General features: G+C 34.5%; 2 protein-coding genes and 1 pseudogene across 2 annotated transcripts; 1 reads left to right on the plus strand and 2 right to left on the minus strand.

Annotated features, from left to right (window-relative positions):
- Positions 1 to 12870: 12870 nt before the first annotated feature.
- Positions 12871 to 13814, minus strand: LOC145034408 (dirigent protein-like). The gene has a single exon (XM_078982811.1). It carries the CDS (start codon positions 13769 to 13771, stop codon positions 13202 to 13204), a length of 570 nt encoding a protein of 189 aa, XP_078838937.1. The 5' UTR covers positions 13772 to 13814; the 3' UTR covers positions 12871 to 13201.
- An 18490-nt stretch (positions 13815 to 32304) lies between these two features.
- LOC145035180 (uncharacterized) lies at positions 32305 to 33012 on the plus strand (annotated as a pseudogene).
- A 5712-nt stretch (positions 33013 to 38724) lies between these two features.
- Positions 38725 to 39510, minus strand: LOC145034409 (dirigent protein-like). Its single transcript, XM_078982812.1, has one exon. The coding sequence runs from the start codon at positions 39431 to 39433 to the stop codon at positions 38876 to 38878; it is 558 nt and encodes a 185-aa protein (XP_078838938.1). The 5' UTR covers positions 39434 to 39510; the 3' UTR covers positions 38725 to 38875.
- Between the last annotated feature and the right edge of the window lie 32579 nt (positions 39511 to 72089).

Consider the following 72089-nt stretch of genomic DNA (forward strand, 5'->3'; position numbering starts at 1 on the left):
CAACCACGTACGCAGAGCATACTTGATCGTTGACCAGAAAACAGGAACTTAACCGCGTACGCGCAATGTACCATCTAATATGCCCAACGTACACAACTGGTTGCTTTCCCACTCATTAAGTGCTTAATACTTAAGCCCTTACGTCCAAATTATAGATCCAAGTCCCAAATGTTGTCCTTGACCATAAAGTTTCCAACTTTATGGTCTTGCACGACCATTAAGCACTTAATTACTAAAACCACAACATCTTAAGCCACTAAGAAAATCATACTCATGCATGGGGAAGAACAAAGAGCCAAGATCATATTTTTATCACTCAAACTACCCCAAAACGTCCAAAAGGACAAACTCATTGGGTTTGGGGTAGCTCATACCTAAAAGAACCAAGAATATGAGGTTAATAGGCATAAACTGCTAACATAAACAAGATCTAGTTATAGGATCATCGAGTTCAGAACTTTATACGCCAACTGAAGCTTGGAGATGAAGTATTCCTAGATCTATAAGGTCTTGATCTTCCAACTTGGTGCTTTTATCTTCACTTTGCTTTAAAGGCACCACAAACACACACTTTTAGGCTCAAAGGAACACACACAAGAGATTAGGATTGAAATAGACGAAATGAGGGTTGGAGGTTGGTGAGGGAGTGAGAATTTGAGAGTTAATGATGTTTATATAGGGTCTAAACCCTAAAAATTAGGGTTTGAAGATCTCACACGTACGGCCGACGTACACTATGTATGCCTAACGTACGTGACCTCGAGCCAGAATTACAAATATGCCAATGTGGGCCATTTTGCAAACTTTATCAAACACAATGGCCAAAATGCAATAACTCTTCATACTTAAAGTTAAAATTAAAAATACTTAATCATCGGAATGTTACGATATATATATATATATATATATATATATATATATATATATATATATATATATATATATATATATATATATATATATATATATATATATATATATATATATATATATGAATAAGACGTTTCAAAATAAAACTGAAAAGTTTGTTGGGGTTAAAATGACATTAATCCAACTATTAATACAATGGTTTCTTTGTTAGTAATTTTTCTTTTGTTTTTATAAACTTTGTCTCACTTGCCTTGCTCTAGCTCCTCGCTAGATCTAGGGTTGTAGTGTATATATATAGGGTTATATTCACGTGATACGGCCTAATTTTGTGAGAGCGTGAGACGCAATCATAACTACTCATTTATTAGATAAAACAAAAACATTTTTAAAATGCAAAATAATTGAAAATTTTCCAAATTTTTTTTCCAATATTATTTTCGGAATATATATTTTCCAAAAAAAAATACCAAAAAAAAAATACAAAAAAATACATTTTATTTACATATTTTAGTAGAATATTCTACATATCTGGCAAATCTAGTAGAATATTCTAAACATTTTAAAAATCATATTAGAATATATACAGTGTAATATTCTATTAGAATATTTCACGTATTTTTTTAAAAAAAATGGTAATTTTTTTTATTTTTTATTTTTTTTAGTTAAATAAAGTTCCGAAAATAACAATTAAAAAATAACTTTTGGATTTTTTCTTTTATTTTGCATTTTAAAATTATTTTTAGATTTGGTCTCACGGTCGCACAAATTTAGCATGGGCTCAAATGAACCTGAACATATATATATATATATATATATATATATATATATATATATATATATATATATATATATATATATATATATATATATTCATCGTTTATAAAATAAATTAATACAAGCGTTTCTATGGGTAAAGAATTAACAAACTGTAGCGTTTTCTCATTACATTTATACAAATTTACCATTTATATTGTGGTTTTTTTATAAGAATTAATTTTGAAATTAATCATTAAACCATTGAATTTGTAGTCATTTTAATTATTTTTCTTTACTATCGTTGAACATTAATTTTTTATTCAAAGTGGTTATTATTACCAATAATTAAGTAAGACCGAAAGTTATACTTGCGGGTTAGATGAATGATGGTTGGAACCGCACCAAGGAACAACATACCCTGGGTGAGGTTTAGCCCTCTGCGATTTCTCCTCATCGTCCTCTCTCCTCTCTTTTATTGGTTGGAGCCATTTAAATGTAATTTTTTTTTTATTAATTTATATGTACTAAAAAGCTATAAAAATACGTTAAAATTTATAGTTTTTAATTCCACACTAAAAGAATATAATATTTGAATAAAATACATTTAAAAAAAATAAATGTAAGATGTCACAATTTTTTGGATTTTAAAAAGTGAAAGGAAAACAAGGAAAAGATGAAAATGAAAGATGTACGATATATATACCTTAGGTCTAATAAAATGTTTAGTGATTATTTTGAAAAAAACAACAAGTTTAATATTTTTTTTGCAATTTAAATAAAGTTTAATTTTTAATCAAAGACAAATTAAATATTATAATGATAATGATTGATATAAGATTCGATCATTTTCTTTTTCAAATATATAACCTTAGAAATCTATTTTAATAAATGAATGTTTTTTTCTTGTCGCATGCAACACTCTTATTCAATTTGTTAAATGCCATATTGTGGTTATTTAGAATTAAATTGTATTCTATATGTCATGTTATGAGTTATTCTATTTTAATATATTCTACATAATACTTTAATTTAATAATTACAATAAATCGAATATCAATTTTATTAATGAATTTACCTTTTTATTTCAAAATTCCCAAATTAAAAACTTATTAGTTTATTTTGTATTTTATTTAAATTTAAATGATAAGGAAAATCAATTTTAATAATTTATTATTTTCCTTATTTTCTTATAAATTTAAAGTTTTTAAATATTTAGACCTTATATATATATATATATATATATATATATATATATATATATATATATATATATATATATATATATATATATATATAAGTATTTAATATAATACATGAATCTTACACCTAATATAGAAATATGATGATATTTATAACTATTTTGCTTATCATTTAAAAATGATTCATAAAAATTAATTCGTTGAATCTTAAAAGTTACATGTGCATCAATACTCATAATTGTCGTACTTTTTGACCACTTAATTTACGTGAATATGTAACTTTTGACAATTCATTTTTCCAAATTGGGTTATTGTCACTCTGGCCCAACTATCTTTCGTATATTGGTTTAAATGGTCCATCGTGAATATTTTTTGCTTTTAAAGGGCTTATACTTGTCATTTTTTGGTTTAAAAGGTCACATTTCTAGATTTGAAGGGTGCAACCGGTCATACCCATCTAACTAGGACGTTTTCTTATTCTACCTCAATGCCAAGTAGATTAAATATGCCAGGTCATTGCCACGTGTTATGTCACTAAATGAAACTTATATCCGTTTAAAACCTCTCAACTGTCCCTTTCATTTATTCTGCTACCATTTGCATTCGTATACTTTTTTCAAACCGTGATTGACACGAATCCATTTCTTAAACTCTTCCTCCCTGAAATCGGCCAACATAATCAATCCTATGGCTGTCTACATGAAGATAGATCTCCATTTTACCGAAATTTTTTCGAGGTACCCCGCTATTTGTTACTCAGATGGTGCATAACAAAGGTTCGATGGTGTTGATTTTGATGGAATGGACAAGAATGAGTTTGTGGGGTTCATTCAAAGATTCACTAATGAGGTATGCATCAATGTTTACTTTTGCATGCCCGATGTGGTGTTCCCTGATGGATTGAGGTTAATAGCTACTGATATAGACTATATGGATTTCATCGAAGTAGGATATGCTTTTGGTAGTGTTATTAATGTATACATGGACCATCTTGGTGTTAATGTACATCAATGGATCCTTGAGGAGCAAGGTGAAATATGCAGTTCATTAAATGAATTGTTTGATATAATTGAAGTTGGTGAAGAAGTGCAAGGTGGTATGGATATGGATGATGGAATTGAAATTGAGGATCTATTGGGTCATAGTTGGCAAGGTGTTACGGAGGATTTGCAAGGCACTAAGGAAGAGTTGCAAGATGGGGAAGGTGATAACATTAACATTAAAGTTGAGAATGATCAAGGTGATATGGAGGATCTGCAAGGTAGTACAGAGGATTGGAAAGGTAAGGAAGATGATGGCATTGACTTGAAAGTTGACAATGAACCTGATGAATGTATTCCTATGAATAGGACAAAAGATGATGAGTTTTTGAGCAAACTGTGCCCAAATGACTAAGTTACCCCTAACAGTCCTCCTCATGAAGAGCTATATGAGCATGTAGTCGATGATGAAGTAATATCTAATGAGCAAGCTATTTATAATGACAATGTTCATAGGAAAAAACAGAAGCCTGTATTAGGTATGAGATTTGTGAATCCTAAACAACTGAAACACATGTTGTGTAACTATGCTGTTGCAAATGGTTATCAGTTATGCTACAAGAAAATGATAGCATAAGACTTTTAGTGAAATGTTGTTCCGGTGCTTGCAAGTTTAGATTGTGGGCATCTTGGATAAGTGAGGAAAAATCTTTCCAAATTAAGAGTCTCATAAATGAGCATAACTGTGCAAGAAACTTCAAATTAGGTTCAATTGTCAACTATTCTTGGATAGGTACCCATTACACCACCCAATTCTTACAGAAACAAAAAGTTAGTGTTAGGCTCCTTAGGGATGAGGTTAAAGAGAAATTTGGGATAGATGTAAGTACGAGACATTGTAGAAGAGCTAAGAAGTATGTAATTGAGTTGATTGAGGGAACATTAGTGGATCACTATGCAAAGCTATGGTCATATGGTGAGGAGATAAGAAGATCAAATCCTGGATCAATAGTCAAAATGGATGTCAATGCTATGCCAGATAGTAAGACTTATTTTAGCAAGTTTTACATTTTTTTTTGATGCCATAAAGCAAGGGTGGAGAGGGAGCTGCATGAGAATTATAAATTTGGATGCGTGTTTCTTAAAGGGTTTATGTTCAGGAGAGCTAATTGTTGCTGTAGGAAGGGATGCTAATAATCACATATTCCCAATTGCATGGGCAGTTGTATGTGTAGAAAACAAAGAAAATTGGAAATGGTTCTTGGAAAATATAAAAGATGACCTTCATCTAGAGGATGGTTTTGGTATATCATTGATGTCAGATCAACACAAGGTATGTCATATACTTACAACTTTTATATATTTCACAATTAAGTTACATGATGTTTAAAATATGCCTATTATTATGTAGGGGTTGTTAGAGGCTGTTAAGGAAGTGCTTCCTATTGCTGAACATAGGCAATGTGCAAGGAATATTGTAGCCAACTTTAGGAAAAGATTCAGTGGTGTACACTATCAGAACATGTTTTGGAAGGTAAGCAAAGCATCCACTGAGCCTTTATTCAATGCTGCCATGAAGGAGATTCAAGTACTTAATCCTACAGCCTATGATTACCTTATGGAAACAAACCCAAAATCTTGGAGTAGAGCATTCTTTCAAGAAGGAAAGATGTGTGATGCAGTGGAAAATGGATTGTCTGAGAGCTTTAACAATGTCATCAGGGATACAAGGAAAAAGCCAATCATCACCAGGTTAGAGGAGATTAGACTATATGTTATGGAGAGGCTGTACAATTTGAAGATGAAAGGTTGTTCATGGCCTGATTACAAACCCTTCCCATCAATAACACTCCTACTAAATAAATTGAAAAGAGCTCAAAGGTACTTTCTAGTATTTACACTTTTAATATAAGTGACATACTAACTAATAAGGTGGGTTTAATAGGTATTGGCAGGTTTTACCAAGTGGTCTTAACCAATTTGAAACCAGAAACCTGACAGCATCATATGCTGTTGACCTTGACAAGAAGACTTGTACTTGTAGAGTATGGAAACTTAATGAGTATGGTTGTGTGCACTCAGCAGCTACTATATCGTATTTGAATAGAGATGTAGCCACTTATGTTGATCCAATGTTTTATGCTGCCTTCTACAAGAACACTTACAAATGCCAAATACATGGGATGAATGGCAGCAACATGTGGCCAATTACTGAGTTCATACCACCCTTACCACCATTGAAAAGAAGAATGCCATGTAGACCAAAGGTAAATAGAAGAATAGATGCATCATAAAAGCTTCCAAGGCACACTGTGTCTAAGGTAGGGAAAATAATCTTGTGTAGTGTGTGTAGACAATCAGGGCATAACAAGGTTACTTGTCCCAAAGTTGAAAGTCCACATGTAGAAAGTTCAAGCGTGCAAAGGAGCATGAATGGAAAACAGTTGACAAGGGTAAAGATGGTGAAGGAAGTAGTAGACCAACTAGAGGTGGTGAAGGAAGGAGTGGACCAACTACAGGTTATGAAGGAAGGAGTGGACCAAAAATTGGTGGTAAAAGGAAAAAATCTGAGAGGATCATAAAAAAGAAACTTGCAAAGAAGGTTAAGACCAAGGATGGGAAAAGTGAAACTAGTGCAAACCCGGTAGACCTTAATGAGTAGGTATAATTTGATGGTTTCCTATGGGTATGTTTGACAATGGTTTTATGTTGTACTTGTTTGTTTGGTTTGACATTTACTTGTTTGTGTGAAGTTAGTATGTTTACATTGACAATGGTTTGTAATATTATCATGCTTTGGTTCTTTAAAACTTTCGGATTCCTATTACTTTTCACCTAGCATGCAGTCAATTCCCATTATTTTCATGTGGTATTTGTGTGCTTAATGGACAAAAATGTGGTCCTTGTAAGTAAGGGTATTGGCACAAGACATTATACGTAATGACATTAAGCAACCCAAGAACATTAACAGTTGCTTTTATTTGACTAGATTAAGGGTAATGACACAACAACACATCAATGAACCATCACATAACTACATAGTGTTCTTAATTCACCAATCCAAGCACATAACTTATAAATGATTAAAGTACATTTGATTACAACTTATAAATGATTAAACCCAAAAAAAACACCCAACTACAAAGTAAAAGCAGCTTCAACATCAACACCTCTACTTGCATGTTTTTTTTTTCGACCTAGAGTACACTTAAAATTATGTCTTCATTGTTGCGTTTTATTTCATCCACCCAAGAAATGAAACCTGATCGTGGTCCCTAAAACAAAAATTAATGTAACATTAAAAAACCGATCATCAAACTAGGGTTCTAAACATACGAATACAATTACCTGGTTTGGACATGCATAAAATGGTATTCCAGGGTTATTGACAGTCTTCGATGTACGAATTATTGTAGAACATGCCTTTATACAATTGTTCGTCACCTGTTTTTAGAATCCTATTGACAAATTTGTATGCATTGTGTTTTCTTCAAATATTCAAAATGGTTATAACGAGTAGTGTTACAATAAAAGAATATGGTTAACCACATACTGCCTTTCCGGGTTAGTGACTATACACCTCCAACTAGGATTGTAAATAAAATGAAGGAACATAAACCGAAAATTGTTCATTTTTTTGAACGTTTTTCTATATCTGTTTATTAATAATCTTTTATATTTGTTATTATATGTTCATTTATATCAATTTATGTTGGTTTATGTTCATTATATTTGTTTAAGTGTGTTTGTTTATGTTCTTGAATTGGTTCTATTGAATCCCATGCATTCTATTTGGATGCCATATATTGTAGCATTCCATATAATGCTCTTATTTATGCATAGTAGTTGGATGGCATATATTGAATCATTCCATATAATGCTTTTATTTATGTGTGGTAAAAAAAATTCATTTATATATTTTTAAAAATATGACCCATTAAACTTTGTAGAATTCAATGAATTTTAGAATTTTATAGAACAATTATATGAGAAATGAGATGTTGATATGTCAATCAGTTAACATTATTTTAAAGTTCAATGCATTGTATGTATCGTAAATTAATGTAAGTATTTTTATATACTGCTACTAATAATAAGGTTATATTAAATAAGTAGATTGAATGAAAAAACCAACACCATAGTTTATCATGTCCAAGTTTGTTTTCTTACGTGTTGAATATGTCTTGAGAATTAACAAAGAAACACACTATACAAGTCTTTGATACTTAAGATCAATATTATAAAAAAAACGATCATATGATCACAGAATTGTATGATCCTACGATGATACCGATAAAAAATGATTTCGATCTTAATATGATTAAGTCAACAGTAAGATCGAAATATTTTAGTTAAATATTTAGATTAATTTTATTTTAAATTAGAAAATTATGTTGATGTACCAGTGTTATGTTGGATTAGATAAATAGACACTTTTAGTTTTAAATTATCGTTCATGTTTTAATATTTCTGATGTATGTTAATGGATTAATATGTATTATAATATCATTTTTAGTATCGTATGTTTAATCCAATGTTTGAAACATCGACTTGTTATCCTCTAAAATTTCTAGTTCAACATCAAATCATTTTGTGAATTTGAATCAAAGTTGTAAATTACAACTAATATGAAAGAAATTATTTATTTTGGTATCATGTGGAATCTATAATTCAAAATATCGGTGTCCGATTTAAATGATGTGATAAAATAAATAAGTCAAAAAAAATTGGTTATATAGTTGGGTTGTCAATAATCCAATTTCAATCAAGTATGATATATTGATATTAACTTTAATATAAAAGATCTAACGTACTTTATAAAATACTAGTACATTTGGTGTGTGGTTAATTCCGTCGCCTCCTTCAATGAATTGGTTCGATTCTTTGCGCATTTCATTTGTCCGAAAAAAAAGGTGGTTGATTTGTTGAAATTTTGGTCATGACTTGGGGGAGTCTGGAGATTTCGGTTGCGTCTATGATATAATTAGTCCTCATAAAGACATAATCTTTGTTGCTATTGTTGTCTATTTCTTTAATTGGGTTGTGTATCAACAACATAAATTTCTTATTGATTATAATTTATGGATGGAAAAATTTATTTTGAATATTTCCTTGTAATTAGTTTTAGGTATTCCCATCAGCTCCTTTCTAATGTGGTAATTTATAATAAAATTTAGCCGTTAAAGAAATACTAGTAATATTTTTTCAATTGTTTACATTGATGTATTAAAATTTTGAAAATAATTAGGGAAGCTTTGTTAATATGTACGATGAGACCGTCATTCATAAATTGAACACTTATCTGATTCGCACAAATCATTCTTTATAGCTTAAGTAGGTGTAAGATCTATTTATTATATGGTTTAATTAAAAAAATAAAATATAAATATCTAAATATTTAAGAACTTTGGGTTTATAAAAAAATAAGAAAAATAATGAATTATTAAAATTGATTTTTTTATCTTTTAAATTTAAATAAATAAACAAAATAAATTAATGAACTTTAATTTGAGAATTTTAAAACAAAAAGGTAAGTTGATTAATGAAATTGATATTCATTTATTACTACATTTATTGTAAGTATTACATTAAAGTATTATGTGATATTCATTAAAATGGAAAAAACCATAAAATGAAATGTGGAAAAAAAATTAATTTAAAATAACCACAAAATGATATTTGACAAATTGAATAAGAGTATTACATATGACAAAAAAAACATTTCATTTATTAAAGTAAATTGTTGAAAAATACAAGTTCCAATCATATTTAACAAACGGAAAATTAAAACTATTTTAAACTAAATATAAATATAAATAATATAATTTAATAATCAAATAAAATAACCTTTTTGAGAAAATATGAAAGAATTTTACTATTTCTAATTTCTAAGCTTCTAAAGTTTTATTTTTAAACGATTAGGTTATTCGGAATTGGGATAGCTTACACGTGAGATGTTATGCGGCAAGCCAACACATACATGAACACCGACTCCGATGGGTTGGTTGTGAAGTGGTGGCTAAGACGGATGAAGACAAGGAAGCTGATTGGCTAATGCTTTTGAACATTTCCTTTTTCTTTTGTTATTGGCTAATGTTTATTTAATCTAATATAAATAAATAAATAAAAAGATAAATAATATTTAGTGGTAACTATTTTTAAAGATTAGTAGTTTGGTAATAAGCTTATAGTATAACTAATGTGACGCTGAGTTAACAATGCTTTTTGAGTGGATAGAACGTGACTACTCCTTACAGCCTTAGGTGTTAAATTACAAAAAATGCACATAGTCTCTTTTTCTTTGGAAGGGATTTTAAGACTGGCTTATTAATATTATTTTTTAAAAAGTTAATAATAAAAAAATGTTAGGTAAACACTACTTTAAAAAAAAGACTAAAAATGATTTTTCAAAAGTCAAGAATTTTTGGTTTTTCTAAAAAAATTAATCAAAAAACACTCTCAAACACAAGTAGACTCAACCTCTAACGAGTAGAATTACGTTTGCTTTACATTTACTTATTTTGACTAAATAATTATCTTATTTTGACTAAATAAGAGGATAGTAAGGAAGAAACAACGAATTCCTCAAAGATAAGGAGGCCTAAAACGTAGAAGAAAATTGATTCCGGTTATAGGCCTTTCATCCTTGTTAGAGGACGGAAGCGAGGAGAGGTAGAAGATGAAGGCGGAGAGAAGTAGAGGACGACAACCGCGGATAGTTTTAGAGAGCGGCGTCTTCTAATTAACCAAGAAACTTGTAAATTATCTTTTTTTTCTTTTTCTTGTTAATGTTTTTCACTTTTTACCTATTAGGTTGTCTTATATTTTAAAACTAGGTGTGAACCCCGTGTATTACACGAGTTTATTAATAAAAGTTGAATATAAAATAATAACGATCAAGTTTTTCAATATATCTACTCTAATAAATGAAAACTATTTTCTTTATTTATAATTGGATTTCATAACATTTTTTGTTTTGAAAAAATTATTATATAAGTGAAAATTATGATGTGTAAACATTTAATTATGGAAGAATTGATTATTACCTAATTTGTAGTTGTACGTTTTTTTGGCATGGTTATTGAAATTTAATTTAATGATTCTACATAATATAAATAAACTCGCATAAAATATGGAATTTACTTTTAAATTTAAGAAAATTGAAAGCACAAGAAAATGCCAAGTGGAAAAAGAAAAAATCAAAAAATCCTACAAAATGACATGTGTCAAACTAAATGAGAACATGACATTTGGCAAAAACATTTTCATTTATTAGTGTAGATACAAAAGGTCAAAAGTAGAAAATAATATAAAAAAAAAAAGTCAAATTTCCTCCTAACATCTAGACATTGCATTTTAATGTATTAAAAGATTCCACGACTATTAATATTTTTTCGATTTGGCATATCTAATAGGTGTCCATTGAAATTTTACAATATATTTTATATAAAAATAATTCAAATTCAGGGGAGTCCATAGACATCGTTGAATGATATACATGTAGGTTGGCCTTTTGGTAGGATATTTCCATTCCAATCCGATCTTAATAAGATCAAAAGCTTGCAACGTAAAAGACGCCATCAAGTCATATTTGGATGACAAAATTGCAAGAATGAAAATTGCCACTTTGGATCAAACAGATTTTGACTAGAATAAATGGTCTAAAAGTTTTCATTTTGTTGCTAGTTTGGTCCATTCTACTTTAATTTTTTATAAAATGATGATTTTACCCTTTTTTCTTTTTTCCTTTTTTGTTACAAAAATAAAAGAAGAAAAGAAAAAATGTCCTCTCTCTCTCTCTCTCTCTCACACACACACACAACTAAAAACACGAGATGATCGTTTCTCTCCCTCTCTTCCTTCGACGAAGAAAAGAGGCTGCCGACCACCACCTTCACAACCCCTCCCCGCCTCCCTCCGGTCATGTAGCACCAATAAACACCCATCCCTTCGCCCACTGCGTCGTAAACCCTCTTGATCGATGGAAACCTCGTCGGAGACTTAACAGCTAAGAAGAAGGCAACTAGAAAAAGATCGGAAAGGCTCCAGGTGTATCCGATTTGCAAGGTGGTGTCAGAAGCTAGAAGGTTTTATGGATCCGGGAATGGTTTTTGAAGACGAAGATCGGAAATGCATCAAAACCCCCAAGGGTTTTCAATGTCAGTTTCACCGAAGCAACCATTGTCTTCGTTGTAACAACAGATGTGGATCAACGGCGACACTGGAAACTCGAGCAATAGATGTCATCGTCGTTCTTGTTTCACCCCTTCACAAACAAAGATCGGAGTTAGACTTTGTATACAGGTAGCGGCAAAACCCTTCTCATCAGTGAAGAACATATGTCATCATTGTTCTCTCTTCACCACAGGCTGGTCTGGACTCCGGTGGTGCTAGAAACACGATGTTGAATAAACTCGAGCTAGAGCCACAGACGGGGGAACGACTCTAGCCAAACCCTTCTCGCCATCGACGAACAGATCTGGGGATTCGACGGTGAAATGGGTAGCATAAGAGAAGTCGGCATCGGAAAATGTTAGGGTTCCAATAAGAGGTTGTGATCCAACTGGTGGTGGTGGTTTGGCTACTGTGGTGTGGTGGTCTGGTTTTTGTGGTGGTATTGCAGTAATGAAGAGAGAGAGAGAGAGAGAGAGAGAGAGAGAGAGAGAGAGAGAGAGAGAGAGAGAGAGAGAGAGAGAGAGGGCATTTTTTTTCTTTTCTTTTTTTCTTTTTGATTTATGTAATAAAAAAATTGAAAAAAGAAAATACAAAGGACAAAATCGTCATTTGATAAAAAATTAAAGCAGAATGGACCAAACTAGCAACAAAATGAAAACTTTTGGACTATTTATGCTAGTCCAAACGTGTTTGACCCAAAGTGTCAATTTTCGATATACCACAGGGACCATTCTTGCAACTTTGTCTATTTGGATATTGACAACCGTGCCTAAGATAGTTGTACATAGAAAAACTTGTAAAATGTAAAATAAATAATACAAAAATCCTAATAAGATTTTCTAGAGTCCCAAAGAAATGATTGCTTTAAAAACGGTTAAACAGGTGACAGGTCCATAAAGTAATCCTTGGTGATTAGCATCCTTTTAATAGGTTGGAGACAAAACAAATTAAGTTTATTACTTGTAAAGTAATAAATTATGGTTTCAGAACTCGACTAAATATAGATAAATGACAAACCTTTTGTTATCCATATTACCATAAAATTGACAAAACCCAAAAACAATACGACTTAAATTTAATAACATTTGATGACTTGAATAGTTGGCATCTTCTTATGCTTTTAAAGAAAAGATAGATGGATTTTCATCCTTTTAAAACAAACAACATAAACATAAAAAACTAACGTCAACAAAATCTTGGAAGAAAGCTTTCAGTTCTTGGTTACCAGCATTCATAGAACTTAATGTCAACACGAAGTCTAAAGTAAACCTCCCCCTCAAACGCATCTGTCATGAGAGTAGCCACACCTCTAGTCATGAAGAAATCACCCGTTCCACCAATTACCGAAATGTCTCTTGTCTTGTTCATTAAAGGATCAGCACCTGCAAAGTTAATGCTACCCTTATGGGAAGTCGAGTTAAACACAAAAGAGAATGCAAGCCATGATGTAAAGATTTCTTTTTTGTCATAGATATAAAGGCCTTGTGCTCTCCCAACAGGGGGTGAGTGCAAGTTGTTATCCAATGTTATCGGATCATCGAATACAACCACATTCCCAAAATGGTTATTATTTGCTAGAATGGTGTGATTTCCCCAAGCTGGAGCACCTACAATGGCTGAAGTTGCATTCTTGAAGTTCTTGCCATTGTAAATAATGTCGTGGAAATAGAACACCATTTCTTTACAAGGACGACGGGATCGGATATTCTTTCTAGGTGAAGCAAAACATCCTAAAATGAGCAAGAAGAAGGCTATAAGGAAAAGAGTGGAAATTTGATGCTTAGATCTCATTTTCCAAAAGAGAAAACTAGAATGGTTTCAAGAAATTTGTGAAGATAAGTGTTGTTTAGTTGTCCTTATATAAGGTTTTTGGATATGTTTTTTTAATGATGGAAGCTAAAGACTTCTATAACTTCAAGTCCAAGATTACTCATCATGATTGGTTACACTAAACAACGGGGACCATTCCTAATATATATATTTTCACTCTTTTATACATCAAGAATTAGGTGTACGTTCTCTCTTAGTAAGATATAGTATTTTCTCTATTTTATGATTTGTGTTCTAATTTTCAACTTAAAATGCAACGGATTTAGATCTTATACTATCTTAATATAACAATGATTAGTATCAAGGATTTAATTATATTCTTGTTCAGTTAATTCCATTCCCATCTGTAAAATATTTATGATAATGAAATTGAGTAATTGACATCCCATCGAACAGGTACTAAAATTATGTGACCCTTTAAAGTTTAATCTGTCATGAAATACATTTAAACATTACTATGAAAAGTAAATGTTTTTTTTCCTTCTATATGAAATACAAAATATAATTAATTTACATTCCAAGTACTACTGTTTGGCTAAGATTAACAGCTCATGTCTCTTGTGCATTAGGTTAACCCACTTCTTGTGTTTGGTATGATTACTTCCTAGTTGTGTCGAGAGAAACTAAATATTGTCCTAGATTTTGTTCTTATTTTTATTTATCTATTTAAGATGATAACATGTTGATCCGATTTTAAATGCGGTCCTTTTCTTGCTATGCATACATTTTCACAAAGAAACTGCCCAAGACTAACGATTGGAGATGTCTCTTCACAATAATTGTAAAAAAGAAAATACCAATTCAAATGAAATTGATTCAAAATGATGTTACTGTATCAATAGGGATTATTAATTTGACCATTTTCATCTAGTAAATAATATTTAAGTATTTGAAAAATCTGTTTGAAATTGTCAAGTTGCAAATAGTTAGTTACCAAGATCTGATTATGGGTTATTAAATGGGAAAAGATATCAAAATTATAAATCGGAAAACCTGTTCCTAACGGGCCCAACGAATTCCTAATTGACAAATATATAAATTTAATATTTCAATCAAATTTAAATTAAATAAATGATATTTGTCACCATCTAAAATAGATAAGAAGACAATAGATATAAAAAGTATTAGGATATATATTAAGCTGTTACAGTACAATAAGTGGTTGCACCTTGCAAATGTCAAGTACCATATTGAAATACTTTATTTTTATAAAAATACTATAATTTTTTTTATCAAAACCGATCAATTGTATCCATGTTAATTAGACAAAAATTGGAGTAAGTATCCATCTACAAAAGGTTTACCATTAACAAAAATTGGAGTAAGTATCCATCTACAAAAGGTTTACCCGGTCGACATGATTTGTAGGATATTTGCATTGTTGTTAAAAAGACAGTTTATTTTTGGAATTTGGTTGAAACTTGAAACACAAACACACTTACATTTTTAATCACACTGTCGACGATTTATTTACACGCTAGTTTCGGTTATACTATTTTTTGATACATTTATAATTTTGCCATATAACTTAATTATTAGAAATATATATAAAAAATGATTTTTTTAACAAATTAAATTTTCAAATGTAATATCGTCTACACCTACAAAATAATATGTTAAATGTTACTAGTATTGATTTTACTTTAACTTAATTATACAGTTAATTTATACAGAAAAAAAAAACGTAATTGACTATACACAAATTTTTATCCATGCAAACAGGAGTATTAAAAAATTTATTACATCATTTTTAGTTATACAACTCATTTTACATAAATAGTATCCTGAATATATATATATATATATATATATATATATATATATATATATATATATATATATATATATATATATATATATATATATATATATATATATATATATATATATATATATATATATATATATATAGAAAGAATTAATATTACAATAAAAACTAAATATAATGTATTCATTTTATTTTTAAATTTTACATATTTTTATTATTAAAATGAAATAACATTAGAACATGGAAAAGAAAAGAATTCCTATCACATTGTGTGCTCTTTAGCTTGTGTGCGTTTGAAGGAACATCTTAAAACAACCAGGCACGCATTTCAAATGTGTTGGTTCAGCAACTTTTGGATCATTTTCTTATTCAACGTTTCTAACTTGTTGATATTTTTATATAGAGATAACCAATAATTCATAATTTGTTATTCAGTTTATTGTCTCCGATAAACAAATTAATTTTTTATTTTGGTTTTAAAATATGAGTAATTATGATTTTTATCAATTAAAATAACAATAAAAGTTATTATTGCCCTTGTCATGTTTAACTTATAGCCTATTATAACTACAACTTCAACCACGTAGATTTGTACCGATAAAAATGATATGCTCACAAAACACTATGACATTGCTAATGGTTATCGATTGTGGTTTGAAAAAAATGATTATGAGAAACTTTTAGTTAGATTTGGCAAAAACAATGATGGTTTTCGTTGTTATTTTAATCGATAAAAATCGTAATTATTGGTATTTTAAAATCAAAGAAACAATTGGTTTCCTTATTAGATACAATTAAACGTTTAATGACCTAAATAACAAATTTTGGACTATTGGTTGCCGTTTTAAGTCATTTTTCCTTATATATATATATATATATATATATATATATATATATATATATATATATATATATATATATATATATATATATATTCAAACGATGAACACAATTATTTTGTAAAAGAATATAGGTCAATCATTTGTATTTTTGGGTTTAATTAATTCAATAACTAAACTAATTAACTAACCATCCGTGGTTTGTAACATCCGGTTTTTGAAAGTTTTATTATATGGAATAACGGATTTTAATTTAGTCAATAGTAGGTCTCGGGATTCAAAGGATTAAGTTTAGATCTTAATTGACGTTAATAATGTTTGTTAAGTAATTTAAGCTACCGGTTTGTGTATTGGAGCGAAAAAGTGGTAAAATGAAAAAGTGGTATTTTTGACTTTTTACATGTATTAACGAATTAAGTTTTGTATGCATTAAGTTAAAAGTAATAAGAAAAAATGGTGGGGCTTGTCAATACCATCGCATGCATATAAAGATCACTGAAAACAAATTTAGGACACATAAATTATGTTTTTTAGCTGAAATCTAAAAATCTGGAATTAATCACAAACTCACAGAGCGCTTCTATCCAGTTGGTTGAGCGATTTATTAGGGTTTTGGGACTATTTAATGCATCTTAACTCCTAGGGTTTGTTATTTCTCAACCTTACTCAACCCTAGAACGTTCCTTGAGAGAAACCCTAGCCTCATTTGAGTGTTTTGAGCTTACCTTATCTCCTTGAACCATTTTTGGTTCTTATTTGGGTATTTTGGTGAAGCTTGAAGATCAAGAATGTTTATTTGGTTGCATGGATGGTGGTTTCAAGTGTAGATCCGATAATCTTACTTCATTTATGGACTAATGTGAGTATAAAGTTCATATCTTGCTCTTTGGTTTGCTAGATCTTGTTATTAGACATATTAGTTAGTTTCACTATATTTGTGGGTGATATTGGAGTTGAGAGGACTCCAACACCTTTTGATCAGTTTCAAATGCTTCTTGGATATCTTAGATTAGGAAAGTTATGATCTTTCGCCTTCCCAATAAGTCATGTAAGTTATCTTGGTCCTTTAGGTCATTTTGGTACATTAAAGTTTAGATCTTAGAATGTCTTAATGGATAAAGTTGGAAACTTTGTCCACCAGTACATTACTAAGGACCAGATCTGGACGTTCAGGGATTGATGTAATAAGTCATTTTACATTACAAATGTGGCCCAGGGTGACGCGACTTTCCTATACATAGTGAGCCTTTCTGAATTTTGAGAAACACGCCTGTTTAAGCTAACAAACCCAATTGTTTTGTCATTTAGTAGATGTGCGCCATCCTTATAGGGCACATGACACCTATTTGACTAAGTTGTTGACTTTTTGACTAAGTTTCACTTTAGGTCAAACTTTAGGGTTTTGGGTCATAGGATAGGGTTTGACCTTTTATTACATATCTAGATAGTTGTTGTACCACCTTCATATTTCTATGAGCTATGGTGATTGTTTGATTATTTGTGAGGTGAGGCTTCTCATTATATCGTGTAGGATACATTGTGATATGTTATATACTTGTTTTCGTGACTCTTGTTGGTATGCTTGTATGACATATATACATGTTCAGATGAAAATAGTCATGTTGGGTTGAAACGGCCATATTAAATGAAATAGGTCGTTGGGTTGAAACAAACCCATTGGCTAAACAGGCCATTAGGTTGAAACAGACCTATTAATTTATTTATGGTTGTATGTTGTATCCTAGGAAACTCACTAAGCTTTGTGCTTATGGTTTTTAGTTTAAATTGTTTAAGGTTTTCTGGTAACGATGGAATTGCACTACTTGATTGTATCACATCCATTAGAGATTTCAAAGCTTAATAACTCTTATGTTTGTACTACAATTAATGTTTTGAAACAAAATGTTTTATTTGGATCTTTGAAGTTGGAATTGGAACAAATGTTTTTAATAATAAATGAAAAACTTATTATGAAGTTAATCATAATTTATTGTAACTGTCATCCATAATAACCCTAATTGTGAAATTTTTAATTATTCATATTCGATTATTTTTATAAACCAAATACAATATATCTTCAATAGTTTCATTTCCATTAGAATTTTTAAAAATAAATAATTTTAATATTTATATATTTAACATATGTAGCACGGTTCCAACATATATAATACTGTTGCAAACACATGTAGTATTGCAAACACATATATGATTGCAACATATATAATAGGATTGCATCATACATAATACAGTTGCAAAAACATGTAACTTTTACAATTTGTATAAATTCAAGATATAATTTACATATTGAACATGTTCAACTTGTATTTAAAAGTTGAAATGTTGAAGAATGGTTCTCAATTGAACTTTCTCTCTCTTTCTCTCTCTCTCTCTCTCTCTCTCTCTCTCTCTCTCTTCCTATATATATATATATATATATATATATATATATATATATATATATATATATATATGGTAAATTAGATGTAATTAAAACTAAAATTAACAAAACTAAACTAAAATATTATAAAATAAAGAAAAAGACTCGAGGGGATTCTTGTACACTTAGAAGATTGTATTCAAGATGGTGTGATTTTCTCTTTACATTTGATGGTTATTTATACTACATAACATCCTATTCACATGTCATCAAAATAGTAATTCAAAAGGTAAATGAAATTACTCAAGGGGTGAAAATTGTCCATCCACATGCATTGTCTAACTTAATAATTTGATGAAATTTATAACACTCCCCATTGGATGGCAACTTTTTTAATCTGAGTTCAACCTTGAAGTACTGCCTCATTAAAAACCCTATGAAAGAAAACATAGTGGAAAAAAACTTTAGCAAAGGGAAAAAGAGTGCATTGCATAGTTGACTCCCCTCATTTAGACATCTGTTACATTATATGCTAGGTACATGTTGCATTCTGATGTTATGCACATGTTTTTTGAAGATTGCAGTAGGGAGTGATTTTGTGAAGCTGTCTGCTACATTGTTGTTGGATGTAACATATTTTATCTCAACCTTTTTATCTTTTATAAGCTCTTGAATCTACTCAAAGAACTTTGGAGGTATATGTTTTGTCCTCACGCTCTTGATATATCATTTGTTAATTTGAGTGACGCATGCTGAATTATCTTCATAAATTAAAGTTGGATCTTTATCTTTATCCAGTCCACATGAAGATAAAATGAGTTGTCTCATTGATATTAACCATGCACATTCTCTACTAGCTTCATGCAATGTAATTACTTAGACATGATTTGAGCATGTGGCAACAAGTGTTTTCTTTTGAGAAAATCAGGAAATTGGGATACCTCCATTCATGAATATGTTGGGGTATGAGCATTCTAACACTCCTAAGTGTACATGCAACCCTAAATACCTTGGATCTATGTTTTCTCTATTATACATGCAAATATGAACATCCAAGGTATTATCCTAATCTAGCATACAAAATTATCAATATAACAAGATAGAATACATACCTCTTTGATGTAGAATGTCTTCATGAAGCTTGAGTGCCTAGTGCCCCAAGTGTGACACCTCAAATGGTTCACACAACACCAAATACACTTGGAATAACTTGAGAGAATTCTACACTTCATAAAATCGGTTAGCCCTCTCTAGAATAATCTAGTGGCCGATTTTGTCAAGAATAAGATCTTTATATAGTGTTACAATTAGGGCAAACCCTAATTGTCATGACTTTCCATTTCCTTGGATACATGGGTTCAAATACACCATGGAGCATCCAAGGAGCATCATATGGGTTTTGGCCCAACTAGATAATCCATGGAGCATTAGCCCACTATACAAGTATGGATGATTTACACAATCAACCCATATATTTAATTAGTCTTCTTTTGATCACTTAATTAATCCTAGATTAATTCTTGATCAATACTAATTAAATAATCTTATTATTCTTATTATTAATATACTAGAACTTATAATATATTAATAACCATAAGTGTCTTATTTCTCTCATTATAGTCTATCCAAGTGCATGATGCCATGCAACCCAAATGGACCATGTCGGGTCGGGTCAAGTCTTACCAATTATAGTTATGGACTTAGACATTAATCCAACAGTCTCCCACTTGGATAAGTCTAAAACTATTATTGCGTATGACTTCAGGAACCAACTGGCAATCGTAGCTCTCAAAAGCTTCTGTCGAACTCTGACCTTGTAGATGAACTCTGATCTTGTCAATGACTTGTCCATTAGATAAGGGATCATATATTCCTCCATTCTAGATATCATATGGACTGAGACATGGATTATAATCATTCTCTCTGTCCATTTGTTGTTTCCCGATTTCTGATTTATGACGACTGACTAATTGAACAAATCAAATCAGTCCTGGCCCGGCCGAGCACTTCCATTTGTCATCATCAAATCATCGAGGGGCCCACAGATACCACTTTTATCCCGAAGGTAAAAGGAATGGATAAACTTCGACTCATATGGCTTGTTCTACTACTTGTTGAATCGTACACAAAGACACGTTTTATAACATCGAGTTACCAATGCGTTTCGTGTAATCAATGTACTATCAACTCATAGTAACAACTCATATCTCTAGGTTTGAAGAATATAAGATATTATCGTCTCATGATCACTCGTGATAAAACCCATGAAGTGATTCCAATGAGCGCGGGTTGAATCCAATACTCAGAACTTATGAGCACTCATGAGTGTTGTAGCCCTTTGTCCAACAACTTAGACCTCTACAAGCCAACCCATGACAGTCTTAATTCATATCTACTTCCAACATATGACCGACTGTGGATGGTTTGAATAACTTAGTCATTCCGGAAGAATAACCTAGTTTATTCGGGAAGTCAAAACATGCAAAGTGCAACACAATAATAATTGAATCCAATATGGTCTCAGAACTTATGAATATAAATAAAACACCTTTTATTTATCACCATATGATTACACATTATTCATTGTATACTGTTTCAGCTATCAACATTATTCTTGAATTTAAAACAATAGTTGTCCCATGCTCCAAGCATGCACACTATGTTTTCTAAACACTAGTCATGCCATACACCAAGTATGCATAATATGTTTGTCTATGATCTTTATTTTGTGAACTTGATCAAATGAACATAACTTCAATGATTCTCTTTTCACACTCCCAAATCCTTTCTGCAAATGCAAGAATTCCAAATTCATGCCATTTACTGAAATCTGTTAGATTCTAAACTTATATGCATCGATCCTCTTGTAATGATTATGCACAAAGTCAGAAAGACTTAACAACAATCATTACAGAGCATTCCAAAGGAGATCAAGTCCTTGGAACCATCCTTCTTGCATTAAGTTTCCTTAATCTTACACATATTGAAAATTCTAACTTTGAAACATTTCCAGATTCCATTTCGACTATCACTTCTGAACAAGAGTTGCCTCCTTACAGATTATGTCAATATGGTCCTTCCAGAATTATCACTATACTTCTAACTGTCCTTGAGCAACCAATCTTTGGTAAACCTTAGATTGTCCTCGACAATTGTTTAATCCTTTTAGTCATATCCAGTTCTAAACCTTTTCCCTTCTTAATGCCCCAGGCATTTGGAAATTTTTAGAAATGATGAATATAGCACATGTAATCGATCCTATATCCGAAGCATATGGGACACGATTCATGATGTCTCACATAAAGACTAAACCCGTCTTTTGCTATAACATTTCCATTTCAATTTGCCAAGTTCTCATAATTCAGATTATGAAAAGGGATGCCGTTATCATAATCGAATTTAAGAACGCAAATAATGGACCCATATACAGAATTTCCTTATGTTGAGCCATTCCAACATGAAATTCATATATATCCTTGACTAAATGATTAAAACCTCACGATCTAAGCTTATAGATTTGAGATGAAGTATATACAGAATTTCCTTATGTTGAACCATTCCAACATGAAATTCATATATATATCCTTGACTAAATGATTAAAACCTCACGATCTAAGCTTATAGATTTGAGATGAAGTATAATTTCCTCTCCCTTAATTATAGCAAAACAACTTTTTTCCCAATTGAAACCTTTTGTTTTCTATAATTAACATTGCTAGCTTGCAATACTTATCATAATTATCATGCTCCCACTAACATGATGATTATTAGCATAACACTTATGCTCCCACTAGCTTTGACATGTACTCAGAAAGCTTGACTTCTAGAAATCAATACTTTATTGACTTTCTGACCAAAGTTCAGATTTCTGATACTAGATTGTTTTGATAAGACTTTATCAAAAAACATACACCTTCCCTTAGATAGCACATTTGTGTGTCTAAACAATTATGAAGAGGGATGCCGTAATCATAATGGTTAGACCTTTTTGCCACTTCTCACAAGTCCAAGTTAGTGTGCCGGTAAACCACACATGCTCCACTAACGACTTTGAGAATGCAAATATCCCAATTGCTATCTAGCTAAAATCTACTTAGTGGAAGTGTTTCCTCACCATCATTTTCATGAATCAGAGAGAAACCTTATGACACTTAGATTTATTGGTGTATGAGTTCCTACCCATATGAATTTGTCAAAACCATAATCACAAGACAAGGATAATGACAAATCCAAAACCATATGGATTGAACTCAATCTTAATTTCTTGCCACCTGGCAGCTCAAGGGCCTACCATTGCTTCCAAGTTGTTGTGCAACACATTGAGAACTCTAAGAACTCATATGCAAAGCCAACTTTAACTAGAATGGGCACAGAATATGTCAACACGATAGGTTATAAACCTCAAGTCATGTGCTAGTGAAGAACTTCAGGTTTCATTCTTGATTAGTTCTTGAGAATTTCAAGACCTTTAAGACTCCCACTGTCCTCTTGACCTATAAGACTCCCTTGTCAAACATCCAAGAGATAGTGCAGATTCTAATCAAGACAAACACTTCACACAATTGGCCTTAGTTGGTCTTTGTTTTATCCAAAACATCACAACTTACCAATTTCAAATGTACACGAGTAGAAAACTTTTACTCTTACATTTGATAAGTGTTTTAAACCTTCTTTAAGACATGTCACTCAAATTACAATCTTGGAGTACGACTCTAAGACTTGTATTGGAACGAAGTATGACTCATCTTCTTGATTTAACCATTTCAACAATTCAAGATCCCTTCTTCTTAGTCATAAGAATGCACTAAGACTTCCTTAGAGAACTAATTTTGATATGGTTTCTTAATCATTAAGATGATCACAAAACTGATACTAAAGTACTCTCCCATCTTTTCAGATTTGAGAAACTTTTATCCTTCTGCCTAATTTGATTCTTCTTATCCGCTCTGTTATGCATTGGAACCTTTTCCAATGTCTCAGAGTTACACTTAAGCTTGTAAGTATAATCATATTTACTGAACTCTAGTAAAATATGACGAATAGCCTTATATCTTTTGTGGTGGACTTAATCAGTGCACATGACTATGTACTCGATCCCTTAGTCCATTACTTGACTCACACATCCATGTGAATAAGTAATTAGTCTTAATTTTTCCAATACTTGAAAAGTTCTCATTCATCATGCTATACAACTTGCATGATTCCAAGTCCCGGTCCAATTGAGACTTTGGATGATGAGAATCTTTCCTTATTTGGTAAATTTAGACATTACCATAAATGAAGGAATCAATTTCATATTTCCACTCTTGCTATTAATGGAATCATATAAGCAACAATTTTTTCCTCAAATGCCATTGTAAGGATATTTTTAAAATAAATAAAATAAAAATTTTCTTTTATTTTAAAACTATGCGGAAAAACTTATCCTTACAATCCATATAAAAACTTGTTGTTATCTATTCCTTAGCAATATCTCATAACTCCTAAGAAGTAGCTCAAGAATCCGATTTTCAAACTACGCGATAGAAATCCATCTATGCGATCAGATTCAACATATTCTTTCTTTAAGTTCCTTTACTTTTCTTTGATTCTTAAAACATTACCATGTGACCCAGTCACATCATGCATCAAGAATCTCAGAATAGAAACTTAACAGAGTTAGAGTAGTGGACTTTACCTGAAGTAGAGTCAACCTTATTGACTTTAACACCCTTAGGTAAATTTGGCAGCTTCGCAAATAATGACCCTTTCTTTGGCAATATAAACATATGGACCCTTTGATAATGGTACACGGGACTATCACAGACTTAGCTTTTCTCTTTACCATTTGTTCAACCGAGTTGACTATGGCCGATCCCTTTCCATTGGGAAGAGAATGCTTTTTCTGTATTTCCAGTGTCACCATTGTCAATGTCCATAAAGTTTCAGGAAGTTGATCTTAACAATAGATAAGATCATTAAGGGTCTTGTCATAGTCTATTTCATAGGTGTCCCAAAGGAACTCACTATGTGACTTAGAAAGTGATTGAACCACCAACTTTCTCAAGACATTGACACCCAACTCTCCCGGCTTGTCAATATGTGACTACATCTCCAAGATGTGATCACACCTAGACCTTGTCTTGCCAATAGGGTTCGAGTGACCTTAAATTTTTCAAGAACTTGTGGGTTAGGGAGAATAATTGGAGGAGGAGAGAGAAGTATGATATCCATGGGACATCATCTTCATTTAGGAAAGCTTGTTTCAAGAGATTTGGGAAGATCATAAATGTCTAAACCAGACATGTTTTGGGAGATATTCAAGATAGTTGATTTAAAATCCTTAATATGACACCCAATATGAAATATTAAGGATAGGACCCAACAGACTATTTTATAACTTAGAAGAGGTATGCCGTAATCCAAGCTATAAAACAATTTGAAGGTAGGTGAATGACGATTCACCAATTTCCACCAAGATAAACGAAATGTATTATTAGGTTTTAATTGGATTTGAAATTCCTAGATCTTTTGAGATTCATTGAACTGTTCAATGGCATGTTTCAATCTCGAGTGTGCCCTTCAGGTTTTGTGACTGGGATGCCGAGGATCACAAAACAAGGTGTGAAGTAACCATGCAAATTACTTGGTACCCTTAAGTGTTTACCCCTCAATCGATGTGCCGGTTAACCACACACGCTCCATCGATACTATGATAAACATTAAGTTACCCTTTGCCTACCTTGTTAAATACGAGTTAGTGTGCCGGTTAACCACACACGCTCCACTAACCGACTTAAACAAAGTGCAAAGTGTAATTTCATGGATTAGCACCTTATTCACATTTTCCTAAGTAACTAAGATTGGGAATTATTAAGAGTTTAGTTACTTAGTATTTATCATTAATACTTTTAATGAAGGGAGAATTATAGTCATGTCAAACCCGTTCGGCTAACGACCCTCCACCAGTCAAGCAAGCGGTGGGTGAGAGTGGACACCCATTAAGTTGCCATTTTATAGGCAACAACCTTATACCCACCTTATAGACCGGCTTCGTGAATGAGGCGTACTAGCGGTAAGACCGACTTTACTCTTATACATACATATATATATATATATATATATATATATATATATTATTAACTTATAATATTATAAAGTATAAGGGTTGAATTTTAACTTTTAAAATTCTAAGGGCTAACTTGGAATTAAAGTATTCATAAGAGAAAACTTTACAAATTCCAAAACTTGAGGGCAAGTTTTGAAACTATTCAAAACTAATTAATTCCATAACTTACGTGTTTAAAGTAGTTTTAATCCAAAAACTCTTCAAGTTCCATAACTTGAGGACAAATTATGGAAGACTTTAAACTAATAAAGAATTAACTTTTTCTTTATTTTATAACTTATGAAATTAATTAAGGTTACATTATTTTTTTTTATATTTATTTAATGAAGAGACTCTTGGTCCTCCATAACTTGAGGACAAATTATGGTGTCATAACTCCAATTAATTAGAACTAGACTCTTCATTTTGTAACCTTTGCCAACTTTATGAGTTTTATGAGTCTTTAATGTGACTCTTCATGTAACTTGAGGATAAGTTACACAAACATATTTTATACTCAACTCTTAGATTAAAATGGATTGAAAACAACTATTTCATTCAACTTTTTCTATTAATCTAAGAAACTCATAAGAACAAGATAATTCAAATCAAAATTTTTCATGTAATTAGTCTAACCTTTAAACTAATACAAAACATGAATCTATTGACAATTATCTTTGAAAATGGATTAGCATGAACATTACCACATCAAAAACAAGTTTATAAGTTCAAAAACAACTTAGGGTAATGTTCCTAGTCCATTTCTAGCCAAAAACCTCGAAAGTATGCTGTCTGGGGTCCAACTCGTCGAGTGCATGAACACAACTCGGCGAGTTGGATGCATTTTGTCTTGGACTCGTCGAGTCCCTTCATGGACTCGGCGAGTCTGCTGGGCTGACAACACCAATTTCGATTATTTCAGCTTCTATTGCAGGTATAACAAGAAAACAAGCCTAGGCTCTGATACCACTGTTGGGTTATGAGCATTCTAACACTCCTAAGTGTACATGCAACCCTAAATACCTTGGATTTATGTTTTCTCTATTATACATGCAAATATGAACATCCAAGGTATTATCCTAATCTAGCATACAAAATTATCAATATAACAAGATAGAATACATACCTTTTTGATGTAGAATGTCTTCATGAAGCTTGAGTGCCTAGTGCCCCAAGTGTGACACCTCAAATGGTTCACACAACACCAAATACACTTGGAATAACTTGAGAGAATTCTACACTTCATAAAATCGGCTAGCCCTCTCTAGAATAATCTAGTGGCCGATTTTGTCAAGAATAAGATCTTTATATAGTGTTACAATTAGGGCAAACCCTAATTGTCATGACTTTCCATTTCCTTGGATCCATGGGTTCAAATACACCATGGAGCATCCAAGGAGCATCATATGGGTTTTGGCCCAACTAGATAATCCATGGAGCATTAGCCCACTATACAAGTATGGATGATTTACACAATCAACCCATATATTTAATTAGTCTTCTTTTGATCACTTAATTAATCCTAGATTAATTCTTGATCAATACTAATTAAATAATCTTATTATTCTTATTATTAATATACTAGAACTTATAATATATTAATAACCATAAGTGTCTTATTTCTTTCATTATAGTCTATCCAAGTGCATGATGCCATGCAACCCAAATGGACCATGCCGGGTCGGGTCAAGTCTTACCAATTATAGTTATGGACTTAGACATTAATCCAACAGAATATGTATCTAGTTTGAGAGCTAGCTTTATGAGGGTCAGATAAATAGCCTACGTCTGCATAATCAATCAAGCCTTGGTTTGAATTGTTAGGATAAAATAATCCTACTTCAGTAGTTCCTATAAAGTATCGAAAAATTTGTTTGATCCCATTCCAATGTCTTCTTGTAGGGGATGAACTAAACCTTGCTATCAAGTTTACAGTGAAAGAAATGTCGGGTTTGGTACAATTGGTAAGATACAAAAGAGCCCTAATTGTATTTAGATATGGTACTTCTGAACCAAGAACTTCTTCATTTTCTTTGTGGGGATGAAATGGATCTTTGTCAATATTTAATGATCTATCAACCATTGGGGTGCTTAAAGGTTTGATGTTGGCCATATTGAAATGTTTCAAGACTATTTCTATATAATTTGATTGGTGTACAAGTATTCCGTTAGGCATATGTTCTTTCTAAAAACCAAGAAAATATTTGGTTTTTCCAAGATCTTTCATTTTAAATTCTTCTTTAAAAGTTCAATCATTTTAAGGATTTCTTTATTCATTCATATGATGCTCAGATCATTAACATACACCGTTATGATTACATACTCAGATGTTGTTTACTTAATAAATACACATGGACAAATAATATTATTTTTATAATATTTACTTGTTAAATAATCGTTTAAGAGATTGTACCACATATGTCTAAATTACTTTAAACCATACAAAGATCTTTGTAATTTGATATAATACATTTATTTGTGTTTTGCACTTAATGCTTCTGACATTTTAAATACTTTAGGGATTTTCATATAGATATCACTAGGGATGAGCATATGATCCATTGGACCGGACTAAACTGAAAAGAAAACAGGACCGGACCCGAACCAGACCGGATATTCTTATAAGTGGGCCAACTTTCGGGTTTTGTTTTTTACAATAACCGAGTTTTGATTTTGGACCGGAAAACCAAATGTTATTACATTTTTTGAGTGACATAAATTCAAAGAGTACACAAAAAAACCTATGGATTCAAGCGTCTCTTCCCAAGTCAACTTATATTGTTGATATTTTTTTTGGGTTCTTTATCTCGCATTCCACTGTTGGTCGATGTACAATATGTTATTAATCTTCTACATTCTAAAAAAGTGTAATTTTTATAAAAAAAATGTTGTTATAAAAAAGGAATTGCATATTTTTAATTAAAGATGTATTTTTTTAAAAAGAAAATGTAGTTTTTTAAAAAATAATGTAGTTTATTTATCAAATGAGGTGTTTGTTGCTTTTTTTTACAAATAAAAGCTGCTAAGTGTAGTTATTTTATTAAAAACATCCTTTTAATAAAAAACTGTTAAAATGATTTTTTTTAATAAATAGTGCATATTTTTGTCCAAAACAATACTGCTAAAGTCTAATTCGATCCAAAAACCGAAAACCGGTTTGGTACCCGGAACTGGACCAGACATGTAACAACATACATTTTTAAAACAAATTTTCATTTTTTTAAACATACATTTACTCATAAAATAATGTCAAAACATAATGTATCATATGTTATCATCACAAATCATATCCCAGAATCTTAAAACATAAACTCCACGAGTGTGTACGGATCATGTCGGTGCCTTCCCTCGATCATCACTAGACCCTGAAACACGTAACACAACAAATGTAAGCATAAATGCTTAGTGTGTCTCAGCGGGACCCTCCAGTCTCGTAGCTCGTTGGACCTTCTGGTCCGGTCATAGCTCGTTGGACCCTTCGATCCGGTCTATATCGTTAGACCCTCCGGACCGATCTACACAGTTCATATCATACATATATCAAAGCACATAATCTCATACATACACATAGCACACAAGACCCTCCGGTCTACACTTAGATACCACTCTAGGTAATGTATAGTGAGAAGACTCACCTCGAATATATCGGATAATCTCGCACACGTATACACTGATCTAGCCTCCGCCTAAACACATAAACAATTATCTCAAATCAATAACGACTCTCCATGCTAGACTAGTCTCTTCCATGTTCTTTAAGAAGGCTAAAAGACCATTTTACCATTCAAATGGCCCAAAAGTCCAATTGTTGACCAAACCCTAAAAGTTAACAAAAGTCAACGGTTAAACTTTGGCCATACTCGTCGAGTGCACTCGTGTGACTCGGTGAGTCCATGCATATCCTCTTCGCCCTTGGTCCTCACTCGAATCGCTGAGTCAACCCTACACTCAACGGGTTATCACAGGTCGCGAATCGCGGGGCAACCCGACTCAACTCGTCGAGTCCTCTTATGGACTCGACGAGTTCCTCCCATGAAAACACTCAAACGGTCTTCTGAGGTCAGATATGCTTCTCCAAAATGGACTCTAAGCTCTCTAGGGTTTTATCATGGGAGTAGTGGTTGCAAATGACGGCTATAAGGGCCTTTAAATAAGGCTCAGGCCATGAGATTTAGGGTTTCACTTTACAACACGGACTCGCCAAGTCCACGCATCGACTCGTCGACTCCGATCATTAATCCATACAAGAATTTGCGATCCTACTCGGCGAGTCTGAGCGTCAACTCGTCGAGTCCCTCGATAAAAATAAAAATAAATAATTAAAATAAGATACCTAGGAATTCGGATGTTACAAGACGCAATACACCCGAAACTAGTCCGATTTTCTGGTAAGGTAATTCACAGTTTTCATTCTTCAGGTTTTCAGTTTTCAGGCTGGTTTCGTCCGAGTCCGGCCCATTGTTCGTCCCTAGATATCCCTATCAAGTTATCCGTACAAGTAAGTTGTAACAACATCCATAAGACGTATTTCTAAATTTTCAAAGACTACCAAGCTGATTAAATATCTAAAAGTGGTTGCATCTATTACCAGTGAATAAGTTTCCTCATAATCAGTTTCAGGTCTTTGAGAGATACCTTGAGCCATAAGCCTAGCCTTGTATCTCAACATTTCATCTTTCTCATTTCTTTTTGTATGAATATCCATTTATACCCTAATGGTTTCACAACTTCAGGTGTGAGGATAATGACCCTGGCAACCTTTTTTTTAAGAGAATTTAATTCAACTTGCATAGCCTCTTTCCACTTAGCTTAATCATTTCTTCATTAAAATTAAATGATAGATTGTGTTTCGGGATCATCATTCATAATATCACATGCAACTGAATAAGAAAATATTGCACTTATACTATGAGTTTCATCTTGGCCATATACTCTATTTTTTGATGATAGTTTATTGCAACATCTTCCTCTCTTGGGGGAATTTTTATATTTTGTGTTTCTCCAGGAACATTTCCTCATGATCTAGTGCTTTTTCTACACCTCTTTTTTGCATGGGTTCTTATCCTTAGAACCAAATGGCCTTCAACGCTTCTGGAATGTTTAAGACTCTTGAGTGACTTTATCATTAGATTGTCCATATGGATTTTCAATTTGAGTTGGAACATCTAGTATATATGAATTAGTCACCCATTTTGTGTCAACAAATCCATCAGGTAATTGATTTTTCATTTATTGGAAATGCATTATCTTTTGAACTTCCATTTAACATTGCTTTGTATGAGGGTTAAGATATGATAAAGAAAGCTCAAGCCATGAAACATCCTATTCTAGAATCTTCTTTTATCCCCTAAAAATGGGAAATTTACACCACAAATTGTCAATAAGCTAGGCGTGTTGTAAAAACATCACATATTAAAGGTTCAAGACAAGATATCATATAATAGAGACTAACTCATAACCAACATATATTCTCAACCTTCTTTGAGGACCTATTTTTGTTTGTTTTAGTGGTGTAATGGGGAAATATACTGCACACCCAGATAATTTATTATATTATTGAATTCTTTGAAGGGGTGATGATTATGATGGCATGTGTGGAATATGAAAGATCTAGTGAATCATCATACAAATCAAGAAAACATGGAGTAAATAAATCTGGTTTAAGCTCGCATTAGTTTTTGATAGAAAGAGTACAAATGGGTTTGTCATTTCTCTCTCTAAAACAAACACACCAAAATGATCATTACATAAATGAGTGTCAGTCACTTCCTATTTATATGAAAGACAACTCATTACAAAATACAAGAATGTAATCCAAAATACATCCAAGTGTAACTTTGCACACTAACATTCTCCCCCTTAATGTTAGGATTGGATGTCCCCGCTTCAATATCCAACGAGATCGCGCGATCAAGACGAAACTCCCTCTTGAAATGATATCGGTCTTTAAATCCACAAATGAATACCCGAAGCTTTGAATACCCACTTATCATTCTACCCCTTTTTATAATAAAAAAAAGTGAATATAAAACCCATTAAGGGTGAGAAATGCCCGATGAATAATCTTTGCATAACTCTCACTTGATGTGTACCAAAAATGAAACACCAAAAAACTTGCATGGTAAAACAATCACGAAAAAGTCTTGGAAAATTTCACTTGTGAAAATTTTCGACTTTTGGGTGAGACTTGCAAGAATTTCCAAAATCTGGGTAAAAACTGTCACTTTCAGAATTTTGTAGGGACCCATTGCGCCAAAAATAGCTTAAGATGCGAAACACTCCCCCATTTGCGAAACTCGATATAAAGCGTTAAGCCGCATTAACTGTAGGGAATGAACTTTTAAATTCTTCAATTTCTCATCTTGGTTAGTCCACTTTTGAATTTGGGTAATTTCTGCCAAAATGTTGAAACTGCAGGACTAAATGAGAAAAAAATTCACCTTGCATAATACTTTTACTCCAGGAAATATATTTGGGGATGTGGTTGCGAGTGGTGCAGATTGTCTGGCACCGTCCATGGATCCAAGTACTCTCAATACTATGCCTCCTGTTATTATTGATGGTGAAGATCCTACAACGGGTGATGATGTAGCAACCAATGATCATGTCCAAACCAGAGATAACACTTTTTTCTCTTCACAAAACCTTCAACGCTCTGATCACTTAGATAACTTATAAGAAGAAAATGCCGCTTTCTATTCAAATTTCATAAATTGGGCTGGTGATGTCTTGTCACCGAACAATACTGGTGGATCTACTCAATTTCAAAAGAGTTCCAAAGAAAGTTTTAAACTTTAACCTATAGAGATGAAACGTAAAAATTGAGAGTCAAATGGATCTGTAATGTTTATAGGATTTATGACTCAACAACATGCCATTCAAAAACATACTCTTGAACTATTAGAGTCAGATACATCTACTGGCAATCAAAGCCAATATTTTAGTATCAATGCAGCTATAGGTTTGATTAATCGAATGGTTGATGATGGGATAATGACAACTGAGAATGAGTTGTGGTGCTTTGCAATGAGTTTGTTTGAAGATCCAATAAAAAGAGAATTGTTTTTAACTCTCCTAAACAATGCAGGTAGGCCGGCATGGCTAAATTATAAGAATAACATTGGCAAATAATTTTTTTTTGTTTTAATGTCATCGATGATTCATTATTCATCAATTTTTTTTTAAATTTTTTTTAGTGGGTCATTCATTTGGATATTGTTCTATTTCAATTGTTAATGCTACATATTTGATTTGTGATGTGTTGTGTTATGATTAGTTTAAAGTTTATATATGATTATTGCATATTTTATACTTATAAAAATCATGTTGAATAGGTGTAAGTGTGTAAATGGATATCGAAAGATGGAAGACGAGAAGGAAATTGTATCGTTTAAAACTATTATCGAACACATGCTCTTCAAGTGTTCTAGTTGCTGCATACTTTTTCAGATACATGTATAAGGAACCTTGTATTGCATCAAATCAAATAGGAGTGTCTTGGATGAATGAAATTTTGAAAGGTCATCCTATTAGATGTGTTGATGCGTTTAGAATGCACCCAAATGTGTTTCTACAAACAGCTAAAGAACTTTAATTATAGTATGGACTGGAATCAACTGTTAAAATTTTGGTTGTTGAAAAGTTCGGGATTTTTTTGTACACTCTTGCTTTAGGTGTGTCCAATAGAGATGGTGGGGAACAGTTTCAACGATCGATGGATACGATTAGTAGATCCTTTCATGATGTTCTAGAGGAAAAAGATTCAAAGGTCTAGCACGTGACATTATACGACCGAAATATCCAACCTTCCAACTTTACCTCCACAAATCAAGAATGATAAAAGATACATGCCATATTTTAAGATATTATATTAAGATATTTCATTTAATTTTTTTTATACAATATTGTTACTAATTTGAAATTGCATTTAGGATTGCATCGGATGTATCGATGGTACACACATAGTGGCATGCATCACTGAATCTCAAAAATTTTGGTATATCGGTAAAAAATGGTTCCCTAAATTTAATGTAATGGCAACTTGTTATTTTGATATGTGTTTTACCTTTGCATCTGTTGGATGTGAGTGATCTGCACATGACACACGTGTGTTCCTTCATGCTATTAACACGCCATCAATATTTTTTCCCAAACCACCTGAAGGTAAATTATCATAATTATGTTTGTTTTTTTTCCTATTATTATATACATTTAATGTTATAGTTTCTTATTTTTCACAATTTTAACAGGTAAAGATTATTTTGTTGATTAAATCTATTCAGATAGAAATTGATATATGGTTTCGTATTTCAAGACAAGATACCATAAATATCAATTTGAAAATGAGTCTCCAGCTAATATGCAGGAAGCTTTCAATCGTTCCCATTCATTATTGCGAAGTTGTATTGAAAGATAATTCAGAATCTTAAAGAGTAGATGGAAGATACTCAATGGAATGCCTAAACATAGTGTGCAAACTCAGATTGACCTTATTATGGCCACATTCGCTTTTCATAACTACATTCGTTGTAGCTCTGAGGAAGATATGTTTTTTAATTCTGTTGCAGAGCATCTTGATTGTGTAACAATTGATGAGCTTCATGATGTCCGTAGTAGTTACATGAGTAATGAAGACTTTTATGAATGATCTAATAATATGAAGCGCGATCGTAATGATATTGCCATTTTAATATAGAATGTTCGACGTTGATGATTTTATTACTAGATTTTTATGTTGCAGTATGTATGACTCTAGATTTTGTGATAGTACCAAGTTATCGAACATTTCTTAGTTTTTGAAAAAGAACAATTTAGACAAACAGTTTTTCATTATTATTTTTCTATTTTATATTTACAAGATGTCCTTTTAGGTAATTTTACATGTTTTAAACGCTTCCAGCTACTTTTTCTAAACACTTATGTAACAAATAAAAGCAACAGATATCCGCTACCAGCTACCCACTAATCGCTACCCTCTACCCGCTATTCGCCACTCACTACCAGCTAGTTTTGTTGAACACAACGTATGGGTGTGTTCGACACACAACTTTTAAGAGCTTGTAGCATATACCTTTTAACAAAACGCTCAAAAAAAGATGAAGCTTTTTTTGGCAGCATTGGGCTGTATGAGCGTTTAGCTTTTAGAAAAATCAAATGCTCCAAATTTCAAACGTTACTACAAGAAGCGTTCAATCAATGGTTCCAGCCTAGTATCACAAAATTACTAAATTGCCCATAAGAAATTCGCGTATCTAATCATGCCGTTCTTATTTCACCCTGAACCCCTAACATGATTCCCTCTCCATCGCCTCTCAAGAAGAACCTCACAACTGTCGGACCTATCCCTCTCCTACGTAGTTAAGATCCTCTCCCGCATAGTGAAGAATCTTCATAAAACAGGTAGCTTTTCAATTCATATGGATGCTTTGTCATAGAATTTAAATATTTTCATCTTCATTATAATACTACTTTATTGTTTTTTTTTATCAATCTAATGAAGATATGTATGATACTTAAATTTGGTTCGTAGTAAAATAAGTTGTGAATGATATTTTTAATCATGTTTACCAAAAAAGAGTATAAAAAAACACATGAGATTTTAATTTCACAGTGTTGGTTTTGTCATAAAAACACATGTGGAAGTTGATAGGATCACAAAATTTCTTTTCGCTTGCCCATGACATTAATTACATTGAGGGTTCCTGTACTGGTTTAATTAGCAAATTGTAGGTGAATTTTAATACGTCTGTAGCAAAATAAGATTATATAGTACTTAAAAACTAGATAGCTCCCTAAGAGAAGAAATTATGGTCAAAATTTAATGTTTGACCATGGACCATTTACCTATTATTGTTCCAACAAACATATAACTGTATTTTCCATTGAAAGAACATCAGGTAGCTAGGTTCCACATAATTGTATTTTCCATTGAAAGAACATCAGGTAAGTTCCCAAAAGAAGAAATTTTAGATTTAGACCATTTTGCTCCTTGGGTTTGTTTAATCCTATTGTGGGTTTCATGGTGCTGATGGGTATAGAGTAAAAATAGTTGTGTGTCTCAATTAAGTGTATATATATATATATATATATATATATATATATATATATATATATATATATATATATATAGTTCATTCTTGAAGCATGAAAATCTCTGTTTTGAACCATTTTACCCCTTGGGTTTGTTTAGTCCTATTGTGCGTTTCTTGATGCTGATGGATTTAGAGTACAAGTTATTGCGTGTCTCAATTAAGCATGTATATATACGGTTCATACTTGAAGCATGCAATTGCAGTTTTGGACCATTTTTCCCTCTGGGTTGGTTCAATCTTGTTATGGGTTTCCTGATGGGTTTAAAGTAAAAGTTGTTGTGTGTCTCAATTAAGCATATATATTGTTCATTATGTCAGGTCATGTGGTTATAATTTTTTTAATAATCAGTTATTTGAATTCAAAATCAGGTACTATGAACTTGAATAATGACAATAGAAAATAATGTGATTGGCCATATACGTCTGTCATGATTTTGTGTGATATATTAAATAAGAATATATCATGAAGAATGGTCGTACCTCACCAATTAAATGGCAAGACCTTCAGCCAATTTTTTAAAAAGATGCTAATATCAAGTTAAATAACTACAAATCGTTAAAGAACAAGCACGATAATATGCGAAGATACTACAACCTTTGGAAGTCGTTAAAAATTGGTGAAACTGGTTTAGGTTCGAATGAGAGTATACGACAACCAAATTGTTCGGAAGAATGGTGGGACAAATAAATGAAGGTAAATTTTTTTTTTTACTAATAGGTAATTTGTCATTATTTTGAAAACTAACAGGAAATAGAATATATTATATAGGGAAACCCGAATGTTAAGGGAATACGAAAAAAACAACCTTCTTTAGAGCTACAAGAAGCATAGGATCATATATTTGGGGATGCGGTTGCAAGTGGTGCAGACTGTGTGGCACCGTCCATGGATCCAAGTACTCTCAATACTATGCCTCATGTTATTATTGATGATGAAGATCCTACGATGGGTGATGATGTAGCAACCGATGGTCATGTCCAAACCGGAGATAACACTTTTTTCACTACACAAAACCTTTAATGCTCTGATCACTTGGATAACTTATAAGTAGAAAATGCCGCTTTCTTTTCAAATTTCATGAAGTGGGCCGGTGGTGTCTTGTCACCGAACAATACTGGTAGATCTACTCAATTTCAAAAGAGTTCCAAAGAATGTTTTAAACTTAAACCTATACAGATTAAACGTAAAAATAGAGAGTGAGTTGGATCTGTAATGTTTATGAGATTTATGACTCAACAACATGTCATTCAAAAACATACTCTTGAACTATTATAGTCAGATACATCTACTGGCAATCAAAGTCAAGATTTTAGTATCAATGCAGCTATATGTTTGATTAATCGAATGGTTGATGATGAGATAATGACAAATGGGAGTGAGTTGTAGTGCTTTGCAATGAGTTTGTTTGAAGATCCGGTAAAAAGAAAATTGTTTTAACTCTCCTAAACGATGCAGGTAGGCCAACATGGCTAAATTATAAGAATAACATTGTCAAACTATTTTTTTTTTGTTTTAATGTCATTGATTATTCATTATTCATTTTTTTTTTAATTTGAGTGGGTCATTCATTTGGATATTGTTCAATTTCAATTGTTAATGCTACATTTCTGATTTATGATGTGTTGTGTTATGATTAATTTAGAGATTATATATGATTATTGAATATTTTATACTTATAAAAATCATGTTGAGTAGGTGCATGTGTGTAAATGGATATCAAAAGAGAGAAGAAGAGAAGGAAAATGTTTCGTTTAAAACTATTATCGAACACATGCTCGTCAAGTGTTCTAGCTGCTGCATCCTTTTTCAGATACATGTATAAGGAACCGTGTATGACATCAAATCAAACATGAGAGTCTTGGATTAATGAAATTTTGAAAGGTGATCATATTCGATGTGTTAATGCATTTAGAATGCACCCAAATGTGTTCCTACAACTAGCTAAAGAACTTGAATTAAAGTTTGGAGTGGAGTCAAGTGATAAAATGTCGGTTGTTGAAAACTTGAGGATTTTTTCGTAGACTCTTGCTTTAGGTGTGTCCAATAGAGATGTTGGGGAGCGGTTTTAACGATCGGGGGGTTACGATTAGTAGAGCATTTCATGAAGTTCTAGAGGTAAGAACTTCTAGAGGCAAAAGATTCAAAGTTCTAGCACTTGACATTATATGACCGAAAGATATGTTTTTTAATTTTGTTGCAGAGCATCGTGATTGTGTTCCAATTGATGAACTTCATGATGTTCGTAGTAGTTACATGAGTAATGAAGAGTTTTACGAAAGATCTAATAATATGAAGCGCGTTCGTAATGATATTGCCACTTTAATATGGAATGCTCGACGTCATGATTTTATTATCAGATTTTTTATGTTGCAGTATGACTTTAGATTTTGTGATAGTACCTTGTTATCGAACATTTCCTAGTTTTTGAAAAAGAACAATTTAGACAAACAGTTTTTCATTATTATGTTTCTATTTTATATTTACAAGATGTCATTTTAGGTAATTTTACATGTTTTAAACACTTTCAACTACTTTTGCCGAACACGTATGTAACAAATAAAAACAACAACTATCTGCTACCAACTAGTTTTTGTCGAACTGTATGTTTGCTCTAAACTCTTTTTAACTAGCTTTTGGCTATCTTGGTAATTAATACTGTTTACTCTTGAATATCTTTAATTTTAAACCCCAAAATCCAAAATGCTAAGAAGATCGATATACCCTAGCCATTAACCTTGAATAACCAATGCATACACTCAAAATTATGTATGTATTTCAAACATCTTACACAACCATTTTAAACTCCTGAAAAAAAAAAGACTAATTTATTTTGCAGCACACTTTGATAAACCCAGACTTTTATTCCAGTCTACAGATAATTTACTCTCTATGATGAGTATGATCACCAACATTCATAAAACTTGATATCAACACGTAGCCTGAAGTACACTTCCCCTTCGTAAGAATCAGTCATAATAGTTGCAATTCCCCGATGCATGAAGAAATCTCCAGTCCCACCAACCACCGATATATCCCTACTCTTCACCATAATCGGATCAGCCCCAATGAAGTTTATGGTTCCTTTATGCTGTGCACTATTCAACACAAAAGAAAACCCTAGCCAAGCAGTAAATGTGTTCTTGGTGTCATAAAAATACATCCCTTGAGCCCGACCTACTGGAGCAGAATGAAAGTTGTTGTCTAACGTGATTGGATCATCAAAAACTGCTATATTCCCAAAATGAAACTTGTCTGCTAATATTGTGAGGTTTCCCCATTGGGGTGCGCCTACAATAGCAGAAGTTGCATTAGCAGCATTTTGACCATTATAGATAACGTCATGAAAATATAAAACTAAGTTTTTGCATGGATAGTGCTGTTTTTTTATGCCTGTATATGCTGATGATCCTAAAAAGAAGAAGAAGAAGAAGAAGAAGAAGAAAAATTGTCGTGCTTCCATCTAGAATTGAGGTATTGAAATTCAACTAGACAGAAAAATGAGAGATATAGAAGAGGTCTGTGGGTTCTCAATCTATCAGTCCGTCTCTTTATATAGGGTGGCAACCGGTGGTTCATGGATAATCTAAGTGGATTATATATCATACCAATTGCAATATAAATGATTAAATTCTGAGTATTAAGTCATGTTATTATATTCATGCATATGGTAAGATAAAGTTATTAAATCTAAAGCAAGTTGACATAACATCATTGATAATGATTGTACTTTATCTATTCCCCCACGTGAGTAAAGTAATACATAATCTCATAGTGTTCCGTATAGTATGCGTCCAATAGTTGAAAAATGGAATTAAACGAACTTCCGTATACTACGTGATTTTCGGCATGTTTCATTTTTTTAACCACAAATATTTTTAACTAACAAGATAGTAGGATAAAAAGCACATTTTCTTCACTATATTTAAAGTCACATGATATGCACAAATGATCCACTCTGAAAGTCTAATAGAAGATGAAAAATCCATATCTCATTATCGAGCAACAGAAAAAACGAGGAGACAATAGAATAAATAGTGATAAATCATTTTAACCTTATCAACAAAAGTTTTTCTTATTAGTGTGTTTCATGTTAGGATAGCAAATATGACAAAGAAGAGAGTCCACATCAACCTCTCTTTATCCAATAAATTTGGTAGGCACCATGACGTCAAAACATTTAACTTGATTGTAACTAAATAATTTCATGTAGTTGTATTATCCCTCGCAAGCACTTCTATCATTTTGCTCTAAAGAACAACCAATTGCAAAATCTCTTTCAACTCGGTCCATTAATGTTCATCTTGTCCGATTTCAACACGAACACCTTGACCAGATTTGGAGTGGAAGTCGATCAACTGCGTATTGAACACCGAAGGAGAAAATCTTGGGAACTGTTATTTAAAATGACTTTAAATTGGGCGAGATGTGGCAATATTGAATCATCAATTAAGTTTGGATAATGCTTGATATTTTTTAATAATTATTTTTAGATATTTAATAGAGATTCTTATAAATTTTATTAAAATTGGTATTTTTTACATGAGTAAGGAAGTTAACAAGATTATCCATTTTTGGAACAGTGGAAGACAGCCAACTTACAAGTTGCTAAAAGACAGAATATTAAATAACACAATGTTGGATCCTTTGGGGCCAACTAGAAAGCAAAATTCCATTTTATATCTTCCTCATCTTTTAATACTGGCCTATCCATTATCATTTACTTACATCATCTTACAATAAGAAAGATCGTGCTTAATTCTGGTTCCAATTCGGATACATGAAAATAGTTAATACAAAAATCAAATACAATATTTATACGGTCGTAATGGGCATTATGAAAACCTCAAGTTCGAACATTAAATAAGATATTAGTAGAAAAATTAGTGCTATGTAGTCTAATGAATGCAAACAAACTAATAATTTTTAATTTAAAAATTGATATGAAAATAGTTTGTCTTTTATAAACAACTAATAATTATATTAAAATGTCCACTAATTATCAATTAACATGAAAAGTATAAAAATATCTTTTGTTATTGTGGTTGGTAATTAGTCGGGTTAAATCTAATAAGTTATTATTAAACTATATTTATGGACGTTTATGACATATACCTTTAGTAATTACTGTTTTAACATTAACTATGCTTTTAAATTTATTAAAGCATCATATTTTTAAGATACACTTAATTGTAATATAGTATTTTTAAAATTTTAATTGCTTTTTGAAAAATATATTCCATCTAAATATTGAAAATTATTTTGTATTTAGATATATAGATATAAATACAAGGTGTAGAGAATTTGGGAGAATTGAGAACGGTTGGAGAGAGAAAGTCGAGTTGAGCAAAATATAGGCATTAGATTATTTGATCCAACAATTTGAACTGAAAAATATTCAAAAATATGGATATTAGATTTTTTGGATTCATATGCAGAAAATGATTTTCAAAATCGGATATTCAGATTATCCAATATCCGATAAACAATAATATGTTGTTATATATCTATTACCTCTCTCGATAAATGAAACCAAGAGCAATTTAATATCAATCTCATTATCATCACCTCTTTGGATATGTGAAACCTAGAGCAATTTAATATCAATCTCATATTTGTCATAATATAATACCTTTAATGAGACTCGCAACGCGAAGGGCTTGATGGGTCAAACCCTAAAAGCCTCGGGATTTATGCATATTTAAGTGCACATTCCCCTACGGTTTCGTCATTTATGAGCCACCATCCCAGAGAACATCCTCTTCTCGTAACCCTAGCATCCCTGATGCCTTGTAACCTTATTTGCTTCTTTAGTGTGAAGTTTTGAAGAAGAAGTGCTTTTGGTGATTATTTGAATCAAGCCACTAAAGTTTCTACATTCTTAGCATCTTATCTAGCTCGGTTAGTTTCCAAGATTCAACCTTTTTAGCTTTTGCATGTTAGATCTAGGATTGTGGTGTCATTTTTGTCCTTTAAATTTTGTGTTATTGGAGTTTGAAGAACTCTTATACTCATTAGAGATATTTTGATGCTTCTAGACCATTCTTTTTGGATAAAGAGGGTCATGCATGTGTTAACCTTGAGATATACACTTGGTTTTGACATTTTAAGGAATTCTTGGATTTAAGGTTTAGATTTGTGGTTTATTCGGCCTTAATGATAGATAATGTTGGGAACTTTATCCATTAGGACCATTAGGAGATTTAGATTTGAAGGGTTGGACTTTTGGACTTAAGATATTAAGTCCTTAAAGAGTATGCTATTAAGCTAGTTTCACGGTCAGGCGGGTTTTGGAACTCACAACATGGAATCTTGGAAAATTGCTACTATTTTGTAGCAATGTGGTAGCAACATGATGGATCAATGGTCTCGACACGATCGTTGATTCTAAGTGTTGACTATTAACTGATTGACTTTTTAAGTAGTTTGACTTTTTGACCGGTTTGACTTTTGGTAAAATCTAGGATCAGGGGTTGTAGACTGAGGTTTGACCTCTTTTTTGGTTTATGTATTGTGTGTAGCTGATTCATACAAGTTCTTTGATTCAAATGAGTCTTCTCACTATATTGTGTAGGATACTAGGTGTCATGTTATGCTAGACTGTATTTGTGACTATTGTATAAAAGACTAGGGGGACCACACCACTTGTATGGAACACTATAGGGTACTCATAACACTTATATGAAAGACTATGGGGGAATCATAACATTTGTATGAAATACTATGTGGGGACTATATCATTTATATGAAAGACTATAGGATACCATAACAAGAAAGGCTACATGGGGACTGTAGCAATAGAAGTGGTTGTAAGATTGTTGTAGGGTCATAACATTCACCTATGTATGTGATATTTTGGGAAACTTATTAATCATTGTGCTTATTTTCTAAGTTTAATTTGTTTTAGGTTGTTTTGATAGCAAAGGGAAATACGCGACTTGATTGCATTGAATTTGCTGAGATTCATATTATGGATATTCACTTTGTTTTCACTATCTTTGGAAACCCTAATATATTTAAGGTTTATCAAATTAAGAACACATGGTTACTTATTTTCTTATGAATGGAATTTGGAATGTTATTTCATTTTTAAAACAAAAAAAAAATTAGTTTAAAATTTGTGACATTATAATATCATTACTTATGGAAATATTCATATTCATGAATGTATTTATGTATATACTATATTGGCTCTGGCCTCTTATATTGATACTAGATAAAGTACATTTCTTTAGACAATTTGAAAATTTTAACCATTAACTATTCAAAAAATAACAAAAAAAAATTGTTTTTCCAAAAATTAACCGTCATGTCCGTAGAGCGGCTTCTACAAAGTTGACATTAATTCGAATATAGGGATGTTTTGGTGATTTCCATGAGTCATAGTGATAGGTTTTATAGGTTAAAATAAATATGTTCTTGCCAAATTTCACTTAATATTTAAGGGCACACGCAACCTAAATGATCTATGTCATACACTTTGAATGCAACATAGTGTGAACAACAAAAACTAACATGAACCCTAATTAAAAATCTAGTATAATAAAAAACACAAGAGTTAGGGTTACATACCTTTGATTTGTTGTAGTAGACAAATCACTTTAATCCTTCCTTTGAAGAGCTTGGAAAGCTAGCACCAAAAGTATGATGCCTCTAATGGCTTACACCCAAATCCTCGAATTAGAAGACAATTAAGGTGAGAGGAGGAGACGAAAATTTCATTCTTAAGGCTTATGGGAAGTGCATTAACGAAATTAAGGTCATAAGGGGTCCTATTTATAGTTTAGGTAGGGTTGTAAATGAACCGAACGAACACGAACGGGGGCTTGTCCATGTTTGTTCGTTTAAGTTAGTCGAAAAAATAAACGACCACAAACAAATAAAAGAATGAGTTTTCTTGTTCATGTTCGTTTGTTTAACAAATTACATTGTTCATGTTTGTTCATTTATGTTCGTGAACATGCTAAACGAACATAAACAAATGAACATAAATGAACAAAGATAAACAAAAATAATTGAACCTATGTGAACAAAAATGAACAGATAATATAGTAATGTAATCAAACACAATTAAGAATATATGAACATAAAATAAACTTATATAAACGAACAACATAAATGGACGTTCACAAACATAATCGAACGAACGAGACCATCATTCATGTTCGTTTATTTATTAAATAAACGAACATAAATGAACTTCCCACCGAACGGTTCATAAACAGTTATTTGAACGTTCAATTCGTTTATAGCCCTAAGTTTAAGTAACTTGACCCGATTGTGCATGGTCCTTTTGGGTTGCCTTCACCAAAGCAACTTGATAGGATGATTTATGGAGAAAGAGGATTAATTATGATTTATTAATATATTATATGAATGATATATTAAAAGAGAAATCATATTGTTTAATTAATAATAGTCAAGAATTAATAGGAATTAATTTTGTGGCTAAAAGACATTAATTAAATAAAGGGGATTAGAATTGTCAATTGTGTGATAGTTGAATATTGGGCTAATAGACTCCATATTAGAGGGGTGGATGAAGTTTATGGGGAAACCCATTAGAAATCGTCCAAGGCCTCTAAGAAGGGAGTCCATGGGCTGCTTAGGGCCTAAGCAGTCAAATTAGGGTTTCCTTGTTTGATAACCCTAATAGCCTCACTATTTAAAGACCCCTAGAGCACCAAAAACGTGGCCAAGAGTTTCCTTAGGGTTTCTAGATGTTTTTGGGTGCCTCTCCTCTTATCCTAAGTCATCCTCTTGCTCTTGGTGTTTGTGAGCCATTAGAGGTACTACACTTGTGGTACTTGCTTTCAAAGCTAAGGAGATTCAAGGAACTAATTGTTATTACTATATAACAACAAAATGTATGTATTCTATTCTTCTATGTGGATTTCGAAAATAATAGTAGCATGCCAGGTTTCTTTTTGTGTTCATAAAGTTGTGTAACTAATAGTGAAAACATAGATCCAACTCTAGGGTAGCATGAACACATGGGATTGTTTGTATAAAAAACCAACAGTGGTATCAGAGCCATTGGTTTTAGTTTTCAATTAGCATTATACAAATGTATGAACTTGACATATTAGGGTTTATGGCCAATAAACCCTAGGAGGCATGAATTTTGAAAATTAGGGTTCTTGAACCCTGATTTTCGAAATTTGATTAGGGTTTCCCAAACCCTTTCCTTAGCCTCAAAGATTTCGAACTCTAGGGTTATCCAACCCTTGGATTTCGAAATTGCCTCCTTCCCCAAGATTAGATCCTAAATTTTAGGGATTTGGATAAATGCCATGTCTTGTAATTATCTTTTAAGTGTTTAAATTTGGTAATTATAGATTTTTGAATTATCCCATCCCATAATTTCGAATTTTTTTGGAGATTTAAGGGATTAAGTTAAATTACTTGTTAATTTAAAAGATATCCTTTCCAAAATAGAAGATAATTGTCAAATTAATTAGATAATCATTGTCTTATGTGATAAACTTGATTTATTTTAATTATTTGATAGATTATCTTGCAAGAAATTGAATTAGGTCATACTTAGATAATTACTAATTAATTGGTTAATTATTATTATTTGTAATTTCGTCTAGAATGTTCATGCCTATGTTTTGAAAAGTTTCAAAAACTTGCCTTCAAGTTTTGGAATTTAAATTTTGATTAAAGGTTTGTTTTTAAAATGTTAAATTCTAAAACCATAGTTTTGAAAAGTTCAAATTTCACCCTTTTGGTTTTATTAAGTTAATTAAAAGTATAATTAAAAGAAAGTTAATAAATCCATCATCATTTGGTTTATATTTGATTAAATTAAAAGTGTAATTTATAAAATTAAACCACCTATTATTTTAAAAGTGTAAAATACACCCTTATACTATGTATAACATTAAAAGTCTATTATTATATATGTATAATTTAAATGCTAGTCTTACTGTTAGTAGGCCTCATTGACGAAGCCGATCTATAAGGGGGTATAAGGTTATGGCGTATAAAATGGCTGTTTAGTGGGTGTCCACTCTCACCCACCGCTTCCTTGATTGGTGGAGGGTCGTTAACCGAACGGGTAGGATAGGGCAAACCCTCTCCTCATTAAAAGTATGATGAATAATAAAGTAACTAAATGTTTATAAAATTCCCAATCTTAGTTACTTTAGGCAAAAGTGAATTAATGCAATTCCATGAAATTACTCTTGGTACCCTTGCTAAGGCGTTAGTGGAGCGTGTGTGGTTAACCGGCACACTAATTGAGTTCTAAGTAAAGGTGGAAAAGGGTGAATCGATGTTTCTCATAGTTCGGTGGAGCATGTGTGATTAACCGGCACATCGAATAGGCGACTGTAACATTAGGGGCACCATGTACATTTGCATGGTTATTCACACCCTGTTTTGTGATCCTCGGCATCCCAGTCACAAATCGAGGGGCATATCGAGATTTAAACATGCCATTGAAAAGTTCAATGAATCTCAAAATATCTAGGATTTTTCAATACATTTGAAACATAAATTTCCTTTTTCGTTTTTCATGGTGGAAATTGGTAAATCGTCATTTACCTACCTTCGAATATTCTGCAACTAGATTACGACATCCCCCTTCTAGGTTGTAGAGTATTGTGTTGGATCCTAGCCTCGATGTTTCATTTGGGTGTCACATCAAGGATACTAATCAACTTGACTTGAATTTTCTCCCGTTTTGTAGATGTCTACTTATGACAATCATGGTCTTCCTAAATTCCATGAAACAAGCTTTCCAAATGGAGATGATGTTCCACGATATGATCGAGGAACAAGAAATCATGCTTCACTTCCTCCACCTCCTCCAATTATTCTCCCTAACCCACAAGTTCGAAGGATTGAAAAGTTAAAGATCACTTAAGCCCTTTTGGCAAGTAAACACGAAGATGAGAAACCTGTGTATGCACATGTCTTAGAGATGAAGTCACACATTGATAGGTTAAGGATGTTAGGTGTCGAGATTTTAGGTGAGCTGGTTGTTGACTGGGTTCTTTAGTCACTTCCTGAATCATATAGTGACTTTGTTAGAGAGTACTATATGATGGATCATGACGTGACCCTCATTGATCTCACCTATTTGCTTATAGTTTCTGAATCAGAAATGATTTGGCGTACTAGTCAAGAAAATTTGTCTTGTGAATCAAAATCCCAAACTTCAATGGACATTGAAAATGGTGACATTGGAAATCCAGAAAAGGTAAAATTTGAGATAGTTCCTTGTGCCATTCCAAAAGATTCCATTTGCTTTTATTGCCAAAAGAAGGGGCATTGGAGACGAAGCTGCCCTATTTACCTGAGAGGTCTAAGAGATGGGAGAGTCAAAACGTATGGCTCTACTTCAGGTAAAATCCATTAACTAACTATTTTAAGTTCCTATTCTAGATTCTTAATACATGATGTGATAAGATTACATTTTGATGTTTTGTAGGATCGAAGAAAAGAGAGGAAGCATAAGGGAAGAAGTGAGCTGAATTTAATCGTGAAGAAATGGATTTTGATCACATTGCTTGAAGATTAGATTTTTGAGCTACTACTTGGAGTTATAATAGATTGCTATGACATATGTAATAACATAGTTTTTCAATTGAATTGCATTGTAAGGACACATTTTTCCGCAATAAAATAAATTTTGATTTTATCTTATTTATTTATCCTTGCAGTGGCGTGTATGAAAAATTGATGTTTGAAGGTTTCTATTATTAGCAATAATGGATTTGATTCTTAATTATGTTATTTGTGGAGATATCAAGAATTTACCAAATAAGGAGAGTTTCTCATCGCCCAAGTTTCAATCGGACATAAACTTGGAATCATACAACTTGGTTGCGTTATGAATGAAAACTTTTATATTTGGAAATTAGACTAATTCATTGGCAATGTGTCAAGCGAAGGCCTAGGAGATCGAGTACACTAGGTTGTGCGTTGATCAAATCCACCACAAAGAGGTAAGATATTCGTCATGATTTACTAAATGTTTAGTAAATATGATTATACTTATAAGATTAAGTGTAATTCTGAGTTGATTGAAAGAGTTTCAATGAATAGCAGAACGAATAAAGAAGAATCAAGTAGGCAAAAAGATAAACGTTTCTCTATTCTAAGAAGAAGGGAAGGTACCTTTTATTGTGTTTTATGATAAGTCTTAATGATTAAGAACCATATCTCAAATGATCCTGTAAGTGAGTCTTAGTGTATTTGTATGTCTAAGAAGAGGAATTGAGAATTGTCGAAATGGTTAAATCAAGAAGTCAATCATACTACATTCCAATATCAAGTCTTAGAGTTATACTCCAAGATTATGAATTGAGTGACAAGTCTTAAGAAGGTTTATAACACTCAACAAATGTGGAATTTGGAAAAGTTTTCTTATACTTGCACATTTGAAATTGGTAAGTTGTGTTGTCTTGGATAAGACAAAGACCAACTAGGACCAATTATGTGAAGTGTTTTGTCTTGATAAGAACTACACTAACTCTTGAATATTTATTTTGTCTAGAAAAGTTTTCTGACAAGAGAATCATATATGTCAAGAGGTCAGCGGGAGTTTTCATGATCTTGAAAAAGTTTCAAGAAAAAATCAAGAATAAACCTTATCGATCGTCACTAGCACACGACTTGAGGTTTACAACCTATCGTGTTGACATTATTTTGTTTCTGTGCCATTCCAATTGAGTTAATTATGCATGTGAGTTCTATGAGTTCTCATTTGAATGCATAAAGAAAAAGTACCTTGATCGATGGAAAGTACATTGATATGTGAGTATAAGTTACTAAACTACTTGGAAGACATGGTGGGCACTCGTGTTACCATAAGGCAAGTAATCAAGATTAAGAAAGTTCAGTCCATATGAGTTTGGATTTGTCGTAAACCTGGTTTTGGCAAATTCGCATGGATAGGAACACATACACCATAAAATCTAAGTGTCATAAGATTCCTTCCTTCATGAAAATGATTGTGAGGAAATGCTTTCAATCAGAGAGATTTTAAGAAGATAGCAATTGTGAAAATTGAATTCTCAAATTAGATTATGGTTACAACATCCCTTTCCATAGTTCGAATTGTGAGATTTGGCAATTAGTCTAACATTTGGGACTTATTGATAAAAGTTCTGAATTGTTTAGACACACATATGAGCTATCTAAGGCAAAGGTGTATAAGTTTAAGAAGCTTAGATAAAGGCTTATCGGAGCATATGGTATTAGAAATATGAACTTCAGAAATTCAATAGGCAATGTTTTCTAAAAGTTTAGCTGTTTCTGAATACATGTCAAAGCTAGTGTGAACATAAGTGTTATGCTTATATGATAATAATAATCATGATAGTTGGAGCATGATAATTATGGTAGGTTGGAAGTTAGCAATATTAATTATAGAAAATAAGTGTTTTAATTTGCAAAGTTGCAAGGGTTGAAAAGTTGTTTTGCTATAATTAAGGGAGAGAATATTGTACTTCGTTTCGAAATCTAAGAGCTTAGATCGAGATATTTTAATCAAATTTAGTCAAATAAATGAATTGCATTCTCAAAATTCGATTATGATTATGGCATCCCTTTTCTTAATTCGAGTTTTGTGAACATGGCAAATAGAAATATTATGGCAAAAGACTGATAAAGTGTCACATCTTCATGTAAGACATTATGCTTTGTGTTCCATACGCTTCGAGTATAGGATTGACTGCATATGCTGTAATAATTGACCGTTACAAAATTTTCCAAATGCCTAGAGCATTAAGAGGGAAAAAGGACTAGAACTAGGCATGACTAAGTTTATTAAACAACTATCAAAGGACAATCTAAGGTTCGCTAAGGATTGGTTGCTTGTGAATAGTTGGAAGTATAGTAGTGGATGGACCATACTGACATTATTATTACAAGATTTTTCATATGGAAAATGTGTAAATGTTTCCATATTGGGAGTTGGACGTTAAGAATCTATATATCTAGATTAGAAAATTTTATGCAAAATGATATTCAAAGGAATGTACCTTGAATATGAGACTTCGTATCTATGGAATTGTCTTGCAACAATCTCCAATAGCGGACTTTGTAATTTCATTAGCAATAGTCTTTGTGACTTTAGTGCAGTGACATTACAAAAGGATCGTTGCATAAAATATTAGAATATAACATATTTTATAAGTGGCAAGAATTTGATATTCTTACACTTATGATAAGGATTGGGTGTTGTGAAATGAGTATGATTCAAAATGTGTTCATTTGATCTATTTCACAAAGTAAGGACCATAGGTAAACATTGTGTGCATGCTAAGAGCATGGGACAATTGTAGTAATAATTCAAGTAATAAGTTAATTAACCGAAACAACAAATAATGAGTAATCGATATGGTGATAAATAAAAGGTGTTTTATTTATACTCAAAGGTTTGGGACCATATAGGATTACTATTATTCTTGTGCTTCACTTTGCATGTTTTGACTTCCTGAATAATAAATTATTTCAGAATAATCAAATTATTCGAATGGTCCACAATCGTTCATATGTTGGAAGTAGGTATGAATGAAGACTATCATGAATTGGTTTGTAGATTGTCTAAAGTGTATTAGACATAGCAAAGGTTTGTTGCAACGTTCATGAGTGCTTATGAATATGATTTTGAGCATTGGATTAAACCCATGCTCACAAGAACCACTTCATGGATTTTATCACGAGTGACTGTGAGTCGATAATATTGTATATTCTTGAAACCGAGACGTGTGAGTTGTTATTTGCTGGTCGGTTGCACATTAATGATAAGTAAACACACCAGTAACTTGGTGTTATAAAACTTATTGTTATGTGTGATTAGATGAGTGAATGCAAGCGAGCATAGGAGTCGACGTTTATCCATTCCTTTTACCCAAAGTGGGATAAAAGCAATATCTGTGGGCCCCCTCAATGATTTAGTGATGACACCTAAGCGCTTGGCCAAGCCGAGACTAAGTTGATGTGTTCAATTGTAGTCTGTTGTCAGTCGTCATAAATCGGAAGTCGGGAAACAGTATAGAGAGAATGATTAAAATTCATGTCTTATGTCTATATGATATCTTAAGAATGGAGCCTTATCTAAAGGACACACTTCTGATAAGATCAGAGTTGGTAGTGGCTTTTGAAAGCTACGGTTGCTAATCAGGATCTGAAGTCATACGCATAATAGTTATTAGACATATCCAAGTGGGAGACTGTTGGATTAGTGTCTAAGTCCATAACTATTTTGGTATGTACTTGACCTGATTGTGCATGGTCCTTTTGGGTTGCCTTCACCAAAGCAACTTGATAGGATGATTTATGGAGAAAGAGGATTGATTATGATTTATTAATATATTATATGAATGAAATATTAAAATAGAAATCATATTGTTTAATTAATAATAGTCAAGAATTAATAAGAATTAATTTTGTGGCTAAAAGACATTAATTAAATAAAGGGGACTAGAATTGTCAATTGTGTGATAGTTGAATATTGGGCTAATGGACTCCATATTAGAGGGGTGGATGAAGTTTATGGGGAAGCCTATTAGAAATCATCCAAGGCCTCTAAGAAGGGAGTCCATGGGCTGCTTAGGGCCTAAGCAGTCAAATTAGGGTTTCCTTGTTTGATAACCCTAATAGCCTCACTATTTAAGGACCCCTACAGCACCAGAAACGTGGCCAAGAGTTTCCTTAGGGTTTCTAGACGTTTTTGTGGGTGCCACTCCTCTTATCCTAAGTCATCCTCTTGCTCTTGGTGTTTGTGAGCCATTAGAGGTACTACACTTGTGTTACTTGCTTTCAAAGCTAAGGAGATTCAAGGAACTAGTTGTTATTACTATATAACAACAAAAGGAATGTATTCTATTCTTCTATGTGGATTTCGAAAATAGTAGTAGCATGCCAGGTTTCTTTTTGTGTTCATAAAGTTGTGTAACTAATAGTGAAAACATAGATCAAACTCTAGGGTAGCATGCACACATGGGATTGTTTGTATGAAAACCAACACTTCTTCCTCGGAAGAGATATGCGAGGGTAAGGGACCGAAAGGGGAGCAGTGTATCTCCTGTGAACCATCTTGAGTTTATTTTTCGTTGTTGGCGGTGGGAAAACGAAGGGGCAAAAATAGCAGCGACTGGCGACGGTAGAGGAGGTGTTCAAGGTGGCCAATAGGTAAGTGGAATGGGGGTTGCTCCAGCAACCTCCCTATTGGTTCTATTTACTTTTTTTTTTACTGAAATCAATGCAGTTTTGGTGGGTTTTAGGTTTAATTTTTTATATGAAATGAACAAGGAAAAATGAAATGTGATGAGGCTGCTTCTTCTTGACATGAAAATGACAGAATGAAAGAATGGTTTTTATGAACAAATGTAGATTTTTAATTTATTCAGAAATTCGAGACACCATTTTTTGATGGCAGAGAACTTGTAGCTAGAAGTATTGATGATTCAATCTATGTTTATGATATCTATAATTCAATATTAATAACCATCGATGGTTAGAAGAATGATATGCATCTTGTTTTGATAGGCTCTCTTCCTGAGATCATGTTTAAGTTTTTTTAATATTTTTGTTTATTTCATTATGCTGTAAGCTGCTATTACGTTCTGTAGAGATTAATTCAACCTTTAATCTACAAAGATCGATTAGATCTTGAACAAGTATGTAAATAAAAAACTGAATGAACACAATAATAAGAACAAGTCAAGAAGGAATCAAATGTGTCGAATGATTAAACAAAATCCTCAGAAGAGCTCTATTAAGAACATCAACTGTAGAGGATTGGAAGGTTACAAGAACGATTAAAGAAACCTGTTATCGTCTAGATGAATCGCTATCCTTGTTTAGATCTCTAAAAACTTAACCTAATATGCATGCAAGCGTAAACTTATATACAAAACATAAAAGGTTCACGGTTGGACAGGCCCAAACCGGAATGCAAAGAAACTTATACTATCGAGCCCAAAAAGACGCAATCTTTAAAATAATTTTCAGCCCAACAATCTCCCCCTTTGCGTCAATTTGGAGCGAGACCTTCACTCTCTTTTCACAGCAGAGGGCTTCTTTACCGTTTCAAAAATTTTCGGTATTATAGCCAGAATGTGATGCTTGAAGGTGATATACCAACGAAGCATGTCAGTGAAGTTCTTCTTGTCTGCTGTTGAGTTCTGTTTGCATCGGTGAATGATATTAATAATATGCTCCAGACAATCTGTAGAGAACAGATGTTTGTCTACCAAAGCAAACAAAAACTTATGCTTGTCGCCTCTGGTGAACATAACCGTCAGATTGGAAGAATCAATTTGCCCTATCTTCATTTTATGAACATCTCCTATCTTGGAAGTGGGCTTGACGGTCGGTTTCTTGTTCATAACTTTTGCTATTTCCTGATCCATAGTGGCGAGCTCATGGATGTAGGAAGCCAACATTCTTTTAAGATGTTTAAGAATTGGTTCATACTCTCTTTGGTTGGAGAGAAGAATGTTGTATAGCAAAATCCAATCATGTGGATTCAGACTGGGAAGATCTGCCAGAGAAATAAGATGTTCTGTGTTGGCCATTCCTCTGTTGATTTTGAAATTAACGTTCACAAATTTCCCAGCCTGTGTCGGTTTCAGTACCTTGACTTTAATGATTTTCTGAGCACTCCATGTCAAGTACTGCGGTTGACCATATTTCAGATAGAAATCTATTAGCTCTCTGTCAACCTTCAGGTTCGGATGAGGGACATCGGCAGTGACATCAAAGAAATGAAATGTGAAAGCTTTGCGCGTGATTGGCATGTCGAACTGCGAGTCTTTTGTATTTTCACACTCAAAGGATGCAATCGGTTCCAACCAATATATGGAAGGAAACTCAATCGCTTGAGTGATGAGTGTGTCTCTGTCCCAATCTGGGAACAGAGTCTTCTTGGATTGAATGGCCTCCTCATCCTCCCTGATCTTTCTTTCCCTAGCCTCGGCCTCTCGAGCTATCCTTAGAGTTTCATCAAGCTCTTTGTCCCTTTTCTTGCATTGAAGAGCTTCAGTGATAGTTTCATCTGAATCTGATTCACTCTCAACAAGGACTTGTTTCCCAGAACCCGAAGCTACATTAACCTTCGGTTCTGTCTTGGACACACCTTCCTCTCCCCCTTGTCGCGGAAGAACAAGCTTCTCCGAGACACCCTTCATTTCACTTAAGATATTAATAGCAGGAAGGAGTTTCGCCTGGAGATGCTGTCTAATAGTGAGGGTTAGGAAGGGATCATGGGTGTCAAGAACATTTGTTAGCATATTCTTGACATCACCAGCGCAACTTTGAAGAAGTACCCGCTGAGTCTGTAGCAAAGTAATTTCCTGTTGTGCCTGGGCCAGTTGGATCTTTTGTAGGTCGATGGTTGCCTGGTGCTTGACAAGATCTTCCTTCAGGGTGCTCTCGGCTGCCAGAGAGGCAAAACGTGAATCCAAAGATTTGAGAAATGAAGTGGATTCAGTTTTGAGGTCAGCGCGCAGAGCCTCAAATTTGGTGGTTTCACCCTGAAGGGTAGCCGAGAAAGAGTCTACGGACGCTTGAAATTTGGCCGCATTAGAGTCAGCGTGAGCTTTTAGAGAATCAAGAAAGATCTGAGTTGTGTGAACAACCTCAGAAACTTCCTTGGTGGCTTTTGAGCATGAAGCAGCTGAGTTATCTATGGCGTCAGTTGAACGATCCAAGGCGTCAGTGTACGTCTTGATCGCAGACTCTATGAAGACTTTGAGCACAACACCCCCGTAGGCTTTATTGTCAGCCAGCAGACTATCAAGTTTGGCGTGAATTTCCTGAATCTGCTGACTTGAAACAGGGGTATCGGCATCTGTGTCTGTAGGGATCCGGTAGGGGCTATAATAGATAGAGTCGAACTCTTCATCATCGCCCCCAAGGTAGCACCGGAGTTGGAGGATGGAGAAGGAGATGGGGGAAGGTTGATGACCGGGGTTTCAACCACAGTAGCAGCCCCTGTATCAGATACATTGACCGTTACTGGTGGTTGGGAAGAGGTGATGGTAACAGATTCAGTGATAATAGGCGTGGAGATAGAGGATGAAGGTTGAGAAACAGATAAGGGAATTTTAGGTTCTGTTGTGGTTTGGGGGATAGATATAGGAGCAGAAAGTATGACCTTCTGTGTGGGTGATTGGGGTGGGGTTGGAATTTTTGGAGAAGTGGGAGGAGTGGGTGATTTGGGAATTTGAGGAGATGCTGGTGGAGAGGGTAAATGAGTGCCTGCTGGAGAAGATGGTTGTTGAGGAGACTGAACAGGTGTCGTTTCAGTTTGAGGAGCAGCAGCCTCTGTGTCTGATGGGGCATTCGGAGCAGATTCAGAAGAAGGAGACCCTTTGGCTCTTTTAGCCATCTTCTTTACCTTTTTCGATTTAGACTGAGAAGATGCCTCTGCCTCAGATTTACGTTTAGAGGATCTTCTCTTTCTCTCCTTCTTTGGTGCGGGTTCTTGCTTCTCCACTTTCTCCTTTTTGCTCGCCCTCTTGCCACGGTTGGCCGGTTGATCAAGAGCATCAAGAGCAGCACGTTGTTCCTCAGACAGAACCCTAGGAGGCAAGGGTGTTCTGGTGCTGTAGTCAGCCATGATTTTGCTGTGTGGCGTGACGCACCTATACATGGACTCAGGGATCAGTCCATAGTGAAGAAACTTACTTGGATCGGAGACTATGATCTTCTTGGTGTGGAAAGTGGCAATTGAAGCCGTAAGAGCATCCTTCATTACCGGGATGTCAAGGGAATCCATGGCCCTTCTGGTAATAAGCGTCCAAAACCTGCCGCATGATATCTCGGAGTACCTGGCAGTTGTGTTGAGACTCTGAACAACTTGAGCCCAGAGTATGGACCCATAATCGAGATTAATTCCGTTGTAAAGACCATACATGATGGTCAGAAACCCTTTGCTTGTGGTGTCAGAACCACCACATCTCTCCGCTAAACCCTTAATAAGAAGGGTAAGCAATCCGTTCCATTGAGATGGAAGACAGGATTTCTTAACTTTGGCAATGGTGGTAAGAACATCCGTATACCCCATCTCATACATCATTGAAAAAAGTTGCGTCGTGGTGATGAAGTCCGGTGAGATGACGGAGGAGTCGACGGCAAGCCCTAGAAGAGAGCAAAACCGTGTTTTGGACACTGAGGTTTTCTTGTCGTGAATGGTGAAGAAGATGCGGTCTTTATGTTTGTTGTAGTTGGCCGTTGTGTAGACTTGGGAGAGCAGGGATGATATGTGCATATTTAGTGTGTGTTAAGTGTAGTTTATTATTCATATATTAGTTAAATTGTTGCATATTATGGACAAAAGGTACTTAAAAGTGTTAAATTATGTTTTTCAGTCCAAAGATGAAGCTCGGAAGCGAAAGGAAGCAAGAGAAGCGGTTAGGAGCTCAAGAGTGGAAAGAAGAAAGAAAACACCCATAAAAGGCTTCTACTCGTCGAGTCTGACCTTGACTCGACGAGTCCGGTCGCGGATTCAGAAAGATAAGCATTCGGAAGTCAAGATAGTTATCAGATTACGACTATTGTGAGAGGGACTCGACGAGTCACCATATGACTCGACGAGTCGGGATGCATATATAAAGATAACTCTATAATGCGAAAAGGGGGAATTCTGGGAAGTTTCAGAAGTGCTTAGCTGCGAATAAGAAGCCAGAAGAACCCTAGAAGTCGACCAAGGAAGCTAGAATCCAATTCCGGGAGTAATTAAGGCGTAATTTCATCATTCTACTTACTCTTTTGTTTTGTCAACATGATTAAGCAACTTGAACTTATTTGTTTGCTGTTATTTACCTTAGTTATGAACTAATTTCTTTATACTTCTGTTTGGGGATACAAAGTTGACAATATGGTTTGATTGATTAGTAGGATTAATTCCAAGTTGGTGATTAATTGTTATTTTAGCTTGCTAAAGAACCTTGTGTATGAATGATAATTAATTTTCTGTTAATAGGAAGATAATTGATTAGCATGAACATCTATTGATTATCAACCTCATATGATACGTGACCACTATATCATATGTCTAGGATTAATGAATATGAAACTAGGATTAATAAGGAAATTGAGTAAATTTATGTGCAAGCTTGTAAGATGACCATCAAACAAGAGGTTAATTAAGAATAACGAATTAATTAGCTATTGCAAGTCTAATTTAACCCGAATAATTAATCTAGTAAATATAATTAAATTAAGCAATTGGCCACTGTTTGAATTAGTTTATTTGCTAAGGATTAGGGTAGTGAACACAACTTAATCACTTGAATCGGTAACCAACGAAAGAATTAATCCATTGCACTATTACCTTAAAAATCAACCATAAAGTTAACCGAGTTGAACTAAACAGAAGTTTCTTTCCCGTTATTGAATCTAGTTAATTTGTTCTTTTTCTAGTCTTGCATTAGTTCTAATTAGTAAGTTTCTAGTCTTGTAAAACTAGAGAAAAAACCCTTTTTATTATTTGTTTTATTTAGATAGAATTAGTTTTTAATTTAATTTGCCGTTCCCTGTGTTCGATACCCTGCTTATTTAGCTATACCACAATTGATAGGTTCACTGCCTTTTGTGTGTTATTTGATAATTAAAGTAGGATTAAAACTAAGTGAGTTCTACACACATCAAGTGACATGGGAACGGCCTCCACTTGCGTAAGTGCCAACAACAATGGGGAATATTTGAGGCATTCCACCACGTGTAGCATGTATGAGTCATATAGGAATAGGGTCATCTCTATGATCAAATTCTGATTAGGTTTGATTGAGAGCAGAGAAGAGGATGCAGTTTGATCTTGTGCGGAACAACAAGTCGCCATTGTTGAGTTGTGGAAGAAGATGAACAGTGGTAACTTTTTCAGAGAGAGAATTCTTGAGAGGTAAATGCCAAAGAACACGATCACGCCTTATTTATACCGTTCACAGGAGAGAGAAAATCGTGATGATGAAGAAACCAAAACGTCGCCTGAAAAAGCGCGATTGGAAGTTATGGTGTATCCTAGGAATACGTCAGCACACGTGGGTGTGAAACGAATCATTCGCACGCGCCCAAATCATTTTCATACCGTTTGAAATTCCTTGTGCCCTTGTTTGGTTACAACTGAAACTTAAAACCACATACCAAACAGCAATCAGAATGTTGGAAAAAAGGAAATTTTCGTGCATAAGAGTGTGAAAGATAAAGAAATAAATCAAAGGTGTTTGGGATGTGAGTGTTGTCTAGTAAGAAGACAGAAAGCGGAAGATTCCGGGCAAGAATCGCTTCCTTCAAAGCCAAGAGTGACCTGAAGTGCTTGTGTGGTTTCCCGAGAAATACGATCAGTTGTCTTTTAACAAACAATGAAAGGCATCTTTTGATAATGGCTGAAGGGTGGCTGAACTCAAACCAAGCATCAAGTCTTAACATAAAACTGAGTGTTGGTAGAGTTTCCTGTGAGACTGATGAGATCTGTTGAACAGGTAGGTGGGAAGTATTTCGTGACGTGAATGGTATAGACAGAAATCTTAAGGAAAAATTAAATTGGACCTCTTTAGGAAGAAATGTCTTAGGTGGATACAATTTCATAAAAGATCACACAAAAAGAAAAAGGAGATTTCCATGTAATAGCTTGAGTGTATCACTCACCGTCAATTCATTTAAGGTGTTGGATTTTGGGTTTCACTTAGAACGTGGTAAACGAATCTAAGATCATAAACACAGATGTTATGAAACCATAAGCCTCAGTGGTAAAGACCGAAAGCATCAAGGGTTACTTTGGGGAATCGAAGGTAAATGAAGAAGATGAGGAGAGAGTTAAGAGACCGAACGTACCTTCTGCTACAGAAAAGGGACAAAGCAGAGCAACTCATGTTTCAGATGAGTAGAGGAAGGTAGCTCTAGACCGAGTATGAGAGAATAGCCTGATTGGGAAGAAACGATAGGTGTTGATCGAATCATTAAGGCATGCTCGAGGTCATAGAGGCTTGCGACAACATACATCAGCATGCTTCTAGGGACGTCTAACTAGTCTGATAAAGAAAAAACATACCTGGGTAAACACTACAGAAGGAGATGCTTGTATTCACCTGTGCAAAACGTACACCGACTAGAAAGATAAAATGTTTTTGTAATTTTGGGATTTTTCTGAAAAATAAAGAAAACCAGAAAGATAAAATGTTTGTACAACAAAAAAATAGGAAGCAGAAATAGACCGAGCGATCTGTGTATTTTGGTGATAGTTTCAGAATCGAGATGAACCGAGCGGTCTATCTTGTTCGGTTCCGTAAGTCTTTAGAGCAGAGAGAGACCGAGCGTGCTGTTTGCGTGAGTGCCTTTAAATTACTAGAACAGAGAGGGACCGAGCGGTCTGGTTGCTTCGGTTCCTTTATTTTACCAGAGCAGAGAGAGACCGAGCGGTCTGGTTGTTTCGGTTCCTTTATTTTTCCAGAGCAGAGAGAGACCGAGCGGTCTGGTTGTTTCGGTTCCTTTATTTTACCAGAGCAATGAGAGACCGAGCGGTCTGGTTGTTTCGGTTCCTTTATTTTACCAGAGCAGAGAGAGACCGAGCGGTCTGGTTGTTTCGTTTCCTTTATGTTACCAGAGCAGAGAGAGACCGAGCGGTCTGGTTGTTTCGGTTCCTTTATTTTACCAGAGCAGAGAGCAACAGAGCGGTCTGTTTCGTTCGGTTCGTGATTCTTAAATAGAGATTTGAGGATTTGGGACCGACTCTGCAACCATCATACCCAAGCCTTGTAGAATTTTATTGAAGGTCGTTTCAGGAAAAGCATTGGTGAAGACATCGGCCAATTGATCAGTGGTTCTAACAAAGTGTACTTCGACGTTTCCATCTTCCACGTGGTCTTTGATGAAGTGATACCTCAGTGCTATGTGTTTGGTTTTAGAGTGTTGCACTGGGTTATGACAGATCCTAATTGCACTTTCAGAGTCACAATATAGTGGGATCTTCTTCATATTGAGTCCATAGTCTCGAAGTTGACTTTGGATCCAAATCACTTGGGATGTGCAGGATGCAGCGGCAATGTATTCAGCTTCAGCAGTAGATAGTGACACGCAGGTTTGCTTCTTGGACTGCCAGCTTACTAACTTTCCATCGAGGAATTGGCAACCATCAGTTGTGCTTTTACGGTCGAGTCCACATCCTCCAAGGTCAGCATCAGAATAGGCTTGAACGAAGAAGCCTGAGTTGGATGGATACCATAGACCTAAGGAGGTGGTTCGCTTGAGATAGCGTAAGATGTTCTTCACTGCAAGCATGTGAGGTTCGCGTGGGTTTGCCTGAAATCGAGCACAATAACACACAGAAAACATGATATCAGGTCTGCTCGCAGTTAGATACATTAGTGAGCCTATCATTTGACGATAGAGCGTGATATCGACAGCCGGTTTATCTAGAGATAGGGTAAGTTTAGTGCCGAATGCCATTGGGACTTTGACTTTTGAGTCACCCATCATGCCAAACTTTGCTAGGAGAGTCTTCGTGTAAGCTTCCTGATTAATAAAGATGCCTTCGGGTCCCTGTCTTATGTTTAAACCAATGAAAAAGTTAATTGGACCCATTGAGCTCATTTCAAACTTAGTCTCCATCAGCTTTCTGAATTCAGCTGTTAAGCTAGGATTCGTGGAGCCAAAGATGATGTCATCGACATAAATTTGAACTATCATAAGGTGGTTACCTTCCTTTTTGCGAAAGAAGGTTGGGTCAACCGAACCTTGTTTAAATTTAGACATCTTTAAAAATTTTGTAAGCGTTTCATACCAGGCTCTCGGAGCTTGTTTGAGGCCGTACACAGCTTTATCCAGAATATAGCAATGATTTGGATGTTTTTCGTTCACGAACCCAGGAGGTTGCTCCACATACACAGTTTCTTCGAGTTCTCCATTGAGAAATGCACACTTGACGTCCATTTGGAAAACCTCAAAGTTCTTGTGAGCAGCATAAGCCAGAAATATTCTAACAGATTCTAGCCTAGCTACTGGAGCGAAAGTCTCTTCAGAGTCTATCCCTTCCTCCTGGCAGTATCCCTTTACCACCAGACGAGCCTTGTTCCTTATAACATTACCTTCCTTGTCCATTTTGTTCCTAAAAACCCATTTGAGACCAACAACCGAAGCATCTGGAGGAGTTGGAATGAGGCGCCAGACTTTGTTCCTTTCAAACTCGTTCAGTTCGTCTTGCATTGCTTGAACCCAATCAGAGTGATCTAGGGCAGAGTTAACTGTCTTCGGTTCAACTTTTGATACGAATGAGTTAAACATACAAAACTCAACTTTTGAAAATAAGGATGTCTGTTTTGCCTTCAGTTGTGATCGGGTCAGAACCTTTTCAGAGACATCACCAACTATTTGAGAAATAGGATGATCTCTGGTCCATTTGATAAGAGGAGGATAATTCAGATCAAAGGTTGGGTCTGTTTTGCCTTCAGTTGTGATCGAGTTCTTCTTGCTTAGGATGAGGTAAAGCATGGATGTTTTTACGTGTGAGAGCGAGTCAAGGAAGCGAGTTTTTAACGTCAAAGTGTCATGTCCGGTCTTAGGAGTGTGAGCGATTGAGTCCACATGTGAGGAAGTGTTAATGAAGTTGTTAGAGACTCAAACAGTTGCCACATACCAAAGATTTTCATTCAGGTGCCAACTCGTCGAGTGCACTAAGATGACTCGACGAGTCGCTGTGTATTTCAAGAAATTTTTAGAAGGCACGCTGCTACTCGGCGAGTCCATCATCAGACTCGACGAGTCGATCATTTTTTGGGCCGAACGACTGCTGATTTGATGCTAATACTTATACCACTTGCATCCTTCTAATTCCATATCCATTCTTGAAGATCTTATGCCGATTTTCGCATATTAGAGCGACCCACACGATACATGGATGAGATTGTTTCCATGTATGAAGTTTATTGAAGATGGAGCTTAAATGAAAGTGATCAACCTATCCACTGCTATCCCAGGGGAGTTTGTTCCAATACCCTCTTTATTTTTCTGTTTTTATGCATAATTTGCAATGAGGGCATTGCATCATATAAGTGTGGGGTAGGGGGTTGGTTACATATTAGTCAATTTTAAGTCAATTTTAAAAATTTTGCATACCAAAAGGATTATTTAGGATTTAATTTAGATAATTTTGGTAAAGAATTAGGATTCCATGTTAGAATTGTGTTAATAATTGCATGACAACCCAAATGTTTAGTTGAGCCTATATACGTTCTAGTGCATTTGTGGCTTCCTTATTTCAGTGAAATCATGAGACAAAAACACGACCCTGCTCAGCCTGAGGGATGCAATATGTTTAGCAGCCTAAACCTGAAATGTATCCAGGAAGATTTTTATCATTAGCCAATAAAGGTTGAGATTGAGCGCCCCTGCTTAAGCATGTAGGGATTTGAGTGAAAAAAGTGAGTTACATGTTAAAAAAAAAAGAGAGAATTACAAGAAAAAAGTTTGAAGAATTTTTGGAGCATCAAAGTCAAGTATGAAATTAGAAGATCGAAAATTCCGAAGAAATTCAAAAAGTTGAAGATACCGAAAATCAAACAACAAGGTGGTGAATTCAAAGTTATTAAAGATCAAATTATCAAGTAAGTGACGAATTCCAAAGAGTTCCATAGTGGTATCAAAAAGTTGTAATTGTCTAGATTATGTACGCTTGGGTTGCTCAATTAAAAATACCTTGAGGGTAAAGAGGTTTTCTGAGGATGGATTTGGAGGGTTGCATAAAATGAGCATAGTTCGGGGTGAGTGGGCGAATGTTTATGAGGATTGTGAGTATTTGAAGTATGGGGGGTTTTTAGGAATTTTAGACACAAATGCATGCGTTGCGGTCTTGGCATAATGGCTGGGTTGGATTGGAGTTATTATATGTGATTCTAATGTGTTAAAATTCAGTTTTGCTTGAGGGCAAGCAAAAGACAAGTGTGGGGTATTTTGATATGTGCATATTTAGTGTGTGTTAAGTGTAGTTTATTATTCATATATTAGTTAAATTGTTGCATATTATGGACAAAAGGTACTTAAAAGTGTTAAATTATGTTTTTCAGTCCAAAGATGAAGCTCGGAAGCGAAAGGAAGCAAGAGAAGCGGTTAGGAGCTCAAGAGTGGAAAGAAGAAAGAAAACACCCATAAAAGGCTTCTACTCATCGAGTCTGACCTTGACTCGACGAGTCCGGTCGCGGATTCAGAAAGATAAGCATTCGGAAGTCAAGATAGTTATCAGATTACGACTATTGTGAGAGGGACTCGACGAGTCACCATATGACTCGACGAGTCGGGATGCATATATAAAGATAACTCTATAATGCGAAAAGGGGGAATTCTGGGAAGTTTCAGAAGTGCTTAGCTGCGAATAAGAAGCCAGAAGAACCCTAGAAGTCGACCAAGGAAGCTAGAATCCAATTCCGGGAGTAATTAAGGCGTAATTTCATCATTCTACTTACTCTTTTGTTTTGTCAACATGATTAAGCAACTTGAACTTATTTGTTTGCTATTATTTACCTTAGTTATGAACTAATTTCTTTATACTTCTGTTTGGGGATACAAAGTTGACAATATGGCTTGATTGATTGGTAGGATTAATTCCAAGTTGGTGATTAATTGTTATTTTAGCTTGCTAAAGAACCTTGTGTATGAATGATAATTAATTTTCTGTTAATAGGAAGATAATTGATTAGCATGAACATCTATTGATTATCAACCTCATATGATACGTGACCACTATATCATATGTCTAGGATTAATGAATATGAAACTAGGATTAATAAGGAAATTGAGTAAATTTATGTGCAAGCTTGTAAGATGACCATCAAACAAGAGGTTAATTAAGAATAACGAATTAATTAGCTATTGCAAGTCTAATTTAACCCGAATAATTAATCTAGTAAATATAATTAAATTAAGCAATTGGCCACTGTTTGAATTAGTTTATTTGCTAAGGATTAGGGTAGTGAACACAACTTAATCACTTGAATCGGTAACCAACGAAAGAATTAATCCATTGCACTATTACCTTAAAAATCAACCATAAAGTTAACCGAGTTGAACTAAACAGAAGTTTCTTTCCCGTTATTGAATCTAGTTAATTTGTTCTTTTTCTAGTCTTGCATTAGTTCTAATTAGTAAGTTTCTAGTCTTGTAAAACTAGAGAAAAAACCCTTTTTATTATTTGTTTTATTTAGATAGAATTAGTTTTTAATTTAATTTGCCGTTCCCTGTGTTCGATACCCTGCTTATTTAGCTATACCACAATTGATAGGTTCACTGCCTTTTGTGTGTTATTTGATAATTAAAGTAGGATTAAAACTAAGTGAGTTCTACACACATCAAGTGACATGGGAACGGCCTCCACTTGCGTAAGTGCCAACAACAATGGGGAATATTTGAGGCATTCCACCACGTGTAGCATGTATGAGTCATATAGGAATGGGGTCATCTCTATGATCAAATTCTGATTAGGTTTGATTGAGAGCAGAGAAGAGGATGCAGTTTGATCTTGTGCGGAACAACAAGTCGCCATTGTTGAGTTGTGGAAGAAGATGAACAGTGGTAACTTTTTCAGAGAGAGAATTCTTGAGAGGTAAATGCCAAAGAACACGATCACGCCTTATTTATACCGTTCACAGGAGAGAGAAAATCGTGATGATGAAGAAACCAAAACGTCGCCTGAAAAAGCGCGATTGGAAGTTATGGTGTATCCTAGGAATACGTCAGCACACGTGGGTGTGAAACGAATCATTCGCACGCGCCCAAATCATTTTCGTACCGTTTGAAATTCCTTGTGCCCTTGTTTGGTTACAACTGAAACTTAAAACCACATACCAAACAGCAATCAGAATGTTGGAAAAAAGGAAATTTTCGTGCATAAGAGTGTGAAAGATAAAGAAATAAATCAAAGGTGTTTGGGATGTGAGTGTTGTCTAGTAAGAAGACAGAAAGCGGAAGATTCCGGGCAAGAATCGCTTCCTTCAAAGCCAAGAGTGACCTGAAGTGCTTGTGTGGTTTCCCGAGAAATACGATCAGTTGTCTTTTAACAAACAATGAAAGGCATCTTTTGATAATGGCTGAAGGGTGGCTGAACTCAAACCAAGCATCAAGTCTTAACATAAAACTGAGTGTTGGTAGAGTTTCCTGTGAGACCGATGAGATCTGTTGAACAGGTAGGTGGGAAGTATTTCGTGACGTGAATGGTATAGACAGAAATCTTAAGGAAAAATTAAATTGGACCTCTTTGGGAAGAAATGTCTTAGGTGGAGACAATTTCATAAAAGATCACACAAAAAGAAAAAGGAGATTTCCATGTAATAGCTTGAGTGTATCACTCACCGTCAATTCATTTCAGGTGTTGGATTTTGGGTTTCACTTAGAACGTGGTAAACGAATCTAAGATCATAAACACAGATGTTATGAAACCATAAGCCTCAGTGGTAAAGACCGAAAGCATCAAGGGTTACTTTGGGGAATCGAAGGTAAATGAAGAAGATGAGGAGAGAGTTAAGAGACCGAACGTACCTTCTGCTACAGAACAGGGACAAAGCAGAGCAACTCATGTTTCAGATGAGTAGAGGAAGGTAGCTCTAGACCGAGTATGAGAGAATAGCCTGATTGGGAAGAAACGATAGGTGTTGATCGAATCATTAAGGCATGCTCGAGGTCATAGAGGCTTGCGACAACATACAGCAGCATGCTTCTAGGGACGTCTAACTAGTCTGATAAAGAAAAAACATACCTGGGTAAACACTACAGATGGAGATGCTTGTATTCACCTGTGCAAAACATACACCGACTAGAAAGATAAAATGTTTTTGTAATTTTGGGATTTTTCTGAAAAATAAAGAAAACCAGAAAGATAAAATGTTTGTACAACAAAAAAATAGGAAGCAGAAATAGACCGAGCGATCTGTGTATTTTGGTGATAGTTTCAGAATCGAGATGAACCGAGCGGTCTATCTTGTTCGGTTCCGTAAGTCTTTAGAGCAGAGAGAGACCGAGCGTGCTGTTTGCGTGAGTGCCTTTAAATTACTAGAACAGAGAGGGACCGAGCGGTCTGGTTGCTTCGGTTCCTTTATTTTACCAGAGCAGAGAGAGACCGAGCGGTCTGGTTGTTTCGGTTCCTTTATTTTTCCAGAGCAGAGAGAGACCGAGCGGTTTGGTTGTTTCGGTTCCTTTATTTTACTAGAGCAATGAGAGACCGAGCGGTCTGGTTGTTTCGGTTCCTTTATTTTACCAGAGCAGAGAGAGACCGAGCGGTCTGGTTGTTTCGTTTCCTTTATGTTACCAGAGCAGAGAGAGACCGAGCGGTCTGGTTGTTTCGGTTCCTTTATTTTACCAGAGCAGAGAGCAACAGAGCGGTCTGTTTCGTTCGGTTCGTGATTCTTAAATAGAGATTTGAGGATTTGGGACCGACTCTGCAACCATCATACCCAAGCCTTGTAGAATTTTATTGAAGGTCGTTTCAGGAAAAGCATTGGTGAAGACATCGGCCAATTGATCAGTGGTTCTAACAAAGTGTACTTCGACGTTTCCATCTTCCACGTGGTCTTTGATGAAGTGATACCTCAGTGCTATGTGTTTGGTTTTAGAGTGTTGCACTGGGTTATGACAGATCCTAATTGCACTTTCAGAGTCACAATATAGTGGGATCTTCTTCATATTGAGTCCATAGTCTCGAAGTTGACTTTGGATCCAAATCACTTGGGATGTGCAGGATGCAGCGGCAATGTATTCAGCTTCAGCAGTAGATAGTGACACGCAGGTTTGCTTCTTGGACTGCCAGCTTACTAACTTTCCATCGAGGAATTGGCAGCCATCAGTTGTGCTTTTACGGTCGAGTCCACATCCTCCAAGGTCAGCATCAGAATAGGCTTGAACGAAGAAGCCTGAGTTGGATGGATACCATTGACCTAAGGAGGTGGTTCGCTTGAGATAGCGTAAGATGTTCTTCACTGCAAGCATGTGAGGTTCGCGTGGGTTTGCCTGAAATCGAGCACAATAACACACAGAAAACATGATATCGGGTCTGCTTGCAGTTAGATACATTAGTGAGCCTATCATTTGACGATAGAGCGTGATATCGACAGCCGGTTTATCTAGAGATGGGGTAAGTTTAGTGCCGAATGCCATTGGGACTTTGACTTTTGAGTCACCCATCATGCCAAACTTTGCTAGGAGAGTCTTCGTGTAAGCTTCCTGATTAATAAAGATGCCTTCGGGTCCCTGTCTTATGTTTAAACCAATGAAAAAGTTAATTGGACCCATTGAGCTCATTTCAAACTTAGTCTCCATCAGCTTTCTGAATTCAGCTGTTAAGCTAGGATTCGTGGAGCCAAAGATGATGTCATCGACATAAATTTGAACTATCATAAGGTGGTTACCTTCCTTTTTGCGAAAGAAGGTTGGGTCAACCGAACCTTGTTTAAATTTAGACATCTTTAAAAATTTTGTAAGCGTTTCATACCAGGCTCTCGGAGCTTGTTTGAGGCCGTACACAGCTTTATCCAGAATATAGCAATGATTTGGATGTTTTTCGTTCACGAACCCAGGAGGTTGTTCCACATACACAGTTTCTTCGAGTTCAACATTGAGAAATGCACACTTGACGTCCATTTGGAAAACCTCAAAGTTCTTGTGAGCAGCATAAGCTAGAAATATTCTAACAGATTCTAGCCTAGCTACTGGAGCGAAAGTCTCTTCATAGTCTATCCCTTCCTCCTGGCAGTATCCCTTTACCACCAGACGAGCCTTGTTCCTTATAACATTACCTTCCTTGTCCATTTTGTTCCTAAAAACCCATTTGAGACCAACAACCGAAGCATCTGGAGGAGTTGGAATGAGGCGCCAGACTTTGTTCCTTTCAAACTCGTTCAGTTCGTCTTGCATTGCTTGAACCCAATCAGAGTGATCTAGGGCAGAGTTAACTGTCTTCGGTTCAACTTTTGATACGAATGAGTTAAACATACAAAACTCAACTTTTGAAAATAAGGATGTCTGTTTTGCCTTCAGTTGTGATCGGGTCAGAACCTTTTCAGAGACATCACCAACTATTTGAGAAATAGGATGATCTCTGGTCCATTTGATAAGAGGAGGATAATTCAGATCAAAGGTTGGGTCTAGTTCAGCATTAATCATTTCTTCTGGCTCAGATTGGCTATCGTAACCGAGCGTCATATCATTATGTTCCCCCTCAATTGATGAGCTTTGAGAAACATGAGGTTCAGGTGTTTCTTGTGGTACTGAGCTTCCAGGTGTTGAAGCACCTTCGGTTGGAGATGTAGAATTGGGCTCCCCCTGGACTTGTGAGCTTGGCTCCCCCTCGACATGAGAGTTTGGCTCCCCCTGGACAAAAGCGTTGTTGGATGGAGAGTCATTAGTGGTCGATTCTCCTTCATGCATTCTTCTTGCAGCATCTTCGACAATCTGCTTCATATGATCAACTTTGTTGTCTGCGTGCACCTGCTTCGGAGAGTGAAGCTTTCTCTGGTTCGTCAAAGAGCTCCAGAAATTTCTCGTATAAATTGGCGACCGAGACTGTGACTTGGTCAGTTAGAGGAAAGATGTCTCCAGCGGTGTCTTCTTTGGCCTGTAGCTTCTTGACATAGCTATCATCAAAGGTCACATAGTATGTTTCTTCAATCCTTCTCGAACGCTTATTTAGGACCCTATACGCCTTGGATGTGAGCGAGTAACCCAGAAAAATTCCCTCGTCAGCTTTGACATCAAACTTTTTGCGGTGTTCTTTAGAGTTAAAGATGAAACACCTTGAGCCGAACACATGGAAAAATTTCACATTGGGCTTTCTGTTGTTTAGTATCTCATATGGAGTGAGCGTGAATCGCTTGTTGAGATAGGACCCGTTCTGTGTAAAACAAGCAGCCGAAATAGCGTCAGCTCAAAAATAAAGAGGTAAGGAAGCGAAACTTAGCATAGTTCGGGCAGCTTCACACAAAGATCGGTTTCGTCTTTCGACTATTCCGTTCTGTTGCGGTGTGTAGGGAGCTGAGAAATTGTGACTTATTCCCTTTTCTGCAAGAAACTCTTCAAACTCCCTGTTCTTGAATTCAAGACCATTGTCGCTCCTGATGTTGCGGACAACCTTCTTGAGCTGTATTTCAATTTGCTTGATAAACACTTTCAGCTTTTGAGTCGCTTCAGATTTGAGCTTTAGAAAGAATACCCATGTAAATCGTGAAAAGTCATCAACAATAACAAGAATATACTTGCTACCACCGATGCTTTCGATAGATGAAGGACCACACAAATCGATATGAAGTAATTCGAGTGATTCAACAACTTTTGTGTTGATTATAGATGGGTGACTTTGACGACTCTGCTTCCCCATTTCGCATGCAACACACAAATAATCTCTGTCGTACTTGAGCAATGGAAGGCCCCTAACATGACCTCCAGTGACAAGTCGGTTGATATCTTTAAAATTGAGATGAGATAATCTTCGGTGCCACAACCAGCTTTCGTCGGATTGAGCTTTTGACAACAAGCATATAGCTGGGTTTCCTTTGATGGGTTTAAGGTTTAAGGGAAACATTTCACCCTTTCACTCTGACTTAAGAATCACTTTCTTTGTCTTTTTCTCTATGATTTCAGAACCTTCATCATCGAACGAGACTTTGAGACCTATACCTCCAACAAGCTGAGATACACTAATGAGGTTGTGTTGGAGTCCTTCCACATAAGCCACCTTCCTTATAGTAAAATCCCCATTTGTTATCATCCCGTATCCCTTTATGGTGCCGAAAGAATTATTTCCAAACTTGACGTTGCCACCATTTGCAAGAGATCTGTATTCCCTAAGCTCCTCTTTCCTCCCTGTCATGTGACGTGAGCAGCCACTATCGATGTACCATTCTTCGTCGAACTGCTCGTCACTTATAACCTGCAAAAATTAGGCAGATTTAGGAACCCAAAGTTTTTTGGGTCCACGTGAGCTTTGCATGGGAACGGGAATAGTAAGTGAGACGTCAACTAGATATGTTCGTTTTATAAGAGTTGTTTCATCTTTCCTTTTAATGGTAAAAACTTTTATTTTGTTAGGATTGGGTGTGTTCGATTTGGACTCTGGTTTGGATTCATTGACCTTCTGCTTTCCCTTTTGTTCAGCTGATGAATGAGATTTTTGAGAACAAGAGGAATCGGTGGAAGTAGAATAATTAAAAGAACGAGAAGAATTAGAATGAAAGGGTTTGGATTGAGAGGACTTCCTGGTTTGAGACTCTAGGTGACCCTTTTGCTTTTGATCGTTGGAGGGACCGTTCTTAGAGTCTTGGTCTCTTTTGATTTCAGAACCGAACCTTTGCGTTCGGTTGGAGCTGTCCTTGGAACCGAACCTTTGGTTTCGGTTGAAGTCTTTTTCAGAACCGAACCTTAGCCTTCGGTTGATATTTTCTCGTGACCCGAACCTTGGCTTTCGGTTGTTGTGACTTTCAGGCTTTCCTACAGGATTGTTTTCATACTTCAGATTCTTGTCTTGGTGTGAGAAATATGCATTCTGGGAATGCCAGAATTGTTTCCTTTCAGAAAGGTTCTTCCTGTATCTTTGGTTCCTTTCTCTCTTCCTATTCCTCATCTGCTTAGGTTGATGATGAACATTCGCTTTCGTTTTCGGTGTCTCCTTGGCTGGTTTCTTTTGAACTGTAGGAGTTTTATTTTGAGCCGAAGGAGCAGAGGGAATGTCTTCCTTTGCCGAACGATCATCCTTCCGAGGAATATCTTTTGTACCACTGGTATTTGGCTCATCGAAATTGTCCGGCTTATTCAAGGGTTCAGGTATGTATCTTCCTTTGCTCTTCCAGGAGGTTCTTTCAGATAAACCAATAGTTTCGTTTGCATTATCTATTGGAGCTTCCCAGAAGTACTCATCGCAGTCATCAGCATTGTCTTCGTTTACAATAGCTGTGAGTTCAGCTGTTTGATGTTCGGTAACTCCTGTCACCTTGTATACTTGATTCGGGGTGGTCCTGACCTTTTGATACACAACCGCTTTCTCAACTAATAATGGGGACGTTTGATGGGACAACCGAGCGAACTCCACTGAATTTTCATATAAATAAGATTCTTGCGGTTTTCAGGTTCGGTTTTAATAAATTCTGAGCAGTCAACCGTGTCCTCTACAGAAATTTCACTCATGTTTTCGTCCTCGTTAAGCTCAGATGCATTTTCAACATCAATTTTGTTTTCTGAGCTTACGTTGGCGTTTAAAGAGTCAAATTTTTGCATGGTTTCGGTTCTCAGTTTAAGTCTGTCATTTTCATCCAAAAAAATTTTAAGCATGTCCTTGTGGTCTTTGGATTTAATGAAGGACTCAATTTTGTCCAGTCCATACATGTAGGTCGGATTGACATCATCAAACGATATCACACTCTCACAATTGTAGGCTTCGGCATCGATTTCATCCTCCTTAAACTCTAGGAAGGGCAAAATCATGCGATGGATCTTTTGGCCTATTTCACAATCCAAGTGAAGCTGAGTAATATTAGAGTACAAACGTTTAGCAATTAAACAAAAAACATTCCGCTGTTTTAACAATTTTAAATTGTCTCTTTGCAAATAAATGTTTTCATCTTTAACTTTAACTAATTCTGACTCCTTTAACTCGATCCACATTCTCCGCTCCTCACTTTTCGATGCCACCCTGCTCAATTGATCAGTTAGGTTAGAATTGGTGACTCGAGTTTGAGTTAAGCTACTATCTAGATGAGAAATTCTTGTATTAACGTTTTTTTTAGTTCTTTCTCATATGAGGATGATGGTACTTTGCATGAAATAAAAACAAATTGTACCTTCTTTATCAGTTCATCGAGCTCATTGAATTGCTGGCTGAGAGGTTTGGCCGTAAAGCACGTGTCCTCCTTTACCTTCGGTCCATCGCTTCCTCCATCGGTGTTGTATCCCTGCATTTGAGATACATCAGTTACCATGAAGCATCTTCCTCCACTTCTTTCCTCCTTAGCCACATAAGCCTGTCCATGGGTAGGCTTCCTCACTTCCTCGTCTTCTGAGTCGGTAGACCAAACTTCCGTGCTACCGAACTCGTCATCATTAACAGAACCCTGCACAATGAGAGCATTAATAGAAGGGTTAGCGGTAGACTTCTTCTTTCTTAACTCGTCCAATCTTTTCTGCAACACAGC

Source organism: Lactuca saligna, chromosome 3 (assembly GCF_052625555.1).
Source record: "Lactuca saligna cultivar CGN05327 chromosome 3, ASM5262555v1, whole genome shotgun sequence".
Taxonomy (NCBI): domain Eukaryota; kingdom Viridiplantae; phylum Streptophyta; class Magnoliopsida; order Asterales; family Asteraceae; genus Lactuca; species Lactuca saligna.

Excerpts from the sequence above, each read along its gene's own strand:
- LOC145034408 (XM_078982811.1), bottom strand. The coding sequence starts at position 13,771 with ATGAGATCTAAGCATCAAATTTCCACTCTTTTCCTTATAGCCTTCTTC.
- LOC145034409 (XM_078982812.1), bottom strand. The coding sequence starts at position 39,433 with ATGGAAGCACGACAATTTTTCTTCTTCTTCTTCTTCTTCTTCTTCTTT.